The sequence below is a fragment of the Mustelus asterias genome, chromosome 2, assembly GCF_964213995.1.
Source record: "Mustelus asterias chromosome 2, sMusAst1.hap1.1, whole genome shotgun sequence".
NCBI lineage: Eukaryota > Metazoa > Chordata > Chondrichthyes > Carcharhiniformes > Triakidae > Mustelus > Mustelus asterias.
This window is the reverse complement of record NC_135802.1, coordinates 97,318,524-97,390,612: the sequence shown is the minus strand read 5'-3', so window position 1 is coordinate 97,390,612 and position 72,089 is coordinate 97,318,524. Positions and strand designations below refer to the sequence as shown.

General features: G+C 45.0%; 1 protein-coding gene across 3 annotated transcripts; it reads left to right on the top strand.

Moving 5' to 3' along the window:
- The first annotated feature begins 18,611 nt into the window (after positions 1-18,611).
- LOC144509995 (sterile alpha motif domain-containing protein 9-like) lies at positions 18,612-41,634 on the top strand. Of its 3 annotated transcripts, none has more exons than XM_078239090.1 (5): positions 18,625-18,877; positions 18,971-19,081; positions 29,222-29,285; positions 29,987-30,149; positions 30,397-41,634. In XM_078239090.1, exon 5 carries the CDS (start codon positions 30,411-30,413, stop codon positions 35,340-35,342), a length of 4,932 nt encoding a protein of 1,643 aa, XP_078095216.1. In that variant the 5' UTR covers positions 18,625-18,877; positions 18,971-19,081; positions 29,222-29,285; positions 29,987-30,149; positions 30,397-30,410; the 3' UTR covers positions 35,343-41,634. The 3 variants fall into 3 exon arrangements, with proteins under 3 accessions (XP_078095234.1, XP_078095216.1, XP_078095226.1); XM_078239100.1 differs by having other exon boundaries at positions 18,638-18,877; positions 18,976-19,081; XM_078239108.1 differs by lacking the exon at positions 29,987-30,149 and having other exon boundaries at positions 18,612-18,877.
- Positions 41,635-72,089: the final 30,455 nt, after the last annotated feature.

Here is a 72,089-nt window from a genome sequence, read left to right as displayed (position 1 = left end):
ACAGAGAGGCATTGCTTCAATCATTTTAAAAGATCTTCAAACAGTTTTTAAAATTTTAGAAATAGACATGAGGACATCTATATCGATTTTATTAAAATTTACAAGGTGAGAGATTTTAATTCCCTCACAGTATGCTGCTGGATAATCAAAGTCCATACCTGAGATCTCTGCAGCAGAGCTTGTCTGAGACCTTGTACCCTGGCAGGGTGAGGTGGTGCGGGTGTGCGGGGGGGGGGAGGGGGGGGGGGGTGGTGGCTAGCACACAAGCTATCCTTTTTGCCTGCCTTGCCTGCAATCCACTTGTGCCCAATTTCTCACCATATGCTGATCCTGATTCTATGCATCCCTCTAAAGTTTGTGCAAAGCCAGCATATGAGCTTACTTCCATAAAAAACAGGACAAATCCAACCCGGCTAATTACCGCCCAATCAGTCTACTCTCGGTCATCAGTAAAATAATGGAAGGGGTCATCGACAGTGCTATCAAACAGCACCTGCTTGGCAATAACCTGCTCAGTGATGCCCAGTTTGGGTTTCGCCAGGGTCACTCAGCTCCTGACCTCATTACAGCCTTGGTTCAAACATGGCAAAAGAGCTGGATTCCAGAGGTGAGGTGAGAGTGACAGCCCTTGACATCAAGGCCACATTCGACTGAGTGTGGCATCAAGTGAAACTGGAATCAATGGGTATCAGGGGGCAAACTCTCCGCTGGTTGGAGTCATATCTGGTACATAGGATGATGGTTGTGATTGTGGAGGGTCAGTCATTTTAACTCAAGGACATCTCTGCAGGAGTCCCTCAGGGTAGTGCTCTAGGCCCAACAATCTTCAGCTGCTTCATCAATGACCTTCCCTCCATTAAAAGGTCATAAGTGGGGATGTTCGCCGATGATTGCACAATGTTCAGCACCATTCGTGACTCCTCAAATACTGAAGCAGTCCATGTTCAAATGGACAATATCCAGGCTTGGGCTGACAAGTGGCAAGTAACATTCGCGCCACACAAATGCCAAGCAATGACCATTGCCAATAAGTGACACTCAAACCACAGCCCCTTAACATTCAATGGTGTAACCATCACTGAATCCCCCACTGTCAACATTCTTGGGGTTACCATTGACCAGACACTCAACTGGACTCACCACATAAACACAGTGGCTACAAGAGCAGGTCAGAGGCTAGGAATACTGTGGCGAATAACTCACCTCCTGACTCCCCAATGCCTGTCCACCACCTACAAGACACAAATCAGGAGTGTGATGGAATATTCTCCACTTGCCTGGATGGATGCAGCGCCAACAACACTCAAGGAGCTCGACAGCATCCAGGACAAAGCATCCCGCTTGATTGGCACCATATCCACAAACATCCATTCCCTTCACCACCGATACTCAATAGCAGCTGTATATACTATCTAAAAGATGCACTGAAGAAATTCACCAAAGAGCCATAGACAGCACCTTCCAAACCCACAACCATTTCCATCTAAAAGGACAAGAGCAGCAGATACATGGGAACACCACCACCTGCAAGTTCCCCTCCATGCCATTCACCATCCTGACTTGAAAATATATGACTGTTCCTTCTCAGTCGCTGAGTCAAAATCCTGGAATTCCCTCCCTAATACGCCAAGTGGACTGCAGCTCTTCAAGAAGGTAGCTCACCACCACCTTCTCAACGGCAACCAGGGATGGGCAATAAATGCTGGCCAGCCAGTGACGCCCACATCCCATGAATGAATTTTTAAAAATCAGTTAATGCATCTTAACACATGGTGGTGGTGAGCTGCCTTCTTGAATCGTTGCAATCTACATGCTGTGGGTTGACCCACAATGCCGTGAGGCAGGGAATTCCAGGATTTTGACACAGGGACTGCGAAGGAATGGCGATATTTTTCCAAGTTGGTTTGGTGAGTCAGCAAGAGGATGCCTTCTGCCCCAGAAGCCTCAGCTGAACCGGTATCCGAGGTCACCATCGCAGATGCCAGATCAGTCTTCTTGAAAGTTAATCCATGGAAAGCGACTGGCCCGGATAGGGTATCCAGATGAGTACTCAGATCCTGCACGGAGCAGCTGGCAGGGGTATTCGCAGACATCTTTAACCTTCCCTTACACTGATCTGAGGTCTCTACCTGCTTCAAGAAGATGACCATCATCCCTGTACCAAAGAAAGGTCAGGCAGCGTGTCTTAATGACTATCGTCCGTTAGCTTTGACACCCATCATTATGAAGTTCTTCAAAAGGTTAGTCATGGTATGAATCAATTCCAGCCTCATAGACTGCCTGGATCCACCAAAGTTCACCAATCACTGCAACAGATCCATAGCAGGCGCCATCTCCCTGGCCCTACACTCAACGCTGGAACACCTGGATAACAAAGACACTTATGTCAGACTCCTATTTATTGAATACAGCTCAGCTTTCAACACCATTATTCCCACAAAACTCATCTCACTTAGGTCTTGGCTCCACCTTTGCGACTGGACCCTGAACTTCCTAATCCACAGACCACAATCAGTAAAAACAGGCAACGACACCTCCCCCACGATTATCCTCAACACCAGTACCCCACTAGGCTGTTATTCTACTCCTTATACACTAATGACTGTGTAGCCAAATTTCACTCCAACTCCGTTTTCAAGTTTGCTGATGACACCACCGTAGTGGGTCAGAGCTCAAGCAATGATGAGATGGAGTGCAGGAAAGAGATAGAGAATCTGGTGAAATGGTGTGACAACAATAATGTCAGTAAAACGAAGGAGATTGTCATTGACTTCAGGAAGCATAGTGGAAAACATGCCCATGCCTACATCAACAGGGATGAACTGGAAATCTTTGAGAGTTTCAAGTTTCTAGGTGTCCAGATCACCAGTAACCTGTTCTGGTCCCTCCACGCCGACGCTATAATTAAGAAAATCCACCAATGCCTCAACTTTTTCAGGAGGCTAAGGAAACTCAGCATGTCTGCAACAACTCTCCCCAATTTTTACAGATGCACCATAGAAAGCATCCTTTCCAGATGTATCACAGCTCTGACCAAGAAACTACAAAGGATTGTGAACATAGCCCAGTCCATCAGGCAAACCAGCCTCCCTTCTATTGACTCTGTCGACACTTCCCGCTGCCTTGAGAAAGCAGCCAACATAATCAAGGACCCCACGCACCCCAGACATACTCTCTTCCACCTTCTTCCATCGAGAAAAAGATACAAAAGTCTGAGGTCACGTACCAACCGACTCAAGAACAGCTTCTTCCCGGCTGCTGTCAGACTTTTGTATGGACTTACCTTATATTAAGTTGACCTTTCTCTGCACCCTAGCTATGACTGTAACACTATATTCTGCACCCTCTCCTTTCCTTCTCCTCTATGTGTTCTATGAACGGCATGCTTTGTCTGTATAGCATGCAAGAACAATACTTTTCACTGTATACCAATACATGTGACAATAATAAATCAAATCAAAGTGAGTGGTTTGGAGGAAAACTTGCATGAAGTGTTCTTCCCATGTATCTCCTGCCCTGGTCTTTCTAAATGGAAGTGATCATGGGTTTGGAAAGTGCTGTCTAAGGATCTTCGGTGAATTTCTGCAGTGCATCTTGTACATAGTACATACTGCTACTACTGAGTGTCGTTGGTGAAGAGATTGGATGTTTGTGGATTTGGTGCCAATCAAGCGGGCTGCTTTTTCCTGGATGGTGTCAAGTCTCTTGAGTGTTGTTGGAGCTGCACCCATCCAGGCAAGTGGGGAGTATCCCATCACACTGCTGACTTGTGCCTTATAGTGGTGGATAAACTCTGGGGTGTCAGGAGGTGAATTACTCGACACAGTATTCCTAGCCTCTGTCCTGCTCTTTGTACACAAGAAGAAGTCTAACAACACCAGGTTAAAGTCCAACAGGTTTACTTGGTAGCAAAAGCCACTAGCTTTCGGAGCGCTGCCCCTTCGTCAGGTGAGTGAGAGTTCTATTCACAAACAGGGCATATAAAGACACAAACTCAATTTACAAAATAATGGTTGGAATGCGAGTCTTTACAGGTAATCAAGTCTCAAAGGTACAGACAATGTGAGTGGAGAGAGCATTAAGCTGGACATCAATGACATGTTGAAGGCTCTGGAGAAGATGTCGTAGCTTCTCCGCTCAGGACAGGACAGTTAGTGAGATTTTGCAAGCCCAGGAAAGTCATGGGGGTTACAGATAGTGTGACATGAACCCAAGATCCCGGTTGAGGCCATCCTTATGTGTGCAGAACTTGGCTATCAGTCTCTGCTCAGCGACTCTGCACTGTCGTGTGTCGTGAAGGCCGCCTTGGACAACGCTTACCCGAAGATCAGAGGCCGAATACCCGTCACCGCTGAAGTGTTCCCCAACAGGAAGAGAACACTGTTACCTGGTGATTGTCGAGCGGTGTTCATTCATCCACTGTCGTAGCGTCTGCATGGTCTCCCCAATGTACCATGCCTCGGGACATCCTTTCCTGCAGCGTATCAGGTAGACAACATTGGCCGAGTTGCAAGAGTATGTACTGTGTACCTGGTGGATGGTGTTCTCACGTGAGTTGATGGCATCCATGTCGATGATCTGGCACGTCTTGCAGAGGTTGCTGTGGCAGGGTTGTGTGGTGTCGTGGTCACTGTTCTCCTGAAGGCTGGGTAGTTTGCTGCAGACAATAGTCTGTTTGAGGTTGTGCGGTTGTTTGAAGGCAAGAAGTGGGGGTGTGGGGACGGCCTTGGCGAGATGTTCGTCTTCATCAATGACATATTGAAGGCTCCGGAGAAGATGTCATAGCTTCTCCGCTCCGAGGAAGTACTGGACAACGTAGGGTACTCTGTCCGCCGTCTCCAGAGTACCCTTCAGAGTACCGCCGTCTCTACAGAGTACCCTTCGTCATCCAGTACTTCCCCGGAGTGGAGAAACTACGACATCTTCTCTGGAGCCTTCAATCTGTCATTGATGAAGACAAACATCTCACCAAGGCCATCCCCATACCCCCACTTCTTGCCTTCAAACAATCGCACAACCTCAAACAGACCATTGTCCGCAGCAAACTACCCAGCCTTCAGGAGAACAGTGACCACGACACCACACAACCCTGCCACAGCAACCTCTGCAAGATGTGCCGGATCATCGACACGGATGCCATCATCTCACGTGAGAACACCATCCACCAGGTACACGGTACCTACTCTTGCAACTCGGCCAACGTTGTCTACCTGATACGCTGCAGGAAAGGATGTCCCGAGGCATGGTACATTGGGGAGACCATGCAGATGCTACGACAGCGGATGAATGAACACTGCTCGACAATCACCAGGCAAGAGTGTTCTCTTCCTGTTGGGGAACACTTCAGCGGTCACGGGCATTCGGCCTCCGATCTTCGGGTAAGCGTTCTCCAAGGCGGCCTTCACGACACAGCAGAGTCGCTGAGCAGAGACTGATAGCCAAGTTCCGCACACATGAGGACTGCCTCAACCGAGATCTTGTGTTCATGTCACACTATCTGTAACCCCCATGACTTGCCTGGGCTTGCAAAATCTCACTAACTGTCCTGTCTGGAGACAATACACATCTCTTTAACCTGTGCTTAACGCTCTCTCCACTCACATTGTCTGTACCTTTGAGACTTGATTACCTGTAAAGACTCGCATTCCAACCATTATTTTGTAAATTGAGTTTGTGTCTTTATATGCTCTGTTTGTGAACAGAACTCCCACTCACCTGACGAAGGAGCAGCAAGCGATCTGAAAGCTAGTGGCTTTTGCTACCAAATAAACCTGTTGGACTTGAAACCTGGTGTTGTTAGACTTCTTACTGTGTTTACCCCAGTCCAACTCCAGCATCTCCACATCATGACTGCTCTTTGTAGCCACTGTATTTATGTGGTGAGTCCAGTTCAGTTTCTGGTCAATGGTAATCCCGAGGATATTGACAGTGGGGCATCCAGTGATGGTAACACCATTGAATGTCAAGGTGTGGTGGTTAGATTGCCTCTTATTGGTGATGGGGCAGGAAAATCCAATGAGCGGGAAGAGCTAAAATATCTCGCCCAAAGTTACTGAGTAAAAGTATGGCCGAGTCCTAGCCTTGTTGAGTAGCAGTTAGAGAGACTGGTGACAGTGAGGAAGGCTGTAGTCAACTCTGATATCCCCATCATCATCATCCACATTGCTTACTCCAACGCATGAGGTTGCATACTTATCCAGCTGAGAGTATACCATATATTCGAAACACCATCAAGGCATTGTTTGTATGAATGAAAATGTACTTGCTATGAAAAGGTTCTACCGTTTGTTTCACAAAATATGAAGAGTGAATTCTTGAAGGAGTTTGGGCAGTAATCCAATTTCAAGTTTTCCAAACATTTGTACAAAGTTAAAAAACTGCTGAAATTCAAACTGAAGACAGGTTTTGTTGATTTTCTTTCAAATGTGCTTACGTCGCCAATATCAGACTCAAAACTTATTTTGTAGGAGAAGGATAAACACAAGATATGGGAAAGATTCTGTTCCTTATCTACAGTCAGTCTGTATGGTTATGGTGCTGTCTTTTTAAGAAGCTGGTATCTCTCTTTAACTCTTTTGGTCTTAGAATCATAGTTGTACCAAAAGATAGTAAAATCTTGGGTAAGAAATCGCTTACAAAATAAAATAAATGTGAATGTCAGGCACAACCGAACAGGTTATTTTTGAAAAAAATATGTTTATAAAAAAAAATAACAAAAGATGGTAATACTTGGGATCAAGAATGGATGTTCAATCTCCGCTTTAAAGATATCATGAAAACAGTTTATTGGACTATAAGGTTTCTCATCTCCAGGGCTCATGAATGAGATAAGATGGTAACTAGTGTAAGATGGGATGAGGAAATGATTGAAGGTAGGAGATAAAAACAAAACAACAAATGGAAATTTGAATAATTCACACTTGGGTGTGGTTCAATTTGATATTCAAATATATTTTAGTGAAATGAAAATGTAGTTGAGACGAGTAGGTTAACAACTTTCCCTTGGCGTTAATTATTTCTTTGCCTACGAACTCTAAGAGAACTGAATTGATGGTCTGTGACATTGTGACCGGGCGGGGAGGGATCAGCTGAGACCCTGAGAACTGTGTAAGACATTGGACCTGCTTTTGTTAAAACTATGGCTGGTACCCATTTCTCACTCATGGCATAACTACACACTAACACTCAATCGCCTTGTTAAAATGAACATTGTTTTTGCCCTTACATCTCGTTTAGCAACATGAGATTATTGTTGACACTGTACTATCTCTGAAGTTTCTGAAGGTAATAACAAATCAAACTTCCACTTTAAGGGTAGTAATTCAGGTGAATTTTGGGTATTCGCAAGAGCAGTGTTTCTATGAGATGACAAAGGCGATAATGAACCTTTCTCTTTTGAAGCTTTTAAAAAACGTTTCAAGGATTGTGCGAATCTTTCAGCTAATCCATTGGTTGTTGGATGATAAGGTGTGATTTTATATGCTGAATACCATTTACTTTGGGATAATTCTCAAAACTCTTGTGAAGTACAGTAAGAAGTCTCACAACACCAGGTTAAAGTCCAACAGGTTTATTTGGAATCACGAGCTTTCGGAGCGCTGCTCCTTCCTCAGGTGAGTCCCCACAGTGGTATTTATGTATTTAATATACTACCTTTATACGACATCTCCCCTCATCTCTCTGACTCAATAAATATTATTTAAAGTCTCTTGCCAGAATTTTACCACCTCGCCCACCCCAGAATCGGGGTGGGCAAGGCACGCAGAATGGCATTCTCCGTTGGCCTTGGGCAGCATCTTACGAGCCTTGGGCGGGTGAGGCGGTAAAATTCCGGCATCTGTCTTCATCTCTGGTTCACGTAGATCGGCATTGTGGTAGTTTCACCAATCTCCCTAACCTTGTTTGGATGTAGGTCTGAGCTAATGTAGGGATTCAGGTTCTCCATGTTCTTTCTTGCACTCTGCAGAGAAGCATGTGAATCTTCAGAGAATATTGATTCTTTTTCAGGTGGCCTTCCTGATCACATCGGTAGTTGTCAATTCTACTGATAGTCTTCTTGCTGTCGATACGAGTGGCTTCTATTTCTTCTCATTATTCCATTCTCAGCCTCCACAAGATATAGAGTCTTGGGTTTTGTGTCTTTTCCACTACTTGACTTACTCAATTCTGGGGTGGAATTTTACTGGCTGGCCCTGCCTATCGCTGGGCAGAGCAAGCCGCTAAAATCACGCAAGAGCCAAAAAATCAGGATCACACCCAATTTCTCAGCTCTCACAATTTTACGAGAGTTGGATTTCTGGTGCGATCAGCCTCTTACCGGAAATGGGCAAGAGGCTGAATAATTTATTTAAATATATTGAAATTCTGATTTGCACGTGTTTAGTGAGCCCGAGCTCAATTGTCCAGGCTCGCCTGCCTTTATGGCCTCGCCAGAAAGGTTCTCTTTGGTGAGGAGAACACTTGCTCTCCACGAACGGGGAACAGTCGTGTTGACCTTGCCGGTGGAACCAGAGGCCATTAAGGCCCCTAGGGGACGCTGAGGGCAAAGGGAGTGCCACTTGGACAGTGCCAGACTGGCAGTGCCAGCCTGGCACTGGGGTAATTCGTTGCATGGGGTGGTGCCTTCTGGGGGCAGGCCTATGGGAGCAGAGTCTATGGTGCGGAGCCTATGTGGGCAGGGCCTCTGGGAGCAGGCCCTGAAGGACAGCCCAACTGGGGGAGGGTGGCCTGCTGTGCACTCTGCAACGGGATCAGATTGGCGGGGGGGGGGGGCCTGCTGCCACTCTGCAGTTGCAATCAGATCAGGGGAGTGGGGGTCCGATCGGCCTTGGTGGCAGGTCGGGGGCCGCATGCGTTGTGGGGTTTGCGATCGGCCATGGGCCCCTGCTATTGCGGGGGGGAAGGGGTAGCTGGTTGAGGTTGCCTGCAGGAGCAGAGCCCTGACAGCTCACTCTCTCTCTCTGACAGACCCCTGCAGTTGCTATTGAGCATATGCATAATCAAAGGACTGCACATGCACAGTAGCTCCCTCTACAGGCTGGCTGGTGAATTAAGCTCAGCCCACTGCCTGCAGCAGCTAGAAACAGTCTACACCATTTTTCCAATGACGAAGGGCCCGATTTTACCAAACCTTCGCACCCGAAATGACGGTAAAGTTGGGCGTCGGGCCTATGCCGCGATCCGCACCCGATTCCTAGCGGATCACGCCTTTACCAACGGACCCCTCTGGGAGGCAGGCTCCCCCCCCACCCCCCTGGGATCGGACCCCTCTGGGAGGCAGGCACACCCCCCCCGGGAGTGGACCCCTCTGGGAGGTAGCCGCCCCCCCCCTCCCCACCCGGGATCGGACCCCTCTGGGAGGCAGGCACACTCCCCGGGATCAGACCCCTCTGGGAGGCAGGCCCCCCCGACAGAGCACACCCCTAACCTACCTTGATCGTGGTCTCCCTCCACCATCCTTCCCGCTCACCTTCAGTCCTTCGACAGCCTGCAGCACGTTCCTGGACACTGACTTTGAGCCACGGCTGAAGTGACCGGGCTTCACACAGGTCCGCTGGTGTCTGCCGGAGGAGGGGGGGTGGGCCCAGTTGGAACGCTGGTGGGGAGGCGGGGGGAATGAGGAGAGGGGGCGGGCCCACATCACCCTCTTGGGGGGGGGGGGGGGGGGGGGGGGTGGGAGGGGAGGGGGTGTGATGGATCATCCCCGGGGGGGAGGAGAGGGAGGTGTGACGGATCATCCCCTGGGGGGGGTGGGAGGGGAGGGGGTGTGACTTATCATCCCCTGGGGGGAGGAGAGGGGGTGTGACGGATCATTCACTGGTACACTACCAGCCACAGCCATCTCTCCCGCTCTCTCACACCTGCAGGGAAGAGTAATCTGTGGCTGGTAGTGTGCCAGTGATGGTCCCAGGAGGGATCGGCCGCAGACAGGCAGCGGAACCCCCCGACCAGAGGATGAGAGTCACACCCCCTCTCCATGCCCCCCCTCAACACTGGGAATGATATGTCACACCCCCTCTCCACCCCCCCAGGGAATGATAAGTCACACCCCCTCTCCCCTCCCCCCCAGGGAATGATAAGTCACACCCACTCTTCCCCCCTCCAGGAATGAGACATCACACCCCCTCCCCTCCCACCCCCTCCAGGGGATGATAAGTCACACCCCCTCCCCTCCTCCCACCCCACCCTCTCCCCCCCCCCCCACCCCCCGACCAGAGGATGAACGGCAGAGAGGCTCTCTCCGCTCTCTGCTTTTTGTTTTGCGCCCGGGCACGTTCTGTCAGATTTGTTTCGAACTGCGCATGCGCAGGTCGGTGCTCTGACAGATGCAAATATGCTAGGCCCCGCCCACTAGACCCGTGCCGAAAAAAGGCGTTTGGGGGCGCTGGAGCGCGGCTGCCGGGCGCAGGTCTGATTTACGGCCGCACCCGGCACTTAGTCCCGATTTGGTAAAATCGGCCCCTCAATGCATGAGATTGGGTGTGAAAACTCGCCCAAAAAACGGATCAGGAACTCTCCCATTTTTACACTAGCTGGACACTTAGAATCAATCTCGTAAAATTCCACCCCTGGTCTTTAACCCAGATGCATCCACTTGGTTGCAGTTCTGGCAATTTATGTATTCTATGGCATTGATGATTGTTTCTAGTTTCATTTGTACAATACTCATCCTCCTTTTCCCTTACCCTCTCGATGTCAATGGTTTATGACATGATGTGAGTGTATGTGGCAGAACAGGAAGTTAAGCCTGTAATATTCTTCTCATCAGTGGTTCTAACGCTTTCTGTAGTGGTGTGGAATGGTATCTCAACAGTGCTTAGTTAATATCATCATTCTTTTACAACTAAGCATTGAAAGTTCTTACTCCTCTCTCACCTCACCGTTTACTTGTGGATACCTGGACACACTGGTTGTGTGGACAAATCCAAAGTCTTCCATAAATTTTTTAAATCCTTCATTTGCAAACTATAGGTCATTGGTTGAAGTGACAAGACCCTGGAATGCCATGTGTGGCAAAAAATTCTTTTAATGCATTAATGGCAATTAAATGGCAACACCCTTCTGAAAAATGCTACTGAGGTGTGTACACCGTGACTGGAAACGAGTTGTACAGGCACAAGCTTCTGTGTCGGAACCTTAAATAATAACAGATGCACAGCAGTGCTGGGAGCCGAGTCTTATTGGTGCATGAAGCAAATGTGTGAAGTAAAAGATCGAACTGAGACAATGGGGGTGATCTTACCGTTGCGCCCCACCGGCCGATGAGCGGGGCAAGAGGTAAGATTGCGCAAGAGCCAAGAAATCAGGTTCTCACCCGATTTCTCGCCTCACGCCATCTTACCGGCAGGGATATCTATTGTCCCATAGGATAGTTTTGATGCACTCTGTTTCTGTGTCAAGTTTACTGTGAGAAAATGGCTAGGACCTTATCTATAAGATTACGGATAATGCCAATCTTAGAACGTGTGGAGTTATAGAAAGGCCAACGTGTTCAGTGGCCATACAGTCATAGAATTATAGAGGTTTACAGCATGGAAACAGACCCTTCGGCCAAACTTGTCCATGCCACCCCTTTTTTTAACCCCTAAGCTAGTCCTAATTGCCCGCATTTGGCCCATATCCCTCTATACCCATCTTACCCATGTAACTGTTTAAATGCTTTTTAAAAGACAAACCTGTACCCGCCTCTACTACTATCTCTGGCAGCTTGTTCCAGACACTCACCACCCTCCGTGTGAAAAAATTGCCCCTTTGAACCCTTTTGTATCTCTCCCCTCTCACCTTAAACCTATGCCATCTAGTTTTAGACTCCCCTACCTTTGGGAAAAGATATTGACTATCCAGCTGACCTATGCCCCTCATTATTTTATAGACCTCTATAATAAGTACACTTCTAAGCCTCCTATGCTCCAGAGAAAAAAGTCCCAGTCTATCCAGCCTCTACTTATAACTCAAACCATCAAGTCCATCAAGCATCCCAGTAAATCCTTTCTGCACTCTTTCTAGTTTAATAATATCCTTTCTATAATAGGGTGCCCAGAACTGTACACAGTATTCCAAGTGTGGCCTTACCAATGTCTTGTCCAACTTCAACACGACATCCCAACTCCTGTATTCAATGTTCTGACCAATGAAACCAAGTATGCCGAATGCCTTCTTCACCACTCTGTCCACCTATGACTCCACTTTCAAGGAGTTATGAACCTGTACTCATAGATCTCTTTGTTCTATAACTCTCCCCAGTGCCCGACCATTAACTGAGTAAGTTCTGCCCTGGTTCGATCAACCAAAATGCATCACCTCGCATTTATCTAAATTAAACTCCATCTGACATTCGTCAGCCCACTGACCCAATTGATCAAGATCCGTTTGCAACCCTAGATAATCTTCTTCACTGTCCACTATGCCACCAATCTTGGTGTCATCTGCAAATTTACTAACCATGCCTCCTAAATTCTCATCCAAATCATTAATATAAATGACAAATAACAGTGGACCCGGCACCCATCCCTGAGGCACACCGTTGGTCACAGGTCTCCAGTTTGAAAAACAACTCTCTACAACCACCCTCTGTCTTCTATCATCAAGCCAATTTTGTATTAATTTGGCTATCTCACTCTGGATCCTGTGAGATTTAACCTTATGCAATAACCTACCTTGTTGTACCTTGTCAAAGGCCTTGCTAAAGTCCATGTAGACAACATCAACTGCACTGCCCTCATCTATTTCTTGGTTACCCCTTCAAAAACTCAATCAAATTTGTGAGACATGATTTTCCATTCACAATGCCATGCTGACTGTCCCTAATCAGTTCTTGCATCTCTAAATGCCTGTAGATCCTGTCTCTCAAAATATCTTCTGACAACTTACCCACTACAGATGTGAGGCTCACTGACCTGGAGTTTCCAGGCTTTTCCCTGCAGCCCTTCTTAAATAAAAGCACAACATTTTCCACCCTCCACCTGTGACTATCGATGATTCAAATATCTCTGCTACAGGACCCGTAATTTCCTCCCCTGCCTCCCACAATGTCCTGGGATACACTTCATCAGGTCCCAAGAATTTATCCACCTTGATGCGCTTTAAGACTTCCAGCAGTTCCTTCGCTGTTATATGTACACTCCTCAAGACATCACTATTTATTTCCCCAAGTTCCCTAGCATCCATGCTTTTCTCAACAGTGAATACTGATGAGAAATATTCATTTAGGATCTCACCCATCTCTTGTGAATCCGCACATAGATGACCTTGTTGATCCTTAAGAGGTCCTACTCTCTCCGCAGTTACTCTTTTGCCCTTCATGTATTTGTAAAAGCTCTTTGGATTCTCCTTTGCCTTATCTGCCAAAACAATCTCGTGTCCCTTTTTTGCCCTCCTGATTTCTCTCTTAACTCTACTCCTACATCCTCTATCCTCTCCAAAGGATCCACTTGATCCCAGGTGCCTATGTATGTCATGTGCCTCCTTCTTCTTCTTGACCAGGGCCTCAATATCCCAAGTCATCCAGGATTCCCTACTTCTAGCAGCCTTGCCCTTCACTCTAAGAGGAATGTGCTTACTCTGAACCCTGGTTAACACACTTTTGAAAGCCTCCCACTTACCAGACGTCCCTTTGCCTTCCCACAGACTCCCCCAATTTACTGTTGCCGATGAAGGTAGGCTTGTGGTAGATGGTACTGGAGAACCCATTAGCAGATTTCTCAAATAGTACATTGAGGAAGGAGAATGAGATAAGCCGCTCCATCATAATATTGAATTTAAGTGCGGGATGGAGCATGTTAATGTGTAAGGTTATTTTGACACACAGTGTAGCCATGGTATCCCCTCTAGGTCCCCTCTGGCTTCCATGAGAAATGTGCTTTTAATGGAATAAGCACCAAACTCCTTCCCCATGCATACTTCTGATACATCGATGACAGATTTGCGATCTTTGAATTTGTAGCCAGGTAGTCAATACAACCTTCCGAACTCTTTGTTGCAACTCCAGAGGACAGTGTCTAATCCCTTGACTATAGTGCATCCACATTCCTATTCACTGCCTCCACTGGAATAGCTTCCTGAATCATGGTGCTATATGATCAGTTTGCCCATTCATGCTCTCGTGATTGTTCTCATCCACACAAGTAGCAAATCCCTTACATCTGTTGGTGAAAGTCAAGGGCTGAGGCATGTCCATCCTAGAACCCAATACCTGCCTAACAGGGTGTCAAACCCTCCTTATCCTGACCATTGGCCATCTCTAACATTCAAAACAAAGGGGAGTGACTGCCTCTTAGAACAGAGTATCCAGGTAACTCTCCCCTTCCCTAATGCCATGCAATGTTTAAAGCTCGCAATTCCAGCCCAACAACTCCTTGAGCTGCAGAGACTTACCGCAGATCTGGTTTTCCGAGATCGCAGTATTCTCCCCAAATTCCCACATGCTGCAGTTGCAACACGCACCTTTCTCAGGCATGCCTGTCTAACTTTATTTACTGAGTTATTTATTTGATTGGTTAATTGGTTATGTATTGAATCCATTATTTTAGTTTTCTTAAGTAATTGGTTTATCTAGTTTAAGTTTAATTTAATGAAGTTGTGATCAGATATAAAGTTTCCCAGCTTAGAGACATCAGCTTCTAAAGATTAAAAATAATAAAAACCTATACATCTTTTCCACATTGTTTCAAATTCCGATGTGCTAAATTTCAAGCTTTTGCACTCTTTTAACAAAACACTCAGTTCTGTGATTACACTGCAATCCATCCTCTGTGCAACACCATATTGAGTGACACAGTGGCTAGCACTGCTGCCTCACAACGCCAGGGACCCGGGTTCAATTCCCAGCTTGGATCACTGTCTGTGCGGAGTCTGCCCGTTCTCCCCTTGTCTGTATGGGTTTCCTCCGGGTGCTCCGGTTTCCTCCCATAGTCCGAAAGATGTGCTGGTTAGGTGGATTGGCCATGCTAAATTCTCCCTCAGTGTACCTGAACAGGCGCCAGAGTGTGGCAACTGGGGTATTTTCACAGTAACTTCATTGCCGTGTTCATGTAACCCTATTTGTGACACTAAAAAATAAACTTTACTGTTTACGGGAATTTATCACTTAATGTTGTAGTTGCATTCTTGAAAAGTGCAACTTTAAGTGAAGCAACCTTCAGCAAATCAGATTTTCCCATTACAACCAATATAAAAGTTGGGTTCAGTAAGACCTTTCTCATTAGAAAAAGATACAAAAAAATTATACCTCTAAGCCGAAGTACTGTGTACTCTGAAATTCTCATATTCATAAATAAAATAACATTTATTTAGACAAAATCAATTTAAAAAATTAAAGAATTATCTAATGTATCGACTTAAATTCTGCTGTTGACTTTCTTCCACGTCCTCACCCTCTCCCACTTCCTGACTTGAGCCAACTCCACTGCTTCCTGTTCACCGCTTCCTCCGCTCACCAATTTCTATTTCTGTATCCTGCCTGTAAGCGAGAACGTAGTGAAAGAGGGGAAGTGAGTGAGGGAGCAAGAGTTGAAGGGTTGGGGAGGGAAGCGATAAATGGGAGGATCACAGAGCCAACAGGAGGGATTCAGGGAGAAATGCACTGAATGCAAGGACCAGAAAGGACACCAGCGAGCAGGGGAAAGTCAGAGAGGGTAGCAGCAAGAAGAAGAAAGTTGAGATCAGGAGACGCTACTCCAAAATGGCATTAGAAATCATAGAAATCCTACAGTGCAGAAGGAGGCCATTCGGCCCATCGAGTCTGCACCGACCACAATCCCACCCAGGCCCTACCCCCACATATTTTACCCACTAATCCCTCTAACCTACACGTCCCAGGACTCTAAGGGGCAATTTTTTAACCTGGCCAATCAACCTAACCCACACATCTTTGGACTGTGGGAGGAAACCGGAGCACCCGGAGGAAACCCACGCAGACACGAGGAGAATGTGCAAACTCCACACAGACAGTGACCTGAGCCGGGAATCGAACCCAGGACCCTGGAGCTGTGAAGCAGCAGTGCTAACCACTGTGCTACCGTGCCGCCCATTAATCAGGTAATGTGGGAATAACACTAAAGCAGATGTCCCGATGCTAAGTCTATGCATCTGCCCCACTATATCTGTGATTCTAAAGAGAAATGATGCTGAATAAAAAGGGACTTAGTGTACATACTTAAAGCTTATGACTTACACGGAAGCTACAATCGTTAACCATAGAACCATAGAAAATTACAGCTCAGAAACAGGCCTTTTGGCCCTTCTTGGCTGTGCCGAACCATTTTTTGCCTAGTCCCACTGACTTAGCTTAGCTTCCTGCGACAGTAATTAACATCTATTCCGACAAGTGTTTTCAGCCAATTGACAGCTGACTGCCCCAGCAAGCAATTTCTTTTAACTAGGTACCTTGACTAGTTTGCAGTTTCATTTAAGATTTACAAAGTTCTAAGGCAAATTCTTTAAATGTTAAGCTAATTTTTGGACTGAGAAATAACAAAAAATTCCCACTTGTAGCAAATTCTTGACTTAGGTACTCTTTTCACGTTCTAACTGGCCATGGAAAAGAGGCTTTACGAGGACTAAGATGTTGGATAACAATGGGATGAGTTTTGTGAGAAAGTTGAAGGCAGGAGGCCAAGTTCTGGAAGCTCCAAGATTATATTCAACAATATTTGGCTATGCCTATCCATGCCTTCTCTCCTCACCCCCACCCCCCAACACACCTCCCCGAGTCCTGAGATTGTAGAGTGACCAAGGAAAAAGGGGTACAGAGGCAAAATGGTTAGCACTGCTGCCTCACAGCACCAGAGACCCAGCTTCAATTCTGGCCCTGGGTAATGATTGTGCGGGTTAGGTTGATTGGCCATGCTAAATTGCCCCTTAGTGTCAGGGGAACCACTGGGGAAAATACATGGGGTTATGGGGATAGGCCCTGGGTGGGATTGTTGTCAGTGAATGCTCAATGGGCCAAATAGCCTCTTTCTGCATTGTAGGGATTCTATGATTCTATAAAAAAAGGTAAGTGCACTTTGGGGAGTGGGGGAAAAGGGGGGCCATTGGGAGTCGACAGCAAGGGCAGTTGAGGGTCTCTCAGTGGCCATCCCTTGCTCCATGTTCATTCTGTTGATCATGCACAGGTCAATGCAGATTGAAGGACTCCTCACCCCTCCCAGACATTTTATGAATGACAAAATATATCACTAATAGTTATATGATACAGTTACTTACTTACAGGAGACATTCTTCTCCCATTTCCTCAAGTGGACAAGGAAATAAAAAGATTATAATTCCCAAAACAGACCTGACTATATCAGACTAAGCAAAGCACCCTACTTCTGTCTGTGATTTGTATTTTTTTATTCCACTTTGTGAGCTGTGAAAAAGATTTGGAAGAGGTCTGCACATAATGAGCAGGTCTGGTAATACCTGTGGAGAAAGATTTGAACATTAGAGACAGTTAACAATTCAGGACTGGGCAGTTAAAGATGTAAGCGGTTTTGAGCAGTGAAAGAGCGGGGGGAACGGGGAAAAGAAAAACAAAATGAAAGGTGTGCGATTGAGTGGAGGGCAGGAATGATTAACAGGCAATTGGGCTCATGGTGCAAGATCAAAGAGCGGCAATGGACCATATAAAGAAACATATGATGCATCTAGAGAAGGTGCGAGATTGGCAAGATCATAAAGAGCTGCCATCCAAAAGCATAGAAAAGGAAAAGAGGGTAACAAGAGAGAGAGAAAAAAAAAGCCAAAAATAAAAAATGAAGTAAAATAAGGGTGGCCATTACAAACTTAGGGAGATCTTGTGATGCAATGAATAGAATTCTACTCTGAGCTAGAAGCTCTGGGTTTGAGTCCCACCCAGGACTCAATAGCCAAAGAAGGTGTGTTCGTAATGTAACCAAACAGGTTGTGTGTCAATCTGTAAATCCTTCCAAATACACCAATGCTGGAGCTAAGAGCAGGAGAGACTCCTGGTCAGCCATGCTTGATGTGGAGTGGCACCCCTCAAACTATAAACCCCTGGTAACAGAATACCACGTATTCTGGAAATTGCTAGCAATGGAAGCAGATGAAAGTCTACCTCACTGCATCACGAGGGTGTGAGAATTGGAACTTTGATTTTTCTTTTGGAAAAGAAAAGGCTGAGAGGTGACCTAACAGAAGTCTTTTAAAATTCTAAAGGGGTTTGATGGAGCAGATGTAGCAACACACTCGAGTCCTAGGCCCACCAATTTAAGATAGTCATTAATAAACCCAGTCAGGGATTCAAATGAATTCTTGTATTCGGGTGGCAGTGAGAATGTGGAACTGGTTACAAGGAGTGATTGAAGTAATTAGCATAAAGGCTGGGACATGAGGGAGAAAGGAATAGATAAATATTTTGATGGGATGGAATAGGGTGGGGAGGAGGCTTGTGTGAAGTATAAGGACCAGCATAGAGGTGTTGGGTTGATCTGTGCTGTAAATAATACACGTCACGGTTTTCAGAAAGATCCAACTTGAATCAACGAATAGCGTCAGATTGAAGAGAATCCAGCACACAGATCCAGAATATATCCATTCCGTGATTTCAGCAGCGCTTCCGCAATGTCACAGCGCTCATCAAATGTGAAAAGCTCTTGCTGTAAATGTGCGGAAACGGGGAGCGGCTTTCAGTTTCGAGCACTAACGCAACAGATTGCGCAGCAGAAATACTTGCCTTTTACTGATAAAAAGCTGGCCGCTCCTGGCGTTTCCTCCATTCTTCGATGTGTCTACTGAAAATCCACAACTCATTGACAAACTGAGAGGAGACATTTGGAGGATCAAATGTGAGAGGGGTAAATAACACTGAGTGCTGCAATTAGCACTCACTCTCTGGGGTTCGTGTGGCTCATTCTTCATCAGTTTTTAAACAGCGGTGTGTATTTTCTTAAACTATCCACCAGAGATGAATGTTTGTGAGATTGGGTGATTGTGGGCTTTATTTGACTTGATGTTTCCTATTTGGCAGGACAGAGGATGTGATGTGTGCGATGCAGGGAGGACATCCGAGCTGTCAGCATGGACCTTTTGTTTGATTATGGTCCCCACTTAGTTTCCTGACAGAGGCTCTCAGCCACAGGTAAACACATCTGCAAGCTAACACTCTGCGGGAGACCGTGACGACAACTCCCTTTTCTTTAAAAGGTCGTATTAAATGCCTAGACAAATATTAATCAAAGCCACTTAACTGTTTATCTTGTTACTATGGCAGTCCAGCTTCATGTTGACACTTGTGGCAGAACCTGTCTCTCAAGGATTTGCCCAACAGCCATCGACAAAGGTTCAGCAAATGAAGACAGCCCACCTAAATGCATTGTTCACTGTATGTCCATCAGCTCTAAAATTAAGGTATGCCAATGATGAGAAGAGTTGCCCAATAATCCCAGTTTAAATTCACCATTACAATGTTGATTGATGCCCACTTCCGAGAACAGTGTCATAGAATCATAGAATTCTGTGCCGTGCAGAACAGACAATTCAGTCCACCGCGCCTGCACTGACTCTCCCACACAGTATCTTACCCAGGCCCTCTTGCCCCACCCTATACCCGTAACCCTACACATTTACTGTGGCTAATCTATTTAACCTACACATTTTGGGACACCAAGGGGCAATTTTGCATGGCTAATCCACTTAACCTGCACATCTTTGGACTGTGGGAGGAAACTGGAGCACCCGGAGGAAACCCACGCAGACACGGGGAGAATGTGAAAACTCCACACAGACAGTTATCTACGGGCAGAATTGAACCCGGGTCCCTGGAGCTGTCAGGCAGCAGTGTTAATCACTGTGCCACCATACAGTGAAGAATGTTTTTTCTTATTCATTCATGGGATATGGATGTTTCTGGCTCGGCAGCATTTATTCCTCATCTCCAATTGCCCTTGAAAAAATGGTGGTGAGCTGCCTGCTTGAGCCACTGCAGTCCATGTGGTGTAGGTACACCTACAGTACTATTCAGGGGAAGTTCCAGGATTTTGATCCAGTGACAGTGAAGGAACAGTGATGCATGTCCAAGTCAGGATGCTGAGTGGCTTAGAATGCAATCAAAATGGTCATGGTATATTGCGCACCATTTAAAGGACATTGTCTCCTGCCAGCACAATTTGGCCATCCATGTATATGTACTGGTCCAATTAGTTTACGTTCTGCTGCACCCAGGCTCCTAGGAACTCTTTAAATGGGAAATGTTTAATTAATATGAGAATAAATACAGCTTTGGCCCTTCAGTAACAATATTCCATTTTTTATAGAGTATATCCCAATTGGTTTGCCTGTTCAACACCCAGCACTTGAATGTGAAATCTACCCCAAAGTGTATTTTCTATGAATCATAAATTCTAAAAGCCATTTTATTAATCCTAGATGGATTAGAGCTCATAAGAAGGCCACTCGGCCTTTAATATCTGTGCCAGCTCTCTGCAAGACTAGTTTGGCTAGTTGCACTCCTCCACCCTTTTCCGTAATGCTGCAGACTTTATACCTTTGGATAATTGTCCAATTTCCTTTTGAGTCTGCCTCAGGCAATGCAATTCAGATCTTAACTACACGCTAATAAAAAAATGTTTTCATCATGTCATCATTCAATCTCTTGTCATTTAACTTAAATCAGCGTCCTCTAATCCTAAACCCTTACTTTTGTACTCTATGATCGGGATCTACTGCCTCTATTTGAGGGCGGGGTGGGGGAGAGCGGTGGAGTGGATGGAGAATCAAGCGGAAGTCCCAAAAAGCCTTTTAGGCTGGCGGGATTTCTCTGCTCACTTGTCCCTGCCCCCGCCAATGACGAAATGGGAATACTAACTTTGAAAGTCGTGATCCCCCTGTACATCAAATTAAATCCTATTATTCTGTCTTCATGCCCGATTGTCTCCCCCCCACCCCCACCCCCCATGTTAAATTGTCAGGTCCCTCATGAAGTGCACCTGGTGAACAGAACAGGTGGAGCCAAACAGGTGAGAATAGCCCCCAGTGGGGAGAGGGTCATGCCTTGGCACTTCCCCCAGCAATGCCCAGGCACTGCTCCCAAGCAAGGGGTCAGAACCCGGGCAGTGCTAGGGGGCAGTGCAGGGGGAAGTGCCGGGACAGGGCTATAGGAAGTGCTGAGGCAGTGCCTGGGCAGTGCCAGACAGTGCCAAGAAAGGGATGTTCTTTGATGGGGAGAGGGGGTGAGGATATGTGTGGGTAGTGGGGTGGATTCTGTGTCTGGGGGGGTGGGGGGGGGGTGGAGGAGAGGCTGGGTGGTGCTGTGTGGTGGTTGTGGGGCAGAGTTCCCCAAATTTCATGGTGGGGAGGCTAATTCTGTGGGATGTTTGTTTTGGTTTTAACATTTTTTAATCGCAGCGCATTTAAGAATTGCGTCCCGATCGTTCAGAAACCTAAGTTGTGAGCCTGCTCCACCAGCATGATGTCATGGTACCCACCCCTCCACTTTTTTTGGTCAAGTGTTTGAAAATTCAGCGGGAAAACCCAGCATGGCAGAGCGTGGGCAGGCTGCCCTCCGTTTTTCTCACCCGAGACAACGGGAGAGTACTTCTAGCTCTTCACGCTGGCAGATTTTCTGGTCCCGCTGACGGTGAACCCTGCTGAGTGTTTCTCAGCAGTGTGGAGTGGAATCAATGGGAAGCCCCATAGATAGTGGTCGGACCAGACTATCCCACCACCGGCCAATGGTGGGCTGCCTCCCGCTGCCGAGAAACACGCTGCAGGGAGGCTGGAGAATCTCTCCCAACACTTTGCCAAAAGAATCAAAATATTCCAGCCCATGTGTCTATTTATAAAGCCCGGGACACCAAATGCCTTATTAACCATTTTGGTAAGTTGCCCTGCCAATTGCCATGTTTTGTCATATATACTTCCCAGGTCCCTCTATTCCTGTACCTCTGTTTGAATTGTATCCTTGCTCTTTGTACAGAAATGCTTCCCTTTATACCTCCTGCCATTAAATTTCCCCTATTCTGTGTCTAACCAACCCACATGCCTGTCTAATTCCTCAAAATCATTATCCTCCATACAGTTTACAGTTGCTCATGTTTTGTGTTATCTGAGGATTGTACCCCGTACTCCCAAGTCCAGGTCATCAATATTGATCAAGACAAGCAGTGAGCCTAGTACTGACCTCAGAGAAATCCCATATACCTTCCTTCAGTCCAAAAAACAAAGGTTCGGTGCAGGCTGGGAGGGCTAAAGGGCCTGTTCCTGTGCTGTACCTTTCTTTGTTCTTTGTTCTTCACTCTGCTGTTTCTTGTCACTTGCCAAATTTATAACCACGCTGAACTCAATGAAATAATGACATACAGACTCGTCACTTCCTGGCTCCCCACGATTTGGGACCTTTAAACTCACTTGCTTTATGGCAGTAAGCGTCATAACAAGGGGACATGTCCTCCTTTGCTCCGCACCTTGTACACTTTACCACTGGAGCCAGGGAGCTGATTCGCTTCCTGAGTCTCACCTGGCCTAAGTCCTGAAGGTTGGGCGCGATAGGAACTTTACAATTTAAGTGTAGGTAACTCGGTACGGAGTGGCAATCTGCCGTTGATTGCCACCCCAAGGAGATTATGATCTATTGATATTTTGAAGTCGCATTTTCTGTCCTTTTCATAGCTTTGGTGAGCTACAGGTTCAAATAGCTATATGGGAGTATGATATAACTAACAGAAAGGCAGCTTAAAATGGTGAGCATTAGGTGCTTAATATTCAAGAAAATAAAGTGTTCAGAAAAAATCATGAAGGAGCAAAGAGAGATGGGTCATAGTAATCACTTAAGGCCGTAATTGTAGTGTTAGAAAGAAGGTCACATGGTTATAGCTGAGAAGCAAAAAGAGGTGATCACGCGACTGAGGGCAAAATGTAGGCTTTCAAACTGTGAGAAGTAAAGGAGCAAATCTGCAGAGAAATTATAGACCACTATGAAGTGGTAATATCAGATGACTTTAATTACCCAAACATTGATTGGGATAGTGTTAGAGTAAGGGGAAAAGAGGGGGAGGAATTTCTGAAATGTGTTCAGGAGAACTTCCTTGACCAGTATGTTAACATAGAAACATAGAAAACTACAGCACAAAAACAGGCCCTTCAGCCCCACAAGTTGTGCCGAACATATCCCTACCTTTTAGGCCTACCTATAACCCTCCATCCTATTAAGTCCCATGTACTCATCCAGGAGCCTCTTAAAAGACCCTATTGAGTTTGCCTCCACCACCACTGACAGCAGCCGATTCCACTCGCCCACCACCCTCTGTGTGAAAAACTTCCCCCTAACATTTCCCCTGTACCTACCCCCCAGCACCTTAAACCTGTCGTAGCAGCCATTTGCACCCTGGGAAAAAGCCTCTGAGAGTCCACCCGATCTATGCCTCTCAACATCTTATATACCTCTATTAGGTCTCCTCTCATCCTACATCTCTCCAAGGAGAAAAGACCGAGCTCCCTCAGCCTATCCTCATAAGGCATGCCACTCAATCCAGGCAACATCCTTGTAAATCTCCTCTGCACCCTTTCAATCTTTTCCACATCCTTCCTGTAATGAGGCGACCAGAACTGAGCACAGTACTCCAAGTGGGGTCTGACGAGGGTCTTATATAGCTGCATCATTATCCCCGGACTCCTAAACTCAATCCCTCAATGTTCTCAGTCTGACTAGGAAGGAATCATCGTTATGTCGGTTGATGGGGAATGAGATGGGCCAAGTGGACCAAGTGTCTGTGGGAAAACACTTGAGTAAGAGTGATCATTGTATCATAAGGTTTAGATTAGTGACAGAGAGCAAAAAACTTTCTAAAGTAGAACTTTTAAATTGGAAGGTGACTAATTTCAATGGGACAAGAGTTATCTAAGCCGGATAAGGATCTCGCCAGGGTAAGATAGAACATGTAAATTGTAATTGAACAATGGCTGATCTTTAGGAGTAGATGTTTCAGGTATAGGTTAAGTAGATAAAATCCAACAAAAGAGAAAATTAGGAGAACCAACCAACTTGGATGATGAGAAAGATACAAAATGTGATGAAAATAAAAATAAGAGTGTATATGATGCACATCAGGTGAATTTGTCAAGCAAGATCAATTACAATGAATTGAGCGGGAAAGTAAAGAGGAAACAAACTGGCAAAGGGAGAAAAGAGATGGAACAACAGTTAACGTCAACACTTAGTTTTAAAGTTTATTTATTAGTGTCACAAGTAGGCTTACATTAACACTGCAATGAAGTTACTGTGAAAAGCTCCTAGTAGCAACACTCTGGCGCCTGTTTGGGTATGCTGAGGGAGAATTTAGACTGTGGGAGGAAACCGGAGCACCTGGAGGAAACCCACGCAGACACGGGGAGAACATGCAGACTCAGTAACCCAAAAAATCATTTATTAGCCTGAAAATAATAAATAGGTTGTGTTATGATCAGGTGAGATGGGCTAGAATGACCCCCTTTTATTAAAAAGGATATGCTTATTAATTCAGTAAGTGTTTAACTGTTTATGTGCTGTGACTGTAAAAGACACAGGTTCCCTTTTATGTTTTAAAAAAAGGAAATAGAATTGTATTCATTGTAATTAACCTAGTCTGATAAAATAATAAAACCACACACACACACCTGTAAGTTACACAGTGGGAGCATAGTGTCCAATAAAAATTGAAGCCAAATGGGTCTTGTAGACTGATAACTTGGATGGTATCAGGATTCTTCGGGATCTGGTATTGAAATGATTTAAGTATGTTGACGGACAATTTATATTTGTTTTGGTGGGACCAGCAGCTGCTGTGCTAGTTCATCCATCACTGCCTGCCTGTTGTGGGTGGATGATTAATCCAGCTCAAACATGGGGGCAGGATGGAAAGAGAAATAGAAAAGGGGAAAAAGAGTGGCCTGCTCAGGGGTCCTGCTTACCCACCATCTCTTCAATTTGTGGCCCAGTGTAAAATAGTTTCTTAAACACAAAATATAATTCTTTGGCTGATCACATAATTCTCTCTCTTCAACTGACCAGTTATCCAAACATAATCATGGCTCGTGGATTCCAGATCCATAGTTTAGCAGATTGGATTGTGACTGGGTGAATTCCTTTCTCAGCCAATTACATCGAATGCATATTCCCCTTGTAGGTGAATAACATGACTGATTGGACGCTTTGTGAATGGGTGAGGAGATGGCCCAATTCAGAATCAAAATAATTGTATGTAGACTGTTTGACTTACTTTAATTGTTTTGGAATTTGTAGGCTACAGTCATGCAAATGTTCAGCCATCTTAGAAACTGATGTTTCCAGCTACTGAAATGCCATTTCAGTCTTGTAAAACACAATCAGTGGTTTTCAGTCAGTAAATCCATAATCAGTTTTAATATAATTTATGGCTTTTTAACAGGAGTAAGGGGCAAGACAAAAGTGATATATGCTTAGAGAGCCAGGGCAAGGCCAGTATACTTCACGAGAAGTTGGGGGGGGGGGGGAGGGGAGGGGGAAGACTAGAACAAAAGGGAAGGTCTGTGATAGAATGGGAGAGAGAAGGGATTAAATATTAACAGGAATGATGGTGCATGGCATGGTGATAATGGGTCAAGTAAGAAACAAACATTTCCTGGATGGTCTCCATATTTTACTCTAAACGTTCCTCCCTAAACTTGAGGCCATCCAAGCCTTAACTCACAGCAAGTCCCATTCCTCTATCACCCGTGTGCTCACTGATTTACACTGGCTCCTGGTCAAGCAATGTCTTGATTCTAAAGTTCTCATTTTTGTTTTCAAATCCCTCCATGATCTTGCCCCTTCCTCTCTCTCTAATCTTCTCCAGTCCTTCAACCTTATAGGATAACTTTGCTTTTCAAATTTATTGGTGGCCATGCCTTCATTTGCCTCAGCAGCAGGCTCTGGAATTCTGTCTCAGCACTCTTGGCCTCTCTACTTCGCTTTCTTCCTCTTTCACTAAGCTTTTGATCATCTGACTTAATATCTCCTTATGTGGCTGAAAATAAAACTAGCAAGCACAAATACAGTGCCTCTGCAAATAACCATTTTTGCAGCTATATCACTAAACTCTCAGAGTGGGATACTCCCCCAAAAAAATCTAATGTCAAATTCATGTAAAAACTGGAGTAAATCCTGCTGGTTTTTTCAGCGGCATTTTCAAAATGATCTCCCACACTCTGTGCACTGCAGAGTGCACTAGCGTGAATCTCATTAGAAATCTGTGGGCAGAGCGTATTCCGCCCAAGAGGTCGGCAGCGTAGCGCTGAGCAGGCCATTGCACAATAGCCCCACCCTGCCAGCCTCCCATTTACTGGCCAGCTCGATCAATGGCCAGCCCCGTGACCCTGCATTGCTGGCCATGCGAACCCCCCAACCCACCCACCTCCCGGACGTGTCTGGGCCAGCCCTGACCCTCCCACCCCTGCATGCCTTGATCTTCCCCTACTCCCCCGCAGACCCAATCTCCTGATCCCCCCTCCATCCCACCGGCAGCCCCGATCCCCTTGGCAGGCCAACCCCTCCCACCCCAATGGCCAGCCCCGATTGCTGGCTTCCCTCTCTCTGTCACCAAGCCCAAGTACAGAGTAGCAGCAGGACCCCCCACTTTCACCGGTCTCCCCCCCATAGGCTTTGCCCCATATAGGCCCCACCTCCCCTGACCCCCACCCCCTTGGCATTGCCATGCCCAGTGCCAAGGTGCCCCCTGGGCATTGCCATTTTGCCCCTTTGGCACTGCCAAGTTGACAATGCTCAGGGGACACCCCTCTCCCTTACCCCCGACTTCCTGGGGGGGGCCTTCCTGGGGGGGGGCCCCCTTCACTCCGGCGTGATGGTCCACCCCGCTAGTGGGGAGCTGCTGTAAAACTCCACTGGAGTGAAACACACCTGGTTGGTGGGGGGAGAGGCTAGTGGGCCCAGAGATTTCAGTCCCGCTAATGATAGGCAAATCCTCACCTACATAATTTATTCAGCTCCACACCCATTTCTGGCACAGAGTTGACGACGCCATAAATCCTGCGGCTGGAGACTCGTGGAGGCCGTGGCGGCCAGCAGGAAGCCCGCTAAACGGCATCCGCTTGAGTCTCCTGGCGCTGCTAGGAGAATCGCTCCCTCTGTCTCTGGCTGTGGAAGTCAGTCCAGTTAGCTAAAGGATCACAGCTGAAAAGAGAACTGGGAAGCCTCTCTGACAAACTACAGAACACTGGAATCGTCAAATCAGCAGTTCGCCCGCTGAGTCAACTCTACTGAAACCCTGACTGACTATTTGCCTACTGAAGTCAACTACTGGAATCTCCAATTGTGATGGATGCAACACTTCTTCATCTATTACTTACGAGTCAAGGACTGTTCCAGATGCCTTTTATTTTCTTAATTACTTTGGTCTCATTCTCACTTCTAATCTGTATATGCATGTGTTTTACCATTTTTTTCTTGCCTTTAGCAATTAATAAACTCACTCAATCTCGCTGGTTAAATTGGCTCCTTTTAAGGCATAATTATGTTCTATGTTCTATGTTCTAATTATGGGGTCTAGGGAAAGGTATTTGTGAAGAGGGATCCCTTTTAAGATTCTTCACATTGCTACAAACAGGAAGTTGAATAAAGACAGTGCGCCAGTTCATCTCTTCTTGTCAGGGTTTGTAACAATTTGTAATTTCTCAGGCAGACACCTTGTAACCTTGTACCCTTGTAACTATCTAAATGCTTTTTAAAAGACAAAATTGTACCCACCTCTACTACTGCCTCTGGCAGCTTGTTCCAGACACTCACCACCCTCTGTGTGAAAAAGTTGCCCCTCTCTTTTTATTTGACATTGTTCACTGATAAACTATTACTATTGCATTTGTCCCTTCTGAATTACCTTTACCTAAATTGCTGAATTGTTCTGTGGCCTTGGTTGCCGTCTTTAGATTAATAAACGTCCCTTCACTTGGACCCTCCCCTACTGCTGCAGTAGTTAGATGATTAACCACACCTAGCCCAGTTTAAGTGGAGCCTGTTCCAGCAAAACACTGCCTTCTATCACCAGTACTGATTCAGCACCCCATGAATTAAAATATCTGTCTCCCACAACACTCTTTGAGCTACACATTCAACCCTCTGAGCTGTTTGATGGTTGTGCTTATCATTCAAATATGCAGATGCTGCTATTGCCCTGCTCTTTCTCCATGGCCTGGAACATATTTCCTCTTCAGGTATATATCCAATTCCCTTTTGAAAGTTACCACTGAATCTGCCTCCAATACCCTTTCTAACAGATCAGAACAGCACACCGTGTAAAAAAATTCTCCTCATCTCTCTCTGTTCCTTGCCACTTATCTCAAACTTGTGTCCACTGGTCACTAATCCACCTGCGAATGGAAACAGTTTCTCCTCATTGTTCTATCATGTTCTGTATTACATATTTTATTATAAATTGGTTGTTTGCCTTTGATGCTGCTTGTTTAATTATTTATCGTTAATATATATATAGACTGAAGTTTATATTCTAGACCACAGTTCATCTGATTAACCTTTGAAGTGCAGGAGTTCACAAAGGAGCACATAATGTATCCAAATAAGCTGAGGAATGAAATTCCCTGAACGACCACTGCGCATGCGACATTACTAGATTCTTGTACATTTTAAAGTATATTGTGACTTGTAGCAAATGAGTTCTTGTCTATATATGCTGAAGGTGAGAAGAATATCAGAACAAGAGTAGATCCAATGTACGATGGAATCCATGTGAATTATATAATCCCTTGCTTGTGTGGTTGTAAACCTGTCCCGTGGAAGGCAAATTACACTCTTGAATTGATGGCAAGACAAATGTCATGTTGGGCACAACTAGGATTCCTTTTCATTGATCGCAAATCTCAAATGTTCAACTGTTGAAGAGCTATTTATATATATTTTTGCAAGGTTGTTGCGAATGCAAGGTGTGAGTAGATCTTAATTAATTTTGCCTCGAAAAGGTTGCCACAGTCAGCAATACTTTATAAAGAACCAAGGAATGAATTCATGCTGAGAATGTATTCAGGCAGTGCCTCATGCCAGTGTTGAAGCAGAGACACATCACGTGGGTTTCCTCTCCCAGCGTAAAGATACACATTAGAAAGCTGAATACTGGAAATCTGAAAGAGAAACAGAAAATACTGGAAAGACCCGAGAGGTCAGACAGCACCTGTGGAGATTACTTTGATAACCATGGCTAGTCTTGGTTGCACTGCCTCTATTGTCAGTGGAATGGTAATTGTTTTATTTTTTTCCTTCAAGGTTGAAAGTTTTGGGATCCTGAGGTCAAGAGTGACGAGAGAGATTTCTATTCTGCCAAACTACGGTAAGTCCCCGTTTCTGTTCTCCTGATACTGCCCCTTGCCAATGAAGTAATGGAATTCCAACGTTCAACATTGGGAACAGCACGATAAACAATTTTAATATCATTGTTAGGTAACTACACCTGAACATTCCTCTCCCGCAACTCCCCCCCCCCCCCCCCCCCCCCCCCCATTGTTAGATAATCCATTCAGATCAACATGAGTGCAGACTGAATTCATTCTGGTCTCCCACAGTTTGCACCTGGTGGGCAGACCTCCCAGAGGAACTCAGGTGAGACCATTGATCAGAGGGGAGGGGGCCATGCTGGGAAGTAGTGCCAGGAAGTGGGCTGAGGTAGTTATATGGGGGTAGGGGGACGGAAGGGTGGGGGGGAGTTTGGTGGTGGTGGTTGTATGGGGGTGGGGGGATGTTCCACTTTAAAATTTATGCACAATGACGGCCTTCACAAATGGTGCCCCGATCTTTAGAGCCCACCCCGCCATCATGGAATAATGGGACCTGCCCCTTACCATTATTTTTCAATGTCCCTAACAATCGAACAATACACTGGAGAAAGCCGTCATTGGTGTTGAAAGATAAAATGTTCTTATTTACTCTTATGTTCTTTCATCAACTTCAACTCTAACATTCTCTTCTGTCCATCCCCCTGCATTGACATCAAATTGCATTGCATGATCTCTCGTTCAACTCTTCTGCTTGCAGGATCTGAAAGCTAAGTTTAGTCCGGTTTACCAACCCGTCTACAATCCATGGTTTCCATCATCTAACTGGAACTTTCTTCGGCAGTAATTTCTCTCAGGCTTCCCCTAATCGCCTGCTGCAACTTCTACAGAAGTTAGACACTAATCCAGAAAAATATAATCAGGTAAATTGCTATTAATAATATTCCCCTTGCGAAAGGGGATTGGAACAGCTTTATGAAAGTTCTACTTCCCACTTTAATCTTGCCATCTCTTCAACCTTGATGGTGTCCCAGACGCTTGGAATTAGTTTAATTTCTCAGTTAATAATATCCTAAAAGAAAATATAATATTTGCACAAAATGTGGAAATTACTCTTTGTAAAGAATAAAATCAGAGTAAATAATGCTGTGATTTGTATTTCTATTAAAGGTGAAGATCTGAAGATGAGCAGACTGTGCAACTTACCTGATAACTTAACAGAATGGACCAAAGAGCATGTGAAAGACTGGGTGGTTGATCAACTGAAACTTGATCAGAAATGTGGCAACATACTTTACAATGAAGATGTCTGTGGAATGGTATTGGAAGGAATTACTAAAGAGGACATAAATGAAATGGGCATAAAGGCTGGACCAGCTGCTCTGATAATACACAAACGCAATGAATTCATCAAGGGTGCAAAGTTGGACCCAAAGCTTGCAACTGTTGCTGATGATAAGCAAATAAGTTCACAAAGACCCTCCTCTTCAGCAGCAAATGGTTCTGATGGTAAGCTGGTTAACAGTAGTGAATCAAAGAGTCAGGCCAGTAAAACAGATTCTGGAAAGTTTACCAAGAACTCTTCACGACAAAACCACAACAGAAAGAATATAAAACACAGAGCTGAATCTGATAGCTCTACCATTAGCTGTCAAGTAGAAACACGAGATAACTTGGCCACTTCGACAAAATCAGAGGAAAATGAAACAAAAGAACAGAAATGCAAACAGCAGACTTCTGCTGATGATGCCAAAAAACAGCTGGACATAAGATCAAAACCAAGATGTGAAACATATCCATTTGATGAACGTCACACAGGCACAAGGTACATACAGAACTATGTTCTTTCCCCTGAAACTGGACCCTCCAATCTAATTGACCCAGTACATGAATTTAAACTTTTTACTTTGACAGAGAATGCATCAGAGGAAGATATGAAGAAGAAGTTTGCCAATGAAGTTTTTAGATTCTCAGCTGCTTGCATGAATAGTAGAACCAATGGCACCATCCATTTTGGGGTAGGAGATACAAGAAGTGGATATGAACATGGTGAGATTATAGGTGTTTCTGTGGATAGCACAGATAAATATGTGGACTGTCTTCACAACAGCTTTGTTCACTACTTTGAGCAAAAGGACGTTCCAGATGCAGAATCATCCATTAGGCCACCTCGATTTGTGGAGATTTTGAACCCAAACCAAACATCGTCAACAAAATTGATAATTGAAGTTGATGTTGTACCAAGTTATAGGATTTGTGGTTCCAAGCTGTATCACATTCACATGATGAATCACGTCAACAAAAGATGGATGAAGAGTAAAGAGAAACACCTATTCATACGTGATGGCAGCAGCTCCAGAGATATTCTGGGAAATAAAAATACCATGGAAAGAGAGGCTGAATACAGAAGGTTCTTCACGGAGACATTAGCTACCTTGGTGGAGGAACGGAGAGTTGCTGAAGAAAAGCCACAAAAGAAGACAAAAAAACAAGAGGGTTACAAGCTGGTTCGGATGATTACAGGTGGGTCAGGAATGATGGACACATCCTATTACCAATGGTACATATTAGTGACAAACAAATCCCAGCAGAACCAAACTCAGAATTTAGAGTTTCTAAAGGAAATGAATTGGTTTTGTGTGCTAGAGTTTGACCCTGAGTCAGTAACCAATGGAGTGTGTAAGTTGTATCGTGAAGAAAGGACAGCAAATCTCCACTTTCCTAGTCACTTCCAAGAAATTGATACAGCAATTAGGGAAAATATTGAACAGCTGAACTTATACACGCAAACAAGCTGGATATTTTGCAATGGAAGGTCAGACCTTGATGATCAGAGCTACAAGCCATTACTGCCCAAAATATGGTATAAGGAACGAGCTGCGGATGTTAGGAAATTGGTTTCTTTTCTGTGCCGACCAGATATCATGCCAAAAGGAAAATTCCTTGTAGTTTTTCTGCTTCTGTCTAAAGTCGATGATCGAAGAGATCCCATTCTTGAAACTTTCTGTTCATTTTACCAGGAACTGAAAGGGACAGAAGACATACTGTGCATCTGTGAAAGTGAACAAACATTCTTGCGATGGAAGGACCTCATGCTGTGTACGTGTGAGTCACAGGAACTCACAGAGAGGTGTATTTCTGCCTTGAGCCTTGATGAAGTCAATGCTACCATTCTTAAATTAAAATCAGTTACTCGATCTACAAGGCGATTCTTACCCTCTGCAACTTCAGCGTCTGTTATTCTCCAGAAAAAAGAGGAAGAGCTTCTGACTGCCCTTGAAGTCCTGTGTGAAAATGAATGTGAGGGGACTGAAATAGAAAGTGATCAAAATAGTTTCAAGGAGTTCCAAAAATCCAAAGAGGAGCAATTTTACAGAGGTGGCAAAGCATCATGGTGGAACTTCTACTTTTCTACAAAAGTCCCCTTTATCAAAAGAGATAGTTATTCCGAACTTGATGTAATGATTAATGCAAAATCACCTTCTGCAATGTGTGTGAAGATTATCAATTTATTTCATCATCCAGGCTGCGGTGGGACAACTTTAGCCATGCATTTTTTGTGGGAGTCAAGGAAAAAATTCAGATGTGCTGTATTGAAGAACAGTAAGGAAGACTTTGAAGAAATTAGTAGACAAGTCATTCATCTGGTCACTTATAAAGAAACAGCTAACTCAGATTACTTACCTGTATTACTTCTGGTAGATGACTTTGAAGAATTTGAAAATGTGCATGTGTTACAGAACTCAATTCAGTCTATTGTTGCTGAGAAAGGCTTGAGATTTGAGTTGCCCTTGGTAATCATTCTAAACTGTATGAGATCCCAGGATCCAGTCAGGAGCTCAAAAAGGAGTGTTTTGGATAGTGTTGCTCTAAAACATAAACTGTCCTTTAAAGAGCAAAACTTGTTTGAGTTAAAGCTTGAAGAGATTGAGGAACAGCATTCAAAACCTGAAAACTTCTACTCTTTCATGATCATGAAGAGCAACTTTGATAAAAAGTACATTGAAAAGGTTGTCTGTAATAGTTTGAAAGATTTGAATATTGTCACCAAACAAGGACAGCTGATTTCAATTTTGGCTTTGCTGAATTGGTATGTCAAAGATTCTTCAATATCAGTTTCAAAATGTGAAGAATTCCTGGGATTAGGGCAAGTGAAAACATCATTCTGGGGTCCAGAAAAGTTTGAAGATGTGATGGGCACTTATTGCAACCTTCTTATCCGTGTAGAAGTGGAGGAATATGGAAGATATGAGGGAATTCGAATCATCCACCCATTGATTGCAAGCCGTTGCTTGGAAGAATTGAAGCATTCCTACAACCTTCCAAAGAGTAAAATTGCCTTGATGTTGCTCTGTCAAAAGATATTTCTCCAACGTAGCATTGGAAGAGAAAAACTCATGCAAGATACATGGTGTTTGTTGATCACCAGACAGCGAAAAGAACATGGAGATGAAGCAGATACTTTGTTCTCCCCTCTAATTGAAGCAATACAGTCTGAGGAAGGAAATGATCAAGTCGTAAATGTTTTGACTGAAGCATCAAACAGGTTTGACCAAAATCCCTTCATTTCCCAGGTTCTAGCAAGACATTACTATCTGATAGTGAAAGATTATGATTCAGCACTCAACTGGGCCACTAAGGCTAAGGATCGGGCAAAGGATAATTCTTATGTCGCTGATACATTAGGCCAAGTTTTCAAAAGCAAGTTAAAATACAAAATGGAGTGCATTGAAATTGCTAAACAAACTGTGGTGACTTCTGAACAATTGAGGGAGCTCTTAGATCTTGCACAATCTGCTTCAGATGCTTTCAAAGAATCTCAGTATCTGACAGAACGGAAAGGAGAAACCAAATATGAATGGGAAACACAGAGCTCTAAGCGGAAGCGTGATGTATACAACACTTCTGGTTATTTGGGAGAGATTGAAGCGGCTCTGTATGTTATAGATATCCTCAGAATGATACCATTCTTCAGTGGAAAGGACGAATTGAGCAAAATGCAATTAATGCATTTGCTATCAGGCAACTTGAATCTTGGACACATTGAAAAGACAAACAGTACTGATGAAGAGTTGTGTTCAGTGGCTGAAGAATACAATCGATACCTGATTAATATTCAGATTACTACGAAAACAGCTTTTGAATTTTTTGAAGACTATTTTGTCCATTTCAAAACGAAGAATATAGAGAGAGAAATCGCCGAGTTTAAGATTCGCAGAAAAGTTTCCGAATGTTTTTCAAAGTACACAAAGGTATTCTGTCCGTCACAGACTGAAAGCAAGGCTGCAAGGAAGAGCAAGCCAAAACTCAGTCTGCCACTTGAGTTGGAAGAATGCAGAAGGTTTTTAGAGTTCCACAAAGCTGACCGTTTTGCTGGCTTGCTCGAGTTCCTAACTAATAATCATGACGACGGGCAAAGAATGGAAGAAATTGTCAGCAAGTACCAATTTCTCCTTCAGAATCCAACAATGAAAAAGTTAGGAAGACAGAAACAGAATTTTGTATTAGCTAACATTATACTTAACTGTGTTAAACCAAAGTCCAAACTAATCGAATCTTATGATAAACTTAGAGATCTTTCGAAAGAAGTCCTGAAAGATGTGGGGTTTGATTCCCATCATGTTGAACCTTATTTCTTGGCTTCCCTATTATTTTGGCCAACAAAGTATAATGAAATTGATGACGATTCCAGATTTCTTCTGAAGTGCATAACCACAATCAAGCATTCATTTCGAGGATGTTACGGACGAATGAGTCGTTCTAAACATCCTGTTGCACATTTCTATCTTGGCAAGAAAGATGGTATGGACAGATTTATTCAAAAAGCAAAGATTGATCAATTCTTTGATAAAGAGCTACGACTGAACACCTTATGGCAATCTGGAGAAATCTGGAAAGAACAAAGAGTTAAAAAGCTCCTCCTTCGTGTGAATGGTAGAACGGGAGAAGATAACAAAGTGTACGTAGAGTTCGGCAGTGCTGAAAAAATCAAAATCCCCGTGCGCCCTGTATATTTGGGAAAGCTGAGAAGTGGTCTGAGTATTGAAAAAATATCCTTTTACTTGGGATTTTCTATGGATGGACCAATAGCATATGACATCGAGAATACAAATTAACACCAATAGACTCAGACTGATGAATAACGCTGAACCTCAACCTTGTTCCAATTACTACCACAGACACATTTTTAGTATGGAAATTTATTAATGAGGTCTTGTTTATTATTGGATTAAGTATAGCTTTAAGAAGACATTTCTCCAAGAAGATTCTGATCCTGAACATTTGTAAGGCCTGTACTTCATTTCCACTGCGGACTCCACCAATGTTGTAGAGCTAAGTGACATCCAGAGGGGGCTCTCAGATTCACCAGATTCTCGCTGGTGAAGCTGGCTACAGAACTCTTGGGGCGCCATTGTGCAGGCGCTCTGATCTCCCGGAGATCTCCTGCTGCATCTCCCCGCCTGCCCTACGGACATCAGGACCCCCTCCCCAACACCAATCACCTCCTTTGCCCGTCTAGCCCCCATCTGCCCCATGGACATTGGTCCTCCCCCTCACCGCAATCGCCCCTTCTGCAGAGTTTCCTCCCCACCTCCCCAATTGCCACCCAGGCAGAGTTCCTTCCCCCTATCCCACCACAATTGCCACCCTGGCGGAGTTTCCATTCCCTCTCCCCATCTCTCATAGCTCCACCCCAACAGGCTCCACCCCCACTCAGGTCCACCCCCTTGGTATTGCCCCGGGACAGTAATGATGCTTGGTGGACAGTGCCAGGGTGCCTGGTGGGCAGTACCAGAGTGCCCAGTGGGCAATGCAGGGTGCCGTGGGCGCTGCTAGGTAGGCAGTGTCAGGGTGCCCTATGGGCACTGCCCAGCCCTGTCCCGGACCCCCGGGGGGCTTCAGGAGCCTCCAATCCCCTCAGCGAGGCCATCACATCTGGTCTCTGCTGGTGGAGACCAGCTGTGATTCTTGCCAGTGAGAAGCTCGACCGATGAGGGGGTACAGGTAAGTGAGCCTGGACAATAGCATCCATGACTCGTTAATGACATTTAAATTATGTCATTAGTATTTAAATCAGCATTGCACCCTTTCTGGATTTCGCTGGCAAAACCAGACATGTTTCTCGTCTTTCGCTTCTCGCTCGAGCTTGCCATCTTGCCTTGCCAATAGGCAGGCAGGACAAGGTCGTAGGATTGCAGCAATAATCTTTGGCTCGGGTCTGGAATCTTGCATGAAGCGCTCGCAGCCCAGTTTGCAGCCACATTGTGCACTCTGACCAAAGTTAGGATTTGAAGTTAGGGCATCTCAGGAGCTTTATGTTACCTGTGGCTCAGTTGCTTGTGCTCTTGCTTGTTAGATGAAATGTTGTGAGTTAAGTCCCATTCCAAAGACTTGGACATAAACTTGATGTTCCAGCCCAATGATGCGTAGGTTAAGGTGATTGACCATGCTAAATTGTCCCTTAGTGTCAAATGATGTGTGGATTTGATGGATTAGCTAAGGATGGGGTGGCGTGGTGCGCCTAGGTGGGATGCTCTTTCGGAGAGTCAGCACAGACTCAATGGGCCGAATAGCCTCCTTCTTCAGTGCAGGGATTCAGTGTTTCTGTAGTACAGCAATGAGAGAGTGCTATATTATTAAAGGTATCATTTTTCAAATAGTGAGCCCCCTAGAACAGGGGAATTATCCCCAATGTCTTAATGAATATATATCTCTCAACCAATATCACAGTATACAACAAATTATTTGGATTTTATCAAATTACTGTGTGTGGGAGCTGGCTGTACGCAATTTGGCTGTCACGCTTTATTACGATGTGGAGATGCCGGCGTTGGACAGTCCAACGCTTTATTACAACAGTGACTACACTTTAGAGAGTACCCAAATTGGCTGAAAAGTACTTTGTTGTCAAAGGCTCTATCTGAATTTAAGTCCATTTTATATGCTTATATTTGTGTGACTGTCAGGTAGCGTTAAGAAAAAGTAAATAGATGTTAACACAAAGTTGGTATTAGCACTGATTAAGGTATTAGAATATGTAGAACGTATTGTTATACTTAGATCTTCCTTGTTACAATTACAAAATCTTCGAAGCTCGCACCACATTTTTTGAAGGCGAAAAGACAGATGAACATTTTGCTTGGGATTTTCTGTCACAGCTTCATCGGAATTTTTCCGATAAGGTGCAATCGATGATTCTGTCAACCTTCAGCACTTTAGCTAAGATCTCATTTTTTTGTTTCAGATTTCAGCACTTTATCTGACTTCTGCACAAAAAGAGGTGGGAATACTTCAGGATACTAAACTGATCTGATGGTGGTTTTTTCCAATTTTCCTGTCCCCACCTCCCATCCCACATCCAAACCCGCCTTTTGGAACCTGGGGAGATTCCTCCCAGCTTTTTGTTCCTCTGAGTCTTATAACTCAGACACTTCTTAAAACAAAAACTGGTCACCACTCTGCGCCGTGATTTTAGTTTTACAAAATGTGCTCTGAGAATTTTTTGCCTTTTGTGATCTTGTTACAAAATGATCACAGACTGTTACAGGTGTCATCATATAAAGAACAAAGAACAAAGAACAATACAGCACAGGAACAGGCCCTTCGGCCCTCCAAGCCCGCGCCGCTCCCCGGTCCAGGATTGAATCCTGAATCCAGGATCCCCGCCCAATTTTCCAGCCTATCTACATACCAATATCCTATCCAAATATATTAATGTTTTAAGGTTAAGGACAAATATAACATTCATGAACAGCGGTTGAATTACAATACAATTACTTAACCTCTAGATGCCTTGCTCAATGTTGTCATAAGTGTCATGAAATGTCATGTAACTTGAAATTATTTGATGCAGAAACTGAATCCCTGGCAGTTCATTTCTTTATCCTGATTGAACATTATGGAATTTAGCATGTTTACAGGATTGCTGTAACTTCCAAAAAGTCTGGATAGATGGAAAAGAAATTTAGTGGGAATAAAGACCTCGCAAATTGCCAGGTTTTTTAATCGAATGGATAAGTTTAAAAAAAAGAAGCCAGTTTTGTTCATCTTTGGTGATCACATATTGGTTGTAGCTGCTGTAAGGAAAGAGATAGTAACACTGTTCTGAAATCTGTCTTTACGTTAAATTACATTGCAGTAATGTTAACCATTAACCTATGTTTGTTCAACTGGGAAGTATGTTTCATTTATAACTTAGTGAATACTAAAACTTTGAATTTGAGCAATGGCTATTTTCAGTATGAAGTAATCACCTGACTACATAAGAACATAAGAACATAAGAAATAGGAGCAGGAGTAGGCCATCTAGCCCCTCGAGCCTGCCCCGCCATTCAATAAGATCATGGCTGATCTGAAGTGGATCAGTTCCACTTACCCGCCTGATCCCTATAACCCCTAATTCCCTTACCAATCAGGAATCCATCTATCCGTGATTTAAACATATTCAACGAGGTAGCCTCCACCACTTCAGTGGGCAGAGAATTCCAGAGATTCACCACCCTCTGAGAGAAGAACTTCCTCTTCAACTCTGTCCTAAACTGACCCCCCTTTATTTTGAGGCTGTGCCCTCTAGTTCTGGTTTCCTTTCTAAGTGGAAAGAATCTCTCCACCTCTACCCTATCCAGCCCCTTCATTATCTTATAGGTCTCTATAAGATCCCCCCTCAGCCTTCTAAATTCCAACGAGTACAAACCCAATCTGCTCAGTCTCTCCTCATAATCAACACCCCTCATCTCTGGTATCAACCTGGTGAACCTTCTCTGCACTCCCTCCAAGGCCAATATATCCTTTCGCAAATAAGGGGACCAATACTGCACACAGTAACTCAGCTAAAGGCGCTAATTTGCACATTGTGTTTAAAATTTCAGAAAGATGTACATATTGGTCACAAATGCGGGAAAATTGTTAGTCCTGCAAAAGAAAAAGTATATATCTTTTTTTATTTGGGGTTTTTGTAGTATCAAATGATTGACTGTTGCCGAATGATACACAAACTTCACCCGATGGAATAGAAGTTGTATATACCAAGAGCTAAAGTAGGACAGCACAGGGGGTCATGGTAATCCCATTAGTTGAATGGAAAATGGGATTGTTAAAGAAGGAAATTAAAAACAGAAGATGCTGGAAATACTCAGCAGGTCAGGCAGCATTTATGAAGGGTGGAATTTTCTCAATTTTTACACAGAGTGCTGGCTGAGGTGAGAATACCAGTGTGCAGCTCGTCGGCTGCATAGCTGACTTTTCTCCTCAGACAATGCAAACAAATCTGCAGCCATTGCCCGCACTGTCATGGGGTGGGGTCGGAAATAGCCAGCCACACTGGGAATCCTGATATTGGGGCATTTAAAAAGGGCACCCCAATCCCCAATAAGAACATAGAACATAGAACAGTACAGCACAGAACAGGCCCTTCGGCCCACAATGTTGTGCCGAGCTTTGTCTGAAACCAAGATCAAGCTATCCCACTCCCTATCATCCTGGTGTGCTCCATGTGTCTATCCAATAACCGCTTAAATGTTCCTCAAGTGTCTGGCTCCACTATCACTGCAGGCAGTCCATTCCACAGCCCAACCACTCTCTGAGCAAAGAACCTACCTCGGACATCCTTCCTATATCTCTCACTATGAACCCTATAGTTATGCCCCCTTGTAATAGCTCCATCCACCCGAGGAAATAGTCTTTGAACGTTCACTCTATCTATCCCCTTCATCATTTTATAAACCTCTATTAAGTCTCCCCTCAACCTCCTCCGCTCCAGAGAGAACAGCCCTAGCTCCCTCAACCTTTCCTCATAAGACCTACCCTCCAAACCAGGCAGCATCCTGGTAAATCTCCTTTGCACTCTTTCCAGCGCTTCCACATCCTTCTTATAGAGAGGTGACCAGAACTGCACACAATATTCCAAATGTGGTCTCACCAAGGTCCTGTACAGTTGCAGCATAACTCCACGGCTCTTAAACTCCAACCCCCTGTTAATAAAAGCTAACACACTATAGGCCTTCTTCACAGCTCTATCCACTTGAGTGGCAACCTTCAGAGATCTGTGGATATGGACCCCAAGATCTCTCTCTTCCTCCACAGTCTTCAGAACGCTACCTTTGACCCTGTAATCCACATTTAAATTTGTCCTACCAAAATGAATCACCTCACATTTATCAGGGTTAAACTCCATCTGCCATTTTTCAGCCCAGCTTTGCATCCTATCTATGTCTCTTTGCAGTCTACAACAGCCCTCCACCTCATCCACTACTCCACCAATCTTGGTGTCATCAGCAAATTTACTGATCCACCCTTCAGCCCCCTCCTCTAAGTCATTAATAAAAATCACAAATAGCAGAGGACCAAGCACTGATCCCTGTGGCACTCCGCTAGCAACCTGCCTCCAGTCCGAAAATTTTCCATCGACCACCACCCTCTGTCTTCGATCAGATAGCCAGTTACCTATCCAATCGGCTAACTTTCCAACAATAAGAAACAAAAGAACCCAACCCCCTCCCCACCCCCACATACACGGAGATCTCCATCCCTATGGATAAGTGGAAGCCCCCAGTGGATCTCCCTAGAGGGGTGCCCCTTGCGGAAGTGCCAAGGGGGCAGTGCCAGGGGACAGTACCCGGGCATGTCCCACTCCACCAGGGGCTTTACTTAACTGTGCGCCCGATGGGTTCCCTTCACCTGCTTCTAATTTTTAAAAAGCAGTTGTAAATCTCACTAATGCGACATCACATCAACGAGGGGTGAGTTCCTAATGAGGGAGCATACGGCAGGGAAGCCCTTTAATCTGATGTTGATTTAGTGAAATTAGGTTCCTGACCTTTCTGGGGGTTGGGGGGGGAGCGGATCCTCATTACATCGCCAGTGAGGGGGCGGGAAAAATAAGAAAATGAGATCTCGCTGGCGAGATTCTCATTTTCTGAATTCTGCAATATTTTGCACCCATGTCACCGTTTGCATTCACAGTCAATGCGGGCACAAAATTGGGGCAGAGAAGAAAAACGGAGTTATTGATTTAGGTTTGTGTAAAGGTGATTTCGTTTCAGTTTTTATTTCCAATTTCCAATAGTTGCAGCATTTTGCTTTGGTTAAGAAAATAAACTAGTTCATTAATTAAGTTTAGTGATAAGGAATAAGTTTGGTTAAACTCTTTATATAAAGGATGTATTTTAACTTTTTTTAAAAAATCATGTAATGTAGAAACATGTGGATTGTCATTTAGAGAACATTAGTGAAATGTATAAACGTAACTTTTTTTTACAGGTATTTTAGATTCAAAAAACTAAAGGCTGAGCTTCGAGTAATAATGCATTTGAGTCCCTAATCTATCCATGTGCATGTGAATTTGAAAGTACCATTTGATAAGGGTCTGTTCACCATTGTCGTACGTACCAAAAGATTAATAAACTATGGAAAGTGATTTCACGTCTAAGAATGTTATTGATTTGAGGAGTGAGTAGAACATTTAATCCAGACTTGTCCAACATACAGTCCTCAGGCCATTTCCCAGTCTGCCCGCCAGGCATCTCTATCCAGCTCGCAGACCAATATTCAAACTGTCAGTGAGTAAATTTGAAGATTTTTCAAAGAGCTGCCCGTCCAATCACAGGCCGTTTCTCTCCCGACATTTGCTGTTGCTCATTAGCCAGCCAATCAATAACAAATGTGGGGAAGATCAGTCTCTGATTGGAAGGACAGCCTTCTTCACTATGAGACCAAAAGAGAAAATCCTGGAAAATCTCAGCAAGTCTGGCAGCATCTGTAAGGGGAGAAAAGAGCTGACGTTTCGAGTCCAGACGATCCTTTGTCAAAGCTTGTCAAAAGGGGGTGTGACCGATCATCCCCTGAGGGGGGGGGGGGGGGGTGGAGGGGAGGGGGTGTGACGTCTCATCCTCTGGTCGGGGGTGGGCGGGGTCGGCTGTCAGTCTGCGGCCGATGCCTCCTGCCGGAGTGGACGTGCGGCCATGCCATCCCACAAAACCTTCAGGATGAAACGATTCCTCACTAAGAAAATGAAGCAGAACCAGCCGATTCCAAGGTGTAAAGGGATACACCATCACTGGTACACTACCAGCCACAGCCATCTCTCCCGCTCTCTTGCCGCTGCAGGGAAGAGTAATCTGTGGCGGGTAGTGTACTAGTGATGGTGTAACCCTTTACAGGCCCAGCCTGGTCCTTCTCCAGTGTCTCCTCTTGGACTTGTACTGATCTTGTAGCCGGTTTTCATGCAGATCCACTGTGGAATCGGCCGGTTCTGCTTCATCTTCTTAGCGAGGAATCGTTTCATCCTGAAGGTTTTGTGGGATGGCATGGCTGCACGTCCACTCCGGCAGGAGGAATCGGCCGCAGACTGGCAGCGGAACCCCCCTGACCAGAGGATGAGACGTCACAACCCCTCTCCTCCCCCGCCCCCCCAGGGGATGATCGGTCACACCCTCTCTCCTCCCACCCCCGCCCCCCCAGGGGATGAGACGTCACACCCCCTCTCTTCCCACCCCCCTCCCGCCCCGACCAGAGGATGACCTGGGTCAGAGAGCCGTTGCAGTCTCTGACCCCGCTCTTCGGAAGCTGCAGTGGCGACTTCAGACTTTTATTTTGCAGGTCGGTAACAGCACGGACGCGGATCGGGCCAGAAGACGGTAAAGTGGGATTTGGCGGTAGAGTTGGGCACGCGGTTCATTAAGTCGATTTAAATGCATTTGCATCATTTAAATCGTCGGGCCGCCCGATTCGGGTGCGGGCCGGATCCGCGCCTGAATCGGGTGTTGGTAAAGGCGCGATCTGCTCAGATTCAGGTGAAAATCGCGTTAAAGGCCCGACGCCCAACTTTACCGCGATTTTGCGCCCATTTGGTAAAATCAGGCCCTAAGTCTGCTGCGGAGGTATTCAAGGTGGTGGGAGGAAGAGCCAAAGTGACTGCCAAGCAACGGCAGCAGACGACCGAGTAGGGGGAAAGAGGCTGGAGGCTGTGGGGTGGGGTGGGGTGGGGGGGAGAGCGAAACAAACCCCCCCTCCCCTCCCAAGCATCAGAACATGCCCTCCCACACAAGAGTAAGGGCATCCATTCCCCACACAAGCATCAGGGCACACCGCCTGACAGAAGCATCATGACGAACCCATAGTGCCAACCTGTGTCAAGGGGCAGTGGCAGGGCATTTCCCAGATGTATCCCTCTGTGCCAGGGGCTACACTGCAGCTCTGCACCCTGGAGGGGGGGGGGCACCCTCAACTGAATCTTATTTTTAAAAAGCTGTTGTAAACCTCACTGATGTGATGGGTTTGAATATGTATGATGTGGAGATGCCAGCGTTGGACTGGGGTGAACACAGTAAGAATTCTCACAACACCAGGTTAAAGTCCAACAGGTTTATTTAGTAGCAAATACCATAAGCTTTCGGAGCACTGCTCCTTCGTCAGATGGAGTGGATATCTGCTCTCAAACAGTGCACAAAATCAAGTTACAGAATACTAATTAGAATGCAAAACTCTCCAGCCAGCCAGGTCTTAAAGGTACAGACAATGTGGGTGGAGGGAGCATTCAACACAGGTTGAAGAGATGTGTATTGTCTCCAGACAGAACAGCTAGTGACATTCTGCAAGTCCAGGGGGCAAGCTGTGGGGGTTACTGATAATGTGACATAAATCCAACATCCCGGTTTAGGCCGTCCTCATGTGTGCGGAACTTGACTATCAGTTTCTGCTCAGCGACTCTGCGCTGTCGTGTGTCGTGAAGGCCACCTTGGAGAACGCTTACCTGAAGATCCAAGGCTGAATGCCTATGACTGCTGAAGTGCTCCCCCACAGGAAGAGAACAGTCTTGCCTGGTGATTGTCGAGTGGTGTTCATTCATCCGTTGTCGTAGCGTCTGCATGGTCTCCCCAATGTAACATGCCTCGGGACATCCTTTCCTGCAGCGTATCAGGTAGACAACATTGGCCGAGTTGCAAGTGTAGGTACCGTGTACCTGGTAGATGGTGTTCTCACGTGAGATGATGGCATCTGTGTCGATGATCCGGCACGTCTTGCAGAGGTTGCTGTGGCAGGGTTGTGTGGTGTCGTGTTCACTGTTCTCCTGAAGGCTGGGTAGTTTGCTGCGGACAATGGTCTGTTTGAGGTTGCGCGGTTGTTTGAAGGCAAGAAGTGGGGGTGTGGGGATGGCCTTGGCGAGATGTTCGTCTTCATCAATGACATGTTGAAGGCTCCGCAGGAGATGCCGTAGCTTCTCCACTCCGGGGAAGTACTGGATGATGAAGGGTACTCTGTCCACCGTGTCCCATGTTTGTCTTCTGAGGAGGTCGGTGCGGTTTTTCGCTGTGGCGCGTCGGAACTGTTGATCGATGAGTTGAGCGCCATATCCTGTTCTTATGAGGGCATCTTTCAGCGTCTGGAGGTGTCTGTTGCGATCCTCCTCATCCGAGCAGACTTGCAGAATCTCACTAGCTGTTCTGTCTGGAGACAATACACATCTCTTTAACCTGTGTTTAATGCTCCCTCCACCCACATTGTCTGTACCTTTAAGACCTGGCTGGTTGTAGGGATTCGCATTCTAATCAGTATTCTGTAACTTGATTTTGTGCACTGTTTGAGAGCACATTTCCACTCCATCTGACGAAGGAGCAGCGCTCCGAAAGCTTATGGTATTTGCTACCAAATAAACCTGTTGGACTTTAACCTGGTGTTGTGAGACTTCTTACTTTGAATATGTAGTCAGGGGATTCCTGTGACGGGGGACTGGAAAATAATGTTAAAATTTATTCAACTCCATCAAAATGAGGTTCCTGCCCTTTGTGGGAGCAGGCCCCGTGACATCACTGTCGAGGCACGGGGAAAATCGGGAAATGTGATTGCACTATTCTCTCTGACGGTGAACGCAGGCTGAAAACCCTGCTTTGTGCAAGTGTGTTAATGTGTGTGTGTGTATTGTGAGGGTGTGGGTGTTGTGAGTGAGGATGTGGGTGTTCTGAGAGAGTGTTGTCGAAATCTTGCTGTCGTTTACACTGGCGGAATCTTACGGTCCCTCCAATTTTGCACCCCCCACTGTGGGTTTCTGGATGGCGAGGCTTGCATTCATTGAAACACCCCATTGAAAACAGTGGTACCATAAGATCCCGCCATCAATGAACGCCGCACTGCCTCCTGCTGTTGTGAAACACACCTTGGAGGAAGAGGAAAATCTCAACCTGCGTGTATTGTGAATAAACAGGTATATGTGTGCCGTGAGTGAGTGTTTTAAATGAGAGTGTATGTATGTGCTGTGAGAGTAGGTGTATGAGTGAGAGCGTTTGTTGTCCGAGTGTGTTATGAGAGAGTGTGTTGTGAATGTGTGTGTTGGGTGAGAGGGGATATATGTATTTATCGGCTGTGAAAGAGCATGGGGTGATTTTATGAGAAAAATTCTAAGTGCCCAGCTAACGTGAAAATGGGGAAGTTTCACATCTGTCTTTTGGGTGAGTCTTTACTCCCAATCTTATGGGCTTAGACTATGAAAAAATGGGTTAGGCCATTTCCAGCCACTATAGGCAGTGGGTATAGCTTAAATCGTCAGCCAGCTTGCCCTAGCAGCAGAGAGAGATATTGCGCATGTGCAGACCTCGGTAGCTGAACCTGCGCAATTGCAATAGCAAAGGACTAATAGAGAGATCTGTCAGGCCTCCGCTGCTGCAGCCGGCATCAAAGGACCCCCGAGCTATTGCGGGGACCCGCAGCTGATCGCAAGCCCCAATCCACCTGGAAATGTCACCCCCGTTTCTCCTCACTGCCTCCCGGACCAATCATGCCCCCCCACACTGAACTCCTGCAGAGTGGCAGTGGGCCTCCGTCCCTCCCCATACCGATCATGATGCAGTATGTCAGCAAGCCCCCGCCCCCACCAGTCTGGCCCGTCCTGGCCCCACCCCCATATGCCCTGCCCCCATAGTCTCCGCCCCTTCAGGCCCCACCTCTTGGCAGTATCCTCTTCCTTTAATTGAAGGGCAGCATGGTAACACAGTGACGAGCACTGCTGCCTCGCAGTCCAGGGAGCTGGGTTCAATTCCCAGTTTGGGTCACTGTGCGGTGTCTGCACATTCTCCCCGTGTCTCTAAGTGTGCTCTGGTTTCCTCTCACAGTCCAGAGACGTGCAGGTTAGGTTGATTGATCATGCTAAATTGATCCTTAGTGTCAGGGGGATTATTACAGTAAATACATGGGGTTACGGGGATGGGGCCTGAGTGGAATTGTTGTTGGTGCAGACTCAATGGGCCAAATGGCCTCCTTCTGGGTCATCAGATAGGCAGAAATTCAGCAAGATTGATCTTTCACAAGTATATTTACAGATTAATGTAGCTGCTGAATCACAACCACTGCTTAGCATTGTTACTCATGAAGATTGTTTTGTTGTAAAAGATTGCCTTTTGATCTGCACCAGCCCTATTCCAAAGATCAATGCGTCAGATTTTAAGTGGTCTCTCTGGTGTACAATGTTACTTGGATGATATTCTAATCACCAGGTCCAGTGAATAACAGCATTTGAATAACTTAAAAGCAATAATGGAATGTCTTCAAGCACATAGTCTGGGTATGAAGAAAGAAAAGTGTGATTTTGTTGATAGTAAATGCCTACATAAGGCACCTAAAGAAGTAGAAGCTATTTTCAAAGCACTACATCTGGTGAATGTGACGCAATTGATGTCCTTTCTAGGATTAGTAAATTATTATGGCAAATTGTTCCTATGTTAGCTACATTATTATTATTGAAGTCATTACATAATTTAATATATGTGAATCAGTCATGGGACTGGACAACAGAATGTAAGAAAGCGTACAAGGATGTCAAAGATGTTTTGCAGAAGTCTGAAGCATTACTGCTACCATTACTGCTTACTTGTGACACTTCACCTTATGGAGTGGGCACAGTAGTTTCACATATTTTGCCTTTGCAAGAAGAATGACCAATACCTTTTGCTTTGTGTACTCTGACTAGTGCTAAATTTAACTATGCTCAGTTAGAAAAAGAAGCACTGGGTATAATTTTTGACGTACAAAGGTTTCATCATTTATATGGTCATTAAATTATTGACTGATCATTGTCACTTAACTATTAGTTTTGGGCACACCGTTGTTAGCTGCTAGCAGATTGCAAATATGGTCACTTATCTTATCTACATGCTCCTATGGTAAAAGTATCGTCAATCAGAGTGCCATGCTAATACCGATACATTTTCACACTTACCTTTACCTATTGGGCAGATGCCAGCAACTAGAATCATAGAAACCCTACAGTGCAGAAGGAGGCCATTCGGCCCATCGAGTCTGCACCGACCACAATCCCACCCAGGCCCTACCCCCACATATTTACCTGCTAATCCCTCTAACCTACACATCTCAGAACTCTAAGGGGCAATTTTTAACCTGGCCAATCAACCTAACCCGCACATCTTTGGACTGTGGGAGGAAACCGGAGCACCTGGAGGAAACCCACGCAGACACGAGGAGAATGTGCAAACTCCACACAGACAGTGACCCGAGCCAGGAATCGAACCCAGGACCCTGGAGCTGTGAAGCAGCAGTGCTAACCACTGTGCTACCGTGCCGCCCTAGTTTTGTTAATAGTCTTTATTTTTCACTAGTTGATCATTTGCCTGTGACAGCTTCTCAAGTTCAAAGACATACCAGAAATTATCCCATGATGGGGAAGGTGATGGATATGGTATTGAAAGGAATGATAGCTAAGGCACATTGTCCATACCCTGATTTGAAACCATAACTGTCAAGAAAGATTGAGTGAACCGTACAAGGTGGGTGTCTATTGTGGGGAATCCAAGTGAGCATTTCTCTTAATTTGCATGAAATAGTTTTTGAACAACGACAGGAAGGATATCCTGCTAAAGTCCAGAAGAAGGAATTAGCATTTATTTATTTTTTATGGCTATATCTGGATGCTCAAATTGAAGAGAAAGTGTCAATCCTGTCCACATATAAGAACTATACCACCATTGTTTCCTTTGCACCTTTACAAATGGCCTAAAATTCATGGCAACAATTACAAGTAGAATTTGCTCGTCTACTTGAGGGTTGCATGTTCTTAGTCATAATTAATGCACACTCAAAGTGGCCAGAAGTTGTTATCATGAGATCTACTCATGAACAAACCATTGGAAAACTTGATGAAATTGTTACAAGATTTGGTAAACTGGAACAGATTGTTAGTGATGATGGTTTACTTCACAAGAGTTTGAGGATTATCTCAAAGTAAATGCTATTCATCATATAACTGCTTCATCTTATCATCCAACAACCGGAGGATTCACTGAAAGATTTGTACAATCTTTGAAACATTCTTTAAAAGCTTCAAAACAGCAAGGTCCATTATTACACTGTGTGAATAGTTTTTTGGCATCTTATTGAAACATTTATTCATGCAACTACCCAAAGTTCACCAACATCACTACTCTTAAAGAGCAAGTTGAGAACTATGTTTGATTTATTATTACCTCCAGAAACTTCAGAAATAGTAAAGCGGCAACAACAATCTCAAGTTGCTAGACAAGAAGTGAAGACAAAACAACGCTCATTTCAACAATGAGATTGAGTATTAGTGCGTAGTTATACCGTGAGTGAGAAATGGGGACCAGCTATAGCTTTAACATAAACAAGTCCAATTTCTTACGCGGTTCAAGCTGAAGATTAAATAATTTGGTGAAGCCATGCTGACCAATTGATGTCATCTCAAAATGATTTTTTTGAATCATCTCCAGAAGTACCAATTTTTTTTGTCCCGAGTGTTGTGAATATTACTATGGAAGAATGAGTTCCCTGATGATTATGTCTTAGCTACTATATCCCGTGAGAATGGTACAGAACTAGTTCCAGGAGAAGAAGTATCTACTGAAGTTCCAAATCATACTTTTAGGGTTAAGGACAGCCAAATTCCAGAATGTTGTATGCAATCAAAGAGAAATAGATGCCCTCCTGATCAACTTTCTTATTGACTGTGTATAATGATAATGATGCATAATACTGTGTCTAGAGTATTGCTGATTCATGACTTTTTGTCATGACCACAGAAGCAAGGGGGGGAGGGATATTATATATTTAAGTGGTTGCATGATTGCTTTAAGAGCTGATCTCATGATTTGATGGTGATATCATTAGGGTGTTTCACATGCTGCCGTTTCGTTTCAGTTTCTGTTCTGCACAGAGACCATCTTTCAATAAGCCTATTTTGCATTACTTTGAAGTTACATGTGCAAATCACATCTTTTCTTTTTGTTCAAAACCCACAACCCATAACATAGTTAGGACATTACATCTATTGACCTGTGAGGTTTGCACTTTGCTCCTGAACGGTTGCCTAATGGTATCTGACAGAATTCATCCATAAAGGCATAGAACGCAAATCAATACGGAATTAATTTCATGACTGCATTCCTTGACATGGGTTGATAAAAGACATCAGCCTTTGTGAGATAAACAATGTCACTATCAGCCTCCACTTGTTACCCTTGGCCTCAGCACTGATCGTGTGGATATTCCTGCTCTCCCCGCTGAATCCTTGAATGCTGATATCCCTGTGACCTTTTTCAACCTTACCATTCCCCTTCTGAAGGATGCATGCACCTTACATTACAGGACACCCCCCACACCCCTCCCATGAGACCATCCAATACCACCTCCCCTGTCTCCCATGGTGGGGGCTTTTCAGCTACAGTCTTTCAGGGTCCACATGCCTCCCCTGAACGCCCCTGAATGCCCTCTGCCCCACAATACCATGACTAGAACCCCCGGGACCAAATGCCTGAAGTAACTGACCAGGCCCTGCACACTATACTGCTCACAACAGTCACTGCTCAGAAAGACCCTCCACCACCCAAACCAGGACCAAGACATGCATACCAAGGAAAGCCCCCTATTATGACCCTTACAGCCCCAGGACAATCTCTGCAACATGTCCTAACAGTGTGAAATCAGTCCCAGGACAGTCACTGACTACTGCTTGGATAGTCTTGTAAGTCTTGCGAAGTAGGGCCTGATAGAGCTGGCAACCACCACAGTGGGGCTCCCCAGAGGGCCAACCCCTGGCACAGCCACCTGGCACTGAATTACGCAAAATTCACACTATTCTAACTTCATTTCCCACTTCATCTTTGAACCTTTGCAATGCAGCAACTATAGGAAGGCTCACGTAATGCCAATTATTACATTTATATCTGAGATAGTCTCATTTCTTTCAAGAAGTAGCTAAAACGTCCCATTAATCAGGCGCAGGCTGCACCTCAAAAAGTCCTTTGGAAGAAAAGTTTAAGTTTTAAAGACTTTGGGGCAAATTTTCCCGTTCCGCCCGCCACCGGAATCGGAGCAGGTGAATGGCGGACAATGGAAAGGGCAGGATTTTCTGGTTTTGGGGCGAGTATGGCTGGAAAACCGCACCCTGTATTTTAGCTGGTTTTACTCAAGAAATACTAGAGAATTGACAATGGATTGAAACTTCGATGTCTGCTCAAACAGTTAATAGTTGCTTTGAATCCTTTCCACAGTTGCCCATGTGATTCTGTGAAATTAAAGTGTTTGTAGTCCTTTAAAAATTCACTAGATGGCAGCAACATTACAATCAAAGCCAAACGTTCTTGCTGGTTTGCCATATACATATATAATATATATAAATAACATAATGGTAAATTTTACAAATTTATAAACAGGATAAGCAGATCAGAAATTAGTGCAGAGAGGCCAGTGCACTATGTTGGAGCTTCTGTCCATTAAAATTAGCAGCTGGAATATCTTGTGTGTCTTGCTTAGGTCCCCCCATAAGACGTTCATTTGCTCTGGCAGTGAGCAGATTTGTAAGACCTACTCTATACTGTCTGTAATGACCTCAATGAAGACAATGAGGCGGGACTCTTGGAGTATGAGCTCCCTGATTGGAGTAATGATTGCCTCCCCAAACACAGTCTCACCTGTGTATATATAATGTCTACTGACACTCCAGATCCTGACTTTGTACCTGAAGCACTCTTTGGAGTGGAGATAATTTGTAAATAAAGGGAATCTGGGAAGGGACACCGGCCTCCAAGGAGTTGCTTCACTGTCCATTTTGAGAAATCCTGCTCCCATGGCCACGAATTGCCTGGGAAGACATCGCTGCCAAGCTCTTTGCTCTGCGCCCCTGTAAAAGTGAAACGCTGTGTCCTTGAGGCAAAGGCTGCAAAATTTATTCTTATAATTCTTAAAAGCACCTCAGGGGGTGTGAATGTTGGTGGCCATCGACAGAATAATGCGATCCCTCGTCAAGGACGGAGAATTGTTAAGTAGTTGTGGATCACTCTTTAGTATTGGATATGTTCCTCTCGGGCTCAGCCCTTTTAGGAGGGTGTTGCAGAGGAGAAGCAGAAGATCAACTCTTGATTTTGTTCCCTGTTTAGAGATGGGTGGCTTATCTGCTCAGACAATAGATTGGCAATCTATTCCCAACCCACAGACACTGACAATACATTAAATGGGAGATTTTAGATGGCTGTTGATGCAGTGCCGTTTACATATGTTTACATAGATTGTGCAGCGCAGAAACAGCCCACTCAACACAATTAATCCTGCAGTGTTTATGTTCCATGTGAACCTTCAATCATTCCACTTTATCTAATCCTGTCAGCATAACCTTCTATTCCTTTCTCTCTCATGTGTTTATCCAGACTCCCCTTAAATGCACTTATGCTATTCTCATCAATTACTCCGTGTGGACGCAAGTTCCACGTTTCTGCCATATTAGGAATTCAGGTGCAGCAATGGGTCTGCCTCGCATGGTTTTCTCTCCATTAATTTGAAATCTGGAATTAAATGAATCATGATTTAGTGCCATCGGAAATCTAACAGCCGGGCAGAGCATGTCCAAAGTCCCTAGCTTCATATTCATGGATCAGTGCACTCAGCAGAAGCAGCTGAAACATGAGGACCAGCGACTGATTAAGGGGATGTGAAGAGCAGAGCAGGTGCTTGGGAACCAGAAAAGCTGGCTTACATCCATATCGTCCAGAACTACTATTTTAGGGCCAAGCATATTTTCGGCAATTTGTTTAGATTGACCGAAAATGTCAGCCGTGCCTCAGTGGTAGCATTTTCATCCCTGAGTCAGAAGATTCATATCCTATTCTTTCCATAGAATCCCTACAGTGCAGAAGGAGGCCATTCGGCCCTTTGCATCTGCACCAACTCTCTTAAAGAGCATCTTACCCAGGCCCTCCCCTCTGCCCTATCCCCGTAACCCTGCACATTTACCATTGCTAATCCACCAGCCTCCCATCCATTGACTCTGTCTACACTTCCCGCTGCCTCAGCAAAGCAGCCAGCATAATCAAGGACCCCATGCCCCCAGACATTCTCTCTTTCACCTTCTTCCTTCGGGTAAAAGATACAAAAGTCTGAGGTCACGCACCAACCGACTCAAGAACAGCTTCTTCCCTGCTGCGTCAGACTTTTGAATGGACTTACCTTGCATTAAGTTGATCTTTCTCTACACCCTAGCTATGACTGTAACACTACATTCTGCACTCTCTTTCCTTCTCTATGAATGGTATGTTTTGTCTGTATAGTGAGCAAGAAACAATACTTTTCACTGTATGTTAATACATGTGACAATAATAAATCAAATCAAAATCAAAACCTAAGCCATACATCTAGGGACACTAAGGGGCAATTTAGCCTGGCCAATCCACCTAACCTGCACATCTTTGGTCTGTGGAAGGAAACCGGAGCACCCAGAGGAAACCCACGCAGACAGAGGGAGAAAGTGCAAACTCCACACAGGCAGTCACCCAAGGCCAGAATCGAACCCGGGTCCGTTGCGCTGTGATGCAGCACTGATAACCATTGTATCACGCTGCCAATCTGCCCCACAAGAATGTGCACACATTCTTGTGCACAATGCACTACTGAGTGGACACAGCACATTCAGAGGTCTTTCTGATGAGGCATTAGGGCAAGGCTCTCATTATCACGTCTCTGTAGTTCTTGAACCTCTCTGTAATTTTCCTGCAGATTTGTTCCCCTACATCTTTCCTGCTATTTGACTGTCTATGGAATACACCTAGTGGTGGTGTAATGGCACCTCCACTAATTCCTATCTCTAAGAAAATCGATTCTGTCCCTCATTCCCTCCAATACATTCTCTCTCTCCTCTGCATTATAATTTTCTCCATAATCAATACTGCCACCCCTGCTCCTTTCTCCCTTCCCCCATATTTCCTGAACACCGAGTGGAGGGAAAGTTTTTTATTGATTCAAGGGATGTGAGTTTCACAGGCTAGGCCAGCATTTATTGCCCATCCCTAATTCACCTTGAGAAGGTGGTAATGAGCTACCTTCTTGAATTGCTGCCATCACTGTAGTGTAGATACATCCACTGTGCTGTTAGGGAGGGAGTTAGCAAGAGAAAAGAAAATAAAGGCTGGGACCATCGCTTTTCAATCCTCTGTGGTGTGGTGCCAGAGGAGAACAGCTGACATTGTACCATTGTTTAAAAAGGGAGATGGGTGACATGGTGTGGTGTGCAGGTGGCACAGTGGCACAGTGGTTAGCACTGCTGCCTCACAGCGCCAGGGACCTGGGTTCAATTTCCAGCTTGGGTCATGGCCTGTGCGCAGTTTGCACATTCTCCCCATGTCTATGTGGCTTTCCTCTGGGTGCACCAGTTTCCTCCCACAGTTGGAAAGATGTGCTGGTTAGATGCATTGGCCATGCTAAATTCTCCCTCAGTGTACCCGAACAGGCCCCAGATTGTGGCGACTCGGGGATTTTCACAGCAACTTAATAACTGTGTTAATGTAAGCCTATAGTGACACTAATAAATAAACTTTAACTTTTAAAACTTTAAACTTAAAAGAATAGACCAATAATTACAAGACAGTCAGCCTAAATTCAGTGATGGGAAAATCATTAGAAAATATCCGAGGGACAGGATCAGCTTTGTTAAGGGAAGGCCATCACTGACTAACTTGTTTATATTTTTTGATGAAGTAACAAGGCAGGCTTTGAGAGTGGTGCATTTGTTATAGTCTGTATGAGCCTGGATCTTCCAGCTAGAGGCAATGCAGGCCACATTACCACATTGCCATTGCAGTTTTTCCTGACCCAACGATACTATCTGTTTCTTCAGGATCTTCCGATCCAGCTGAAGCAGAAATGGATTTTGCAGGCAGTCCAGGGTAAGGGCAGCAAGCATAATAGAGTCAGGTGATAGAAAGGACAATAGTAACTGCCACATTCAGGTAGGTTTCTAAAGGTCTCAAGTCATTTAATGAATTAGAGTGAGTGAGTGAGTGAGTGTGGGTGGGTGGGTGGGTGGGTGGGTGGGTGAGTGAGTGAGTGAGTGAGTGAGTGAGTGAGTGAGTGAGTGAGTGAGTGAGTGAGTGAGTGAGTGAGTGAGTGGGTGGGTGGGTGGGTGGGTGGGTGGGTGAGTGAGTGAGTGAGCTGGGTGGCTGAATTATTTGGTGAGGTGGATGATGTAGATAGGCGGATGAGATGGGTAGGTAAGTGAGGTGGGTTGGGAGTAGTCAGGTCTGGTGGGGGTTGTAGTTGGGTCTGCTCAGGTGGTAGTCGGATGATCAGGGAGCCATCTGCTGATTGGAGGGTAGTTGACCAGGTGCTAAACTGTTCACCATTTCCTGGGTAAGTAGCCAGGTGAGTCCCACATGTCTGGCCCAAGTCTCCTGCCTAAGCTTATGGTCAGAGACATTCTTGCAGGGCCCCAGGAAGAGGAAATCAGCCCAACAGAAGTTTAAACTTCCTGCACAATTTCTGCATGTGTCTTTGTGTTAGGACTTTGGCAGGGTCCTGACACAAATCTCTCAATCATCCCAATGATGCTGAGACTAGAAGGTTCCCGCCATGGATCTTGGCAAAGCTTTTGATAAGATCGTGCACAGCAAACTGACCACGAAAGTGTTAATAGCCTGGCCAGAAACTCCAAGGCGTTTTATGAAGTTAGCCTAGACCTAACTTTTACATTGGATTTTTGACATTAGGGTGAGCATAAGGTGTTTCACTCCAGGTATGATTCAAGTGACTCACTAGGAAGCTTTTATCAAACAAAGTTTATTTAAGAACGCAGTTAAAATATAACAAAACAAATTAACATAACTTTTACCATTTACAAGGATTAAATATGACAGAGTATAACTCCTAATAGCTAGCTATCAGTGTTGTTCCAAGTTAAACACCATCCCACGTACCCTTCTTCAGACTTGGCATAGAAACAAGTATGCTCACGTGATGCTGGATTTTGCAGCTTTTTAACATCTCTATGAATTGGTCCTTTCAATGTTGGATCAAATCTCTGAGGCTTCCCAGTCCTGGAACTTTCCAAAAGGTCTCTGGAGAGAGACAGAAAAATAGCCTTCTTTCACCAGCTTCTAGCAGCAATTGAATCAAAACTAAAAACTGGACTTTTCTCTGGAAACAAACTATCCCCAGGCATATCATCTCGCCTGTCAATCATCCTCAAATCAAGTTCCCCTCAGCAATCTCCAAAGGACCATAAAATCCCAGAACACTGCATTAGGCCAGGTTAAAATCAGCATGATGTCCATTATATTGCTTGAGTAACAATTAGAGGACACCAGTACAGACATCATGGCCCCAATAAAATGCTGGGACCTGCTTGAAAAACCTGCAGAGAAACATGATTAAAATATATTTATTAAAGGCACGGTATCGTCACAAAAGTAAGAGCCCATGATTACAAAGGCAAAGTGGTAAATTGGATCCAAAATTGGCTCTGAGGCAGGAAGCAAAGAGCGACGGCCTTTGTGTGTTTTTGTGACAGAAAGACTGTTTCCAGTGAGGTACTGAATGGAGTCAAAGAGTACCGGGGTAGGAAGGAAAATGGAGCTAAGGCCACAATCAGATCAGCCATAATCATGTTGAATGGAAGAGCAGGTTCGAGGGGCCAAAGGGCTCACCAATGTTCTTAGTTAATTTATTTGCAAAAAGCTGTAGCCTGCAGGAAGATATCAATGGATCAGATGATAGATGGAACAGTGATAAATGTAACTCAATCTAGAGAAGTGTCCATTCATGTATTTGGGAAGTCTAAACGATAAGAAAATACAAAATAAATGGTAGCATACTGAGAAATGTAGAGGAACAGGGAGACCTTGGAGTGCATGTTCACAGCTCCTTGAAAATCGGGTAGATAAGGTGCTCTAGAAAACATTGGGGCTACTTATCTTTATTAGCCAAGGCATAGACTATAAGAGCGACAAAGTTATCTTGGAGCTAAACCACAAGTTATGCGACAGCTTGAATACTGTGTGTATTTCTTGTTACAGCACTATAGGAAAGATGGGATTACACTACAGAGGAAATTTAAGACTGAAGACTGGAGGATTTTAGTTATGAGGAAAGATTGTTTTCTTTGGAACAGAGGGAACTAAGGGGAGACATACACAGTGATGGATGAGTCTGGAATGTTGGCTGAAGGATATGATTCTTTGAATGTGACTATGTCAGGCTGTTGCTTGTCTAGTTTGGTGGGCAGCTCTGGCAATGTTAGCACAAGTTCCCTGATGTTAGTGAGAACTTTGCAGAGTTATCGGGACAGGGTGCCTGATGCCAGGTAGACTGTCCTGTTTCATTCTTATTATGCTTTTTGTAGTAGATCCAGGCTTGACATGAGTGAGCGGCTTGCTGGGCCATTTCAGATGACCATTAAAAGTCAACCACGTTGGCAACAAAATCACTTATGAAGGGATGGTTTATACACATAGTTGTGGCATTGTACCATTTACTCTATTTTTGCAGCAGCAAAAGATAACTTTCACTGAACATAACACAACAATTCTTTCAAAGGCTACCTGTGAGGTTGTATGCAGACCGGAGTTTCCAGAATGAAGCCAGCTAAGCTTCAGTAGCCTCAGGGCAAACCAACCACACAGCAATGTGCTTGTTGTTTTGGCCTTTATCAATATGGTTAAAATTCCATTCCATATACAGGCCATAAGGCCAAAGAAGAGGTGCTTGAAATTCTAAGAACAATAATTCTAAAAAGTGACAACCACAAAAGAAAATGCCAGTATTGTTTCTCTGAAATTTTGGCAGCATTTTGACCATTCCAATTAGAACTGAGAAGCGACAGAGATCTCTTCTAGAGGGCAATGTGGAGGGCAGCAGAAAGCAAGCTGACCTGGGTATAGTTGGATGACAGACGTCACAGACTGGGTGCTGACGCAACACAGTGGGTGTGTGAAGATGGCAGAGGCAGATGAGTGCGACATGCCATGGCAGCAAATCTCTTGGCAGGAGCAGCGCCACACACCAGCAATCAGCTCATGATGGCTGAGCAGCTGCTGCTCACCATACTGAATGCTGAGGACATCATTTCGGGCCCCAGGACTGGGGCTGGGTGGCCAGATTTTATTTTGCTGCATTCTACATACTTGTGACAATGCAGGAAGAATTGTGTATAGGAGGACAGTTCCTGATTGCTTTTTCAGGAGGAGAATGCACAGTGAGGAGAGCAAATGGATGGGAAGAGTGCTCAGCCTGCAGCCACAGAAAGGACACGACTGCTTATTGCTGACATATTCCAAGTCATTTGCAATTTTACTTTTTAACCGCCAGCTGCCTAGCCTTTGCTCCTCCGTTTGCTACAATACATTTGCAACCGTTGATTTGCTCAACCACTTCCTCATCTTCACCTTCGCTTCTTTGTTTCCGTGGGATGCAGACTTGAGCTTATCAGGCACGTATCTGGCAGAGCCATCCATTACTAAACTTAGCTGAATCACATTAACCAGCCAAAACCCCGCACTAGCTCCAGATCATTCTGTACAGCAAAGAGAAGTCCAAATTATTTTTGTCAATGCCAACGATCCTTCCCCCCTCACCCCAAGCAAAAACCGTGATGAGCTAACCCGAAGATTCAGGTTGTCCATTCAGCTGGATCTGCTACTTCCCTCCCTTTCCCACCAAGTCAGAGCTGCCCTGGACTCTCCCCCCCCCCCCCCCCCCCCCCCACCTCACGCACTCACACACACACACACACACATACAACCACCAGCAATGCCCTACTGAGCAGCCTAATTAATTTTCTTCAGAAACGGTCAAAATTATTTAAAATTTTAATGTTGTGACATGCTCCTCCTAGCCCTGTGAAAATATCCTGGTCCACTGCCACAACAAGCTGATTTCCCAATCCCCTTTCCAACTGCTGAGCGCCATCCGAATTCCTGTTTGACATGTGCAGCTCGCTGGATCCTTGTAAATGAAACCTGGGCCTTTAAAAGATGTTCAAGCCACATGACAGCAACACGAGGCGGGCAACAATGGGGCTCATCCTATGAATCATCCATTTTGCACCAAATGTTAATATTGGATTTTGTGGGAGATACCTTTGGCCGTGTAGTGTCTATTTTTCCAATGCTACATGATCTCCTGAGGCTCCAAAATGTAAGTATGCACACACTTCAAGAAGTGCACCATGTGGCATATTGGGCAAGGAGTAATAAGAGGCATCTTTTACCCAGAGCTATTATTTGAGTCACATTTAGGGGCCTAACACCTGCTATAGGTACCTGCAGAAATGCTAGCTTTTTCTGAGACTGCCAAATGTGCCAGTGCTGGCTACACTCAGGGAAAACAACTCTGCAGAATGAGGTAAGTACCTGTCAACTCCAGATGTCTGACAACCAGGACCGCCCCCCCACTCCTTCTCCCACCCCACCTCACCCCCAACCCTGAATTCCTTCACCACACCCCTCGAATGGCCAGACTACCAGGTATTCTGAGACTTCCATTCTTACCCGACCCCTGATCCCAGATTCAAACACTTATTGACTACCCACCCCTCGATGACTCCCTTCTTCATCCCTAACGTCTTCACAAACCCCACAACCCCTAACCCAACCAGACGAATTGCCTGTGAGATCCCAATCACAATGTTATCTTCAGTCTAATAAGATCTGAGGCCCAATATCATCAGCTCCTTGGGCCTCATAATTTGTATTAAATGATCATGGGGTGGAGTAGTGGAAAGTAGGTGGGATGGGAGCTGCTCGGAAACTTCATAACCTATCCTCCTTTGAGTTTAGTCATGATATGATGCATTACTAGTTCCAGCGGCTTTCTTTCACCTAATTATATACGATAGGCGAGGGGGAATAATAGAGTCCAAGCTCTATCATTACAATAAGAATTACACATTGAATAGTATCTTTGTTATCATGGCCAACTCCATGAGATCTTTAAATCTCTTGCTGCATCATGTTGCAGTTCTTGGGGGTGTTGGAGGTCACAAGGACTGTCTTGATGAACGGCTTCTTTCCACGATGCCTTTAATGGGACTTCTCACCCACAGTCCCCAGACGGCCTTCCGCTGCTTCTCCTCACTTCAATTAGTTAAATGTCCAACGGTGCATCTGGAAACCTGGAGAACCTTCCAGCTGCTGCCCTTTCAGACATTCTGGCTGACTCTCTCTTCCTCTGTCTGCTTCCAGAAATCCCACAGGAATTTCTCTTTTTAATCTGTGTCTTAAGTCCTGAAGCATAACTTAATTTCCATTCCTCCCTCACTCCCAGCAATGGTAAACCATTCAGCAGAAGTTACGCTGCTCTATATTTGGGCCAGCAGCCTAGAGGAGGTGTGGTGTGGGTGGTTGAAAGTTCTGTTCCCGGTTATGCTGCCAATTTGACAGAAATCCAACCCATGTTTGCAAGAATGTGGCCAGATTGAGAGGTATCCAGGAAATGTCATCACCTCCACGCTCCCTGCAAATCACACACAATGCTGGCATAGATATAGATTGCCATTCCTTCAACCTGCCCAATCATGCAATCCTTTATCTAACATTATCCTGGGAGCCTATCGCAAAGTTTAAGAAGGACATCCACCACCATCCTCTTAAGACAGCCAGAGATTGTCAACAATTGCAGTCTTGCCAGCATTATCCACAAATCTTAAAAATCTGGGAATTAGTCAGATACTCACTGCTCACACTGCAAATGGAATGGTCCATTTTATTGTCAAGCTAAGTTTTGACAAGTTTTAGAAATTCAAATAAAGAGGTGGCAAATTTTTAATCAACTTGTATATAGTAGTCCCTCTGACTAAGTCTTTGATCATGAGTAATTCACATTGTTTCAGGTCCTTGAACATTTTATAGATGTGAAGAATTATCCAGCTTCCAAAATTTGCAACTGGAATGGTGGGGAAGGGGGCATACTTAAAGTTTTAATGTTAAGGTTATTAGTGCCACAAGTAGGCTTACATTAACACTGCAATGAAGTTACTATGAAAATCCCCGAGTGGTCAAACTCTGGCACCTGTTCAGGTACACTGAGGGAGAATTTAGCATGGCCAATGCACCTAACCAGCAGTCTTTCAGACTGTGGGAGGAAACCAGAGCACACAGAGAAAACCCACGCAGACTTGGAGAGAACATTCAGACTCCACACAGACTGTGACCCAAGCCGGAAATTGAACGCGGATCCCTGGCACTGTGAGACAACAGTGCTAACTACTAATCCACCTTGCCACCCCACATCGCAGTACAGGTAATGAAATGTGCTACCCTGGAACTATCCCTTCTGACATCAATAAAGTTTATGGGCTCTGGGTAGGTTTCTTCATTTGCTTAGCATTGGCAAGTGCTCACATTATTAGGACAGCATGGCACAGTGGCACAGTGGTTAGCACTGCTGCCTCACAGCGCCAGGAACCCAAGTTCAATTCCGGCCTCTGGTCACTTTCTGTGTGGAATTTGCACATTCTCCCCATGTCTGTGTGGGTTTCCTCTGGGTGGTCCGGTTTCCTCCCACAATCCAAAGATGTGCGTGTTAGGTTGATTGGCCATGCTAAATTGACCCTAGTGTCAAGGGGATCAGTAGGGTAAATTAGGGTTATTGAAATAGGGCCTGGGTGGGATTGTGGTCAGTACAGACTCGATGGGCCGAATGGCCTCCTGTACTGTAGGGATTCTATGATTATAGGAAAGGAAATTTAACCATGAATTGATCTGAATTTTTCTGTAGGGCTATCAAGTGTGTCAGAGAGAAGACACTTTCACTCATTTTTATGTCTCTCAGCCAAATAACTGAAACACAGAAACACATTCTAGTAAAATTCATCAGCTTCTTAAATGATGTCATCTATCGTTTTTTCCCCTTACCATCTGTCCAACCTGCTCCTGGAAGATTCAGCTGCAAACCAATGCTCAATGCTGATCCCATCAGATTTCCTACTCTCCCAAACAGGGAAGCTGCTTGTCAGAGTTCAGGGCACATGGGCAGCTCGTAAACTACATATAAGTGAGGCCCAATCATCAACATCCATTCAGTCCTCCCATCAACATCATCCAGTGAACATTGAGATCAGCCTGCCCAATGGCTCCACAATATACTCCAAAGAGTAAAGTTCGGACCATGATTTTTTAGGCTCTAAGCAAGTTACTAAGAAATATGTGCAGGTAGAGTTTATAGGTGGCTGGCATGGTGTTTAAAGTTTTCCTCTCCCCATGCGCCACTTATCATGGCACATGGCAGAAGGCAGAGAGTGTGGATAAAGGGGTATTTTTCAGGATGATAGCCGGTGACTAATGGTGTGCCTCAGGGGTCGGTGCTGGGACCACAACTTTTCACAATATACATTAACGATTTGAAGGAAAGAACTGAAGGCACTTTTGCTAAGTTTGCAGATGATACAAAGATATGCAGAGGGACAGGTAGTATTGAGGAAGCAGGGTGGGTTGCAGAAGGACTTGGACAGGTTAGGAGAGTGGGCAAAGAAGTGGCAGAAGTGGGCTGCAGAAGGACTTGGACAGGTTAGGAGAGTGGGCAAAGAAGTGGCAGATGGAATACAATGTGGGAAAGTGTGAGGTTATGCACTTTGGAAGGCGGAATGGAGGCATAGACTATTTTCGAAATGGGAAAATGCTTAGGAAATCAGAAACACAAAGGGACTTGGGAGTCATTGTTCAAGATTCTCTTTAGATTAACGTGCAGGTTCAGTCGGCAGTTAGGAAGGCAAATGCAGTGTTAGCATTCACGTCGAGGGGGCTAGAATACAAGAGCAGGGATGTACTTCTGAGGCTGCATAAGCCTCTGGTTGGACCCCATTTGGAGTATTGTGAGCAGCTTTGAGCCCCATATTTAAGGAAGGATGTGCTAGCCTTGAAAAGGGTCCCGAGGAGGTTCACAAGAATGATCCCTGGAATGAAGAGCTTGTCGTATGAGGGATGGTTGAGAACTCTGGATCTGTACTCATTGGAGTTTAGAAGGATGAGGGGGGATTTTATTGAAACTTACAGGATACTGCGAGGCCTTAGAGTGGATGTGGAGAGGATGTTTCCACATAGTAGGAAAAACTAGAACCAGAGGGCACAACCTTAGGCTAAAAGGACGATCCTTTAAAACAGAGGTGAGGAGGAATTTCTTCTGCCAGAGAGTGGCGAATCTGTGGAACTCTTTGCTGCAGAAGGCTGTGAAGGCCAGCTCATTGAGTGTCTTTAAGACAGAGATAGGTTCTTGATTAATAAGGGGATCAGGGGTTATGGGGAAAAGGTAGGAGAATGGAAATGAGAAAGATATCAGCCATGATTGAATGGCAGAGCAGACTCGATGGGCCGAGTGGCTTAATTCTGCTCCTATGTCTTATGCTCTTATGGTCTTATCTAATTCCACAGAGCTCAGGCAAAAGTTGGCAAGATCCAAGGTTTATAATGGCATATTTTATACTGGGGTTCTGATAGAATTGATATAGCTGAAGCCATTCAGATTATCAGACTCTCACTTATAATCTCCCCACTGTTTGTCCAGACACTGTTAAGATATTAGAACATAGAAAAACTACAGCACAAACAGGCCCTTCGGCCCACAAGTTGTGCCGAACACACCCCTACCTTCTAGACCTACCTATAACCCTCCATCCTATTAAGCTCCATGTACTCATCCAGGAGTCTCTTAAAAGACCCTATTGAATTCGCCTCCACCGCCACTGACGGCAGCCAATTCCACTCGCCCACCACCCTCTGTGTGAAAAACTTACCCCTAACATCTCCCCAGTACCTACCCCCCAGCACCTTAAACCTGTGTCCTCTCGTAGCAGCCATTTGCACCCTAGGAAAAAGTCTCTGAGAGTCCACCCAATCTATGCCTCTCAACATCTTATACACCTCTATTAGGTCTGCTCTCATCCTTCGTCTCTCCAAGGAGAAAAGACCGAGCTCCCTCAGCCTATCCACATAAGGCATGCCACTCAATCCAGGCAACATCCTTGTAAATCTCCTCTGCACCCTTTCAATCTTTTCCACATCCTTCCTATAGTGAGGCGACCAGAACTGAGCACAGTACTCCAAGTGGGGTCTGACGAGGGTCTTATATAGCTGCATCATTATCCCCGGACTCCTAAACTCAATCCCTCGATTGATAAAGGCCAGCACACCATACATCTTCTTAACCATCTCCTCCACCTGCGGGGCCGATTTTAGAGTCCTATGGACCCGGACCCCAAGGTCCTTCTGATCCTCTACCGTACTAAGAGTCTTTCCCTTTATATTGTACTCCTTCATCCCATTTGTCCTACCAAAATGGACCACGACGCATTTATCTGGGTTGAAGTCCATCTGCCACTTCTCCGCCCAGTCTTGCATCCTATCTATATCCCTCTGTAACTTCTGACATCCCTCCAGACTATCCACAACCCCACCAACCTTCGTGTCATCGGCAAACTTACCAACCCATCCCTCTGCTTCCTCATCCAGGTCATTTATGAAAATGACAAACAGCAAGGGTCCCAGAACAGATCCCTGGGGCACACCACTGGTGACCGACCTCCATTTAGAAAAAGACCCATCTACACCCACTCTCTGCCTCCTTTGGGCAAGCCAGTTCTGGATCCACCGGGCAGCAGCCCCTTGGATCCCATGCCCTCTCATTTTTTCTAGAAGCCTTGCATGGGGGACCTTATCGAACGTCTTGCTAAATTCCATATAAACCACATCTACCGCCTTCCCTTCGTCAATGTGTTTAGTCACATTTTCGAAGAACTCCACCAGGCTCGTAAGGCACGATCTGCCCTTGACAAAACCATGCTGAGTATTCTTGAGCATACTAAACCTCTCTAAATGCTCATATATCCTGTCCCTCAGGATCTTCTCCATCAGTTTACCAACCACTGAGGTTAGACTCACCGGTCGGTAATTACCTGGGCTATCCCTATTCCCCTTCTTGAAAATAGGAACCACATCCGCAATCCTCCAATCCTCCGGCACCTCTCCCGTCTCCATCGACGACGCAAAGATCATCGCCAGTGGCTCTGCAATCTCCTCCCTCGCCTCCCACAGTAACCTGGGGTACATCCCATCCGGACCCGGCGACTTATCTATCTTGATGCCATTCAAAGATTCCAGCACAACCTCTTTCTTAAAGTCCACATACTCAATCCTTTCAGTCCACCACACGCCCGCAGTACATCCACCCAGGTCCTTCTCCTCTGTGAAAACTGAGGCAAAATACTCATTAAGCACCTCTGCCATTTCTACTGGTTCCGTACAGACTTTCCCGCCTTCATCTTTTATAGGCCCTATTCCGTCACGTCTCATCCTTTTACTCTTCACATATTTATAGAACGCCTCAGGGTTCTCCTTAATCCGTCCTGCCAGGGCCTTCTCGTGACCCCTTCTGGCTCCCAGCGTTCTCTGGAATCAAGTGGTTGGATTTAAGCTCTCAAAGACTGGTCAGGTCAAGTGGATAGCTCCTGCCACTGATCTCTAAGATCAATGTCCTTAGTCTTATCTCTAGCCGAGAACAGCTTTGGAACATCAGTTAACACCAAAGTAAACCCGAGTATTAAAGGTAGAGTAAAGGGTTAGCTGACATTTTTTGCCATATAGATTGTTTTAAATATAGTGTTAATTGATGTTCCCTGTATTAAACAAAAATGAATTAAATAGGAAAACCATCTTTATTGGAGATAGCATCATTTCAACCTACCCCAAGCAACATATATTTACTTAGACTTTTGCATGATCTTACTAAAAATATGATTCTGTGCTGGTTGTTTCCTACTTGACAAGACTTGTCCAACTGCTGCTACTAACTCCTTCGAGAATTTTACTTGCAAATGCATCTTGACATCCTATGGCTGGCCCAAAAAAATTACATTCATAATTGCAACTGTGCCCCAGATATTTATTCTGCCAACTGTTCCACTTTTGCCATTCCAGTACATGCAGCTACTTGATATTTCACCCCCCCCCCCCCCACCACTCCCCTCCACTCCCCTCCACCACCCCGACCTTTGATTTTGTATTATAATACTGCAGCATCTTACAATGCTCAGCTTCATGTGAAATATATTCCTTCATTAAACTATATTGTGTGATGATACTGTGCCTTTAAGAAATCTATTTTAGTCATGTTTCTCCGAAGGATATTTCTAGCAGGCTCTGGAATTTGTCGGCACCATGTGTCTGTAGCTGGTGTCTTTTATTGCTGCTAAGGCAGTATATTTATTTTTAATCTGGACTAATGCAACATTCTGTGGTTTTAACATGTCCCCTGGGATTGCTGAGTGGAGCTTGGTTATTGACAGGTCATGTTATTTGGCTAAGGACAGCTATGCTTCACACAAAAGTCCAGTTTCTAGCTTCATTTCTCAGTTGCTGCCAGGAACTGGTGGAAGAAAGCAATCTCTCTCCAGAGGCTTTCTGAAAGTTCCAAGACTGGGGAGCCTCAGAAATTTGATCCAACATTCAAAAGGCCAATTCACACTGGTGTAAAAGCTGCAAATCCAGCATCATGTGAGCATACTTGCTTTAGTGCTAAATTAGTTTGAAGAAGGGTATATGTCTATGGGGTTGCTTTACTTTGGAACAACATAGATAGCTATTAAGGATTATACTGTGTCATGTTTAAATCTTGTAATTGGTAAAAGTTATGCTACTTTTTGATATAGTTTAACTGTGTTCTTAAATAAACTTTGTTTGGTAAAAGCTTCCTAGTGGGTCATTTGTATCATACCTGGAGTGAAACACCTTATGCTCACCCATGCCAAAATCAAATGTAAAAGTTAGGGTCTAGGCTAACTTCATAAAACACCTTGGAGTTTCTGGCCTGGTTCTTAACAATTGTAGCTAGCAGCCCATAGCCTAATTCAAAATAGCTAAGCAAAGAAAATGACACAACTATGGCCTGATGTGAAATATGGTTGACTTCAGGAAAGAAGGTTTTAATTCCAGGTTGAGTATGTGGACTGCTCTGTATACTTGTAACAAATTGTTTTACAATGGGTGTTAAAGTCATTCTAATTGATCAAATGGACAGGAAACCAATACAACTGGGGTTAGAAGACTGGTTTTAAGTGCTAAGATAACTTAGGACACTGCCCTAAGGTCAGGCAGCCTGCAGTTTGGATGCTATGCCTATGGTTAATGCCTGCGTGCAGAACTGCATGTATTCCAGCCAGTCTCAAAAGGATAAATATTGGAGTTTTGAAGAGAAGAGAAGAGAAGAACTACAGAAGAATAAAGGAAGCTCAAACTTTAAGCTTGATGAAGTCTGATCCCTCTTCATGCAATTCGAACACAAGTGCATAGAGACACCCCTACAGGTCCATTAACTAAGTATATATAATTAAAATCTATGTTTGTAAACTTATTACAGTATACTTTATAGGGGAATACAAGCATTTAGTTGTGATTCAGTGAGAGAGACTCAGTCTTATAGCAGTCACAAGTATTTAAAGTTTTGTTACATTTTCCGAATAAAGATATGATTTGATTTAAAGATCAAGGCTGGGATTCTCCCAAAAAAATTCTAAGTGCTGAATTCACGTCAAAACTGAAGTAACTTCCACTGGTTTATTTCACGGGATTTTCAAAATGAATCTCCCACACTCCGCCAACTCAACAGGCTGATCAAGACCTTTGATCCAGACCTTCAGAGCACCCTCTGTGCTCTCATCCCCATGTACTCATTGGAGATCTCTACTACCTCCCGAAGATACACAAGACCAACACACCCGGCCATCCCATTATATCAGGCAATGGGACCCTGTGTGAGAACCTCTCTGGCTACATTGGGGGCATCCTGAAACCCATCGTACAAGGAACCCCCAGCTTCTGCCATGACACTACGGACTTCTTACAGAAACTCAGCACCCATGGAGCAGTTGATCCAGGAACACTCCTCATCACAATGGCACTCTACACCAGCATCCCCCAAGATGACAGCATTGCTGTAACTGCCTCAGTACTCAACACCAACAACTGCCAATCGCCAGATGCAGTTCTACATCTCATCCGCTTCATCCTGGACCACAACGTCTTCACCTTCAACAACCAGTTCTTCATCCAGACACACGGAACAGCCATGGGCACCGAATTCACACCTCGATATGCCAACATCTTCATGCACAAGTTTGAACAAGACCTCTTCACCGCACAGGACCTTCAACCAATGCTACACACTAGATGCATTTAAGACATTTATTTCCTTTGGACTCACGGCAAAGAATCACTGAAACAACAACATGATGACATCAACAAGTTCCATCCCACAATCAGACTCACCATGGACAATGCTCCAGAATCGGTTGCATTCTTGAACACATGCATTTCCATCAAGGACGGTCACCTCAGCACTTCACTGTACCGCAAGCCACGGATAATCTCACGATGCTCCACTTCTCCAACTTCCACCCTAAATACGTTAAAGAAGCCATCCCCTACGGACAAGCTCTCCGTATACACAGGATCTGCTCAGATGAGAAGGGTCGCAACAGACACCCTGAGACGCTGAAAGATGCCCTCATAAGAACAGGATGTGGTGTTCAACTCATCGATTGAAAGTTCCAACGCACCACAGCGAAAAACCGCACCGACCTTCTCAGAAGACAAACACGGGACACGGTGGACAGAGTACCATTCGTCATCCAGTACTTCCCAGAGTGGAGAAGCTACGACATCTTCTCTGGAGTCTTCAACATGTCATCAATGAAGATGAACATCTTGCCAAGGCCATCCCCACACACCCACTACTTGCCTTCAAACAATCGCACAATCTCAAACAGACCATTGTTCACAGCAAACTACCCAGCCTTCAGGAGAACAGTGACCACGACACCACACAACCCTGCCACAGCAACCTCTGCAAGACGTGCCAGATCATCAACACGGATGCCATCATCTCACGTGAGAACACCACCCACCAGGTACATGGTACATACGCTTGCGGCTCGGCCAATGTTGTCTACCTGATACACTGCAGGAAAAGTTTTCCTGAGGCATGGTACATTGGGGAGACCATGCAGGCGCTACGACAACGGATGAACGGATACCGCTCGACAATCGCCAGGAAGGAGTGTTCCCTTCCTGTCGGGGAAAACATCAGTGGTCAAGCATTCAGCCTCCAATCTTTGGGTAAGCGTTCTCCAAGGTGGCTTTCAAGACACACGACAATGCAGAATCAGCAGAAACTGATAGCCAAGTTCCGTACACATGAGGATGGCCTCAACTGGGATCTTGGCTTCATGTCACACTATCTGTAACCCTCCCATTTGGCCTGGGCTTGCAAAATCCTACTAACTGTCCTGGCTTGAGACAATTCACACCTCTTTAACCTGTCATTATCCCTCTCTCCACTTGTATTGTCTGTACCTGTTAAAGCTTGATTACCTGTAAAGGCTCGCATTCCAACCATTATCTTGCAATTTAGTCTGTGTCTATATATGCCATGTTTGATAACCCAACTCTCCACTCACCTGATGAAGGAGCAGCGCTCCGAAAGCTCGTGACACCAAATTAACCTGTTGGACTCTATAACCTGGTGTTGTGAAACTTCTTACTGTGCCCACCCCAGTCCAACGCCGGCATCTCCACATAACACTCTATGCATCATACAGTACCTCAGAGAGATTCATGCTGAAAATCAGTGGGTGAAGCCTATTCCCATCGAGAGGCCGGCAGCATATCACTAAGTGGCTCAGTGCACATGCGCCAATCTGTCAGAGCGGAGATCGGCGCATGTGCAGTAGCTCCACACTGCCATCCTCTTGATCGCTGGCCAGCTCGATTGCTAACCAGCCCCGCGACACTGCATCGTTGGCCGTGCAAGCTTCCCACCCGCCTGAACACTGGCCTCCCAGACCAGCCCCAATGTTTCCCCCCTCTTCCAGCCCCGATCTCTCCACCCCACCCCCCTGGCAGTCACAATCTCCCCGACCTCCCCCCCCCCCCCCCCCCCCCCCCCCCCCCGGCAGTCCCGACTCCCTCTTCCCCCCGGCAGTCCCGACACCCCACCCCCACCCCAATGGCCAGCCCCAATCAGCCCCTTACCTCCCTCTGCCAGTGATCCCTATACAGAGTGGCAGTGGGACCTCCCACCCCCACTGATCTCCCCCCACAGACGCCACCCCCAATAGGCCCCACCCCCTCTGTCAAGTTGCCCCTTGGGCATCACCAGTTTTCCTTTGGTCAGTGCCAGGGTGTCAGGCTGGCACTGCCAGGCTGGCAATTCCCGGGTGGAACCCCCCGCTTGCCCCAAACCTCCTGGAGGCCTCCCTGGCCTTCTTAACTCCAGCAGTGTTGGGCCACCAGTTCCCGGTTGTAGGGAGCTGTTGTAAACCCCGCTGGAGTGAACCACTCTTATCGAGGGGAGGCTAGCGGGCCTGGATACTTCAATTCCAGGCCTGCTAATGGAATGGAAATCCAGACTTTAATATTTAAATCAGCTGCACGCCGATTTTTGGTGCACAGCTGACAAGGCTGGAAATCCTGTCCCCGGAGATGTGCAGAGGCCATGGCGCCCAACGGCCCACTAAATGGCTTTCACTGATGTCTCCCAGCCCCTGCACTGCTAGAGCAGCAAAGGTGGCTGGGAGAGTCATCCCAAAAGTTTTTCTATCAATCAGTTCACGAGAGGAAGGGTGCTCAGTTATGAAATCTTGGTGTTTAATGTGATCAATTAGTTGATTTAAAATGAATAAATATCTGACAATGTGACCCAGGCTCTGTGGCATCAGGGTCATTGTCCTTTGGGTGTTGCAGACAATAGAATGACAATAGAATAACTGCCCTCACGATGTTATATAAGGTCAGACCATTACCTGCTGTTGCAGCTCTTTGAGTGAATGAAGCTAAAGTCGATATTGTGAATCATGTGTTGCCTGTTGCTCTCACAGAACTATTAGTGACTGCACTGCTACTGAGATTCGAAATTATTGCAGCAAGGCCAAGACATTAACAATCTTCAAAGCATATAACTTTGGAGATCCTGTCGCAGTGAATGCTGGAAGGAACTCTACTCCTTTAAGTAGGAGTTGAGGATTTCCCATTGAAGCGTAAATTGGAGACAGCCGAATGGAATAAACAGAAATATAAAAAACTGTCTCCCCTGCAATCCGATCCTGTACTGTGAGCAGGTGAGGAAGAAACTTGCTGACATTCAAAGAATTGCAAAAGTTAACGTTCGCAATGTTACAATGTTCCTTTACAAATCATCTTCAGAGCACTTCACTGTAAGCTTGCTGGAGGATTGGAAAGAGAGAACTAATAACCCTCAGGCCACAGTTCATTCACGTGCCAAAACCACAGTCCTGCCCTTACGTTGAGTTGCTGCTATTTCAATGTTTTTGTCCCATGTCCTATGAAATATATCAAGGAGCCAAACATGCAGTCAGTATAAAGTACCCACTTGCTGAGAATTGACAGACTTACATGAGGTAGCTGAGTGAATTTGTGTTCAGTTTACTGGCTGGCACAGGTGCTCTTCTCCATTTGTTCAATAGCAATGGTGTATTCCAAGGCATTGTTGCACAGAGCACACTAACTGCAATTATCTTTCATATGTCAGCAGTCCTGTAGTGCTTTTCAGACTGGATTCTGCCTCTTCCAGAACAAACAGTTCATGAGGGACAACTAACAAGATACCTTGAGGTCCTGCATAGCTGCAGCTCAACTGCAATTCCCTTAGATATCACCCACAGAGGCAGGAGAAGTTCAGCTTTAAGAAGCAAAAATAGGTATATTAATGCAACCCAGACACATGAAATAAGCAGTGGCATTTCTGGGATGGTTAACATAAAAATGCCCCTATAAGTAACAGGATCTAAAATGACTGAACTACACAGTCCCCTTTTAAAATTCGAGCGGCAATGTTTGGACGGTCAACCTCACTAAAGGACAAAAAATTCCTTAGAAACCTTAATGTGCTTCACAGTCACAATTCCTTTCCCAATGTGCGAAGGGGTTTTGGCCAATTTATTAATCCAAAGTTACTCCAAATTAAGTCATGCATGGAAGAACAAAATATATTGGAAGATTCTGAAACAACACAAACTTGAAAATAATGATTACAAAGAACTAATTGATAAGGAGTTAATTTATCTCTTTAGCATGTGGCTCACAGAGTCTGGTGATCAATTGAATTATGGGATTAAAAAGGCATCACTTCCCAATGATAGGAATTGCTGACACCAAATGTACATTGTTACGCTTGGCATAGCTCCACATATTGTCAGATACCAATACTTTTATGCCATTTTAGAAAAAAATGCATTAAGTCATTGGACAAATAGGACTGCCACCATGGTGCAAAAAATGACCTCTTATAACTCAGTCTTTTAATCTCCTTACATCTGGGGTACTTGAAAAGTTACTTGACTTCATTAAATTTTGTAGTGGGTTTCTCAGTTACCCACTGAATCTAAAACAGGAACACTGCCTGCTGTGGTCAGCAAGCAGAATACGCTTTCCTTCATTCTTCAGAGGTTGCACAATGCGGGACTTGTTCTGATATTTTAAAGATGCCAAACACTGACGTGATTTGGAGGTATCAAACAATATATGGATTTTACACCCCTTTATTAAGGAAAATCTGCTCTCAGTGGGACCCATCGCTTCAGAGGC

What these genes read in the sequence shown, in the direction of transcription:
- LOC144509995 (XM_078239108.1), top strand. Translation starts at nt 30,411, where the DNA reads ATGAGCAGACTGTGCAACTTACCTGATAACTTAACAGAATGGACCAAA.